Source organism: Mesoplodon bidens (assembly GCF_964165515.1).
Source record: "Mesoplodon bidens genome assembly, chromosome: 14".
NCBI classification, from domain to species: Eukaryota; Metazoa; Chordata; class Mammalia; order Artiodactyla; family Ziphiidae; genus Mesoplodon; species Mesoplodon bidens.
Window position 1 is genome coordinate 68,250,676 of NC_138170.1, and position 70,775 is coordinate 68,321,450.

At 53.0% G+C, this 70,775-nt stretch overlaps 1 protein-coding gene across 1 annotated transcript; it reads right to left on the reverse strand.

Annotated features, from left to right (window-relative positions):
* Positions 1–13,787: 13,787 nt before the first annotated feature.
* KCNK3 (potassium two pore domain channel subfamily K member 3) lies at positions 13,788–51,919 on the reverse strand (the record flags this gene model as incomplete). The annotated part of the gene is made up of 2 exons (XM_081254273.1): positions 13,788–17,010; positions 51,637–51,919. 2 exons carry the CDS (start codon positions 51,917–51,919, stop codon positions 16,100–16,102), a joined length of 1,194 nt encoding a protein of 397 aa, XP_081110399.1. The 3' UTR covers positions 13,788–16,099.
* Between the last annotated feature and the right edge of the window lie 18,856 nt (positions 51,920–70,775).

Below are 70,775 nucleotides of genomic sequence, written 5' to 3' on the forward strand. Positions count from 1 at the left end.
CATGCAGGCTCTTAGCTGCGGCATGTGTGATCTAGTTCCCTGACCAGGGATCGAACCCCCGCCCCCTGCATTGGGAGTGCCGTGTCTTAACCGCTGGACCACCAGGGAAGTCCCCAAGATGCCTTGTTAAGTGCCCTGTGCAGGAAAAGCTATCATTTGTGTAAAAAAGTTAAAAAGAATCTTTGTAAATTACAAAGATTACTGTGGACAGACATGTAGAAACTGATAATCCCGGAATTTGGCAGTAGAGGGCTAAAAGACTCACTTTTCATCACATACCCTTTTGCTACCTTTTGGATTTCATACCATATGTACCTTTGCCTATTCAAAAATGATAAACAGAATAAAGGATGCAGTACCAGGAAGATGGTGCACCCATGAACGGGACACTTCATTTTCACAACTACCTGAATTGAGACCTTCTCCCAGACACACAGCTTCCCTAAAACTGTGTGGGAAGTTTGGGAAGCACAGTCTTGCTGCCCAAGAGCTGGGTTATGGTCCTGAGGACTGAATACTGACTTGCTGTGTGCTTGTAGGCTGGTCACTTCCCCTCTCTGAACTTCAGTTGGACCACCTGACAACCTAGGGGCCTCCCAGATCCTGGGCTCTGCCCCTGCAGGTTGGCCAATACGAGGTTCACCACACAGCCACTAGATGGTGTGCTGCCCTTACTACTAAAGGAGAGATGCTGTGGCTGGGGCCCATCCAGCTGTTAAAAATGTTTGTGAGTCACGTGAGGAAACTTTAACATCAAAAAGCATCCGCCCCAGGAGTATCTCGGGCATTGTAAGGTAAGTGATTCAGAGAGATGCAGAATAACAAAAAGAGGGGCTGAGGACTCCGCTTCTCTCGGGGTCAAATGGTGGAGGGTGCAGTCAAGTGTCCTCAACCACGATGGGAGAGTGGACTGCTTAAGAGGTTGGCAGGACCCCAGGCCTGGCACAAGGTTTCAGCCTCCCTGTCAGTTTAGGGATTCCTTGGCTGGGGCAGACAGCCTTGAAGGGCATGGGCTGTAGAATCAATGGTGGGCGGGTCTGTTGACCTCCTTGAGCCTCTGTTTCCCATTTGCAAAATGGGTATAATAGTCATAGCTACCCTATAGGGTTGATCTGGCAAATAAACAATTATATGTAGTTCCCTTAGTAGTCTCTGACCTTGACACATCAGAAGAGCTCAGTAAATGTAGCTTTCGTGCATATAAAGAGTGGAGACTCAGCTGCGTCTATGGAGGACACTCCTGGGGATTGATATCCATGACTGAGCCCAGATGGAAGGCAGGAGGGCTTCTCGGAGAAGGAGGTTCCCCATCTGAGGCAGAAGTATGCTGAACTGTTTTGCAGATGGAGCTAATCACTGCTGGGCTCAGAAGGGGAGGATGGCCTTTTTTTTTTCTTTTCTTTTCTTTTGTGGTACGCGGGCCTCTCTGCTGTGGCCTCTCCCGTTGTGGAGCACAGGCTCCGGACGCGCAGGCTCAGTGGCCATGGCTCATGGGCCCAGCCGCTCTGTGGCATGTGGGATCTTCCCGGACTGGGGCACGAACCCATGTCCCCTGCATCGGCAGGCGGACTCTCAACCACTGTGCCACCAGGGAAGCCCGGGAGGATGGCCTTTTAAAGAAGTTTTTGGCCAAAGCCAGCATTTGAAATGGCTGGAAATCAGTAGGACTGTTAATGTGTAATTTTTAGCGACTCCAGGCAAACGACCTTTTCTCCACAGCAGAGATGGGTTTTAGCCTGAGGGGGCAGGCAGGGCAAGTGTGCCAGGGGAGGACATGTTCTCCGGAGTGAGACGTGACCGTGTGGGCGGGGCATCGGCACCTCCTAGCTCTCTTTTCCGCTGAGCGGCTCCCTCCGCTATGGAGGTGCCTGGAGGAAGGGGCGTCCTTTTCCCCCACACAATGGGGATGTTTTTCACCACATGAGGTGGTGCCTCCCAGAAGGGGCTCCTTTGATTCCACCAAGGGGAATCGAAACCAGCTTGCTTTAGGCCTGAGAGAGTCGAGTGGAAATAGGTTTTCCTTTCTCCAACATAGAGAGACCTGCGGGAGATCTTTACTGAAAGCAGCAGATCTCAGTCTTTCTCACTTTCTTCCTCCAAAACAGTGCTTCCAAAAGGTTCCTGTAAAAATGCAGATTCCCAAGTTGATTGCTTGGAGATTCTCAAAGGGTGGGTCTGGTGAGTTGGTCCTGGCTGGCCTGGGCTGTCTCCGCACCATCCGATGAGGGGACTCCTGTGTGAGGGGCCCTGGGGCGGGGGCCGGGGGTCAGCACTGAATGATCCTAGAAGCATGGGCTGGAGAGAGGCAGCCGAAGGACCACAGAGGCCCCATCTCAGGGCTGCTGGCTGAGCAGATGAGCTTGGGCAATTCCTTCCAGAAGCAAAGAGCAGCGTGGCCCAGGCTGAGGGCAGTGAGGTGCGGTGGGAAGGACACTGCATTTTCAGTCTGGGCTTTGCTCCTTCCCACTTGTGTAACCTTGGGCAGATCATTCAACCTCCCTGAATCTTGGCTCATCTGTAAAGCGAGGAGAGTGATTCCTGCCTTGTACAGTGCTGGCATCTGGTAGGTATTCAACAGTGGTGGCTGTTCTTTTCCCTGTAGTAGAGAATTTTAACTTGGCCATGGACCCCTGGGGGACAGGCTTCAGGGTATCTGCCTGGGCTGTGGGAACAGGGGATGGGGTGAGCCTATGCCCCTCGTAACTCTGCCCAAGCACACCCTCTCCCTGCCAAGGACCCCCTGGGCCAGCCGGTCCAGGCCTCTCCCTGATTCTTATTCTCTCAGTTCAGAGCTGCTGAAAGTACAGATTCCTGTGACCACCTCCTTGGTCCTTCTCAGGCCTCAATTTTCTGATGGGTGAAATGAGGCAGGTTGAGCCTTTGAGGTTCCTTCTAACTCTGGTCAAGTCTTGTGCAGTGATTAATTCTGCCCTAGGCAGACTGAGGCAGGGAAAGCCAAGCCCCACGTGATGCTTTACAGCCCTGCTGAAGACGGGACCTGGGCCTGCGCTGACTCCCCTGCAGCTCCCAGTGCATCCTCGGTGACACGGGACATTGTCTGCATGTGAGAGTCAGATTTTTCCCCATGAATCGACAGGAAGGGAGAAGTGCTCTCCACAGTTGTTAAAACCAGAGAGGCCTTTCAGGCCGAGACTGGCTCTGCCACTTTCCTTGTATGACTGTGGACACGTTATTTCAGCATTGAGTCTCCTCATTTACAAAGTCGAAGGGCAGGATAAGGTGGTCCCTTTGGGGCCTCTCCGTAATGGCAGACCCATGAGGCTGGGACAGCTTGGTCCTACCCTGGGCTGTCTGTAAATTTCCTCATAAAGATCCATCCTGTCCTCATGCTTTCTGGGCCCTTCTTGATGTTGGCTTGGAAGCTGAAGCTCCCTCCTCCTAAGCGTTTTAGCTGTGGGACTTCAGACAAGTCCACAGGCCCAGATGAATTATGCAACCCTTATTTGTAGGGTTTGACTGCTTCACAGGTTCAGGGAGGAGATGAAGGGGTCAACTGTACAGTGATGCGCTGGGTATGGTAGATTACAAGGTTCATCTTAACACCCCAGGCAGCTGCTATTCATTTTTGATGCTTTGATGCAGGATGACAGCAGTCTGGTCCAGGCAGACAGCTGGCCCAACATCCTGGAAGCCCATTCATTTGCCCACCCCTACTCCCAGCCCAGAGCTGGCCCTGGGGGAGGTGGTCTCTTGGGGGAGGGACTTGGGTCTTCTGAGTTTCCTCAGCTGTTGGGTTGTGGAAGAGCCAGGTGGACATGTGGTACCTGCCTGCCCCTCCTGGCCTCATACCCTCCTACAGGCCTGTGTTCCTCCTTCCTGCCCTGGAGGCAGGGCTGCTGGGGCTCCTGCTGCCACCGGAGCATCTGATCTGTGGGTTGGAAGCACCTGTGAAACATGAGGCCGGGGAGAGCCAGGGAGATTCCATCACAGGATTTTGAAAATCTTCCCCCTTCCTAGCTGTGCCACAGGCCCTCCTTGGCCTCCCTGGCAGGCAAGGAGAGTAAATTGTTCTCAGCTCTGGAAGTAGCAGCTGGGGCATCCCAGGCCCTCCCAGCTCTTGGAGAAGTGCCTGCTATGTGCCCCCTGCCACTCCCCTGTCCAGGCTGGTATAGAGATGGAGCAGTCCTTCCAGAGAGCAGCTGCATCCATCAGGACAGAGTGGAGGTCACTGTACTTTGCTGCCAGGCGTGTTTTCTGAAACTCTAATTTACATGCATTGCTCCTTTGCCCTGGCTCCCTGCTGCCTGTGGAATAATATACCCACACACCCCAGCTTGGTGGATGCATCCAGGGTCTCTCTTCCACTCTCCTCCTCTTTTCCCTCCTCTTTCTCCCTCCACAGGTCCACAACCATCTCTTGATGCCTGTTAAGTGTAGGTATCTGTGAGGCTCCAGAGATATAACCATGAAGGAGATGGACACAAAGCTTCCCTCCTCAGCCCCACGCCCTCCCCATCCCAAGAAGCCCTGAGCTCTTCCCATTGTTCTGGATCCTTCTGAGAGCATTGCCTTGTCTGAGCCTTCATTCAAGCTCCTGCCTCTGCAGTGCCTTTGCCATTTGCTACATCCCAGCCTTCCTTCCAGGCTCTGTCAGGGCCAGCTCTATTCCATGTCCATCCCCTCCCTGGCCAGCTCTCCCCCCGCATCAGCCCCCTCCCCTCCCCAGCATGTGTGCATACCTGCGAAAACAACAGCACAATCAAGACAGTGAATATACCCCTCACCCCAAATCTTTCCTGTGCCCCTTTTTAAAGTGCCCCTCCCAGCGCTGTAAACTGTCGATTTGCTGTCTGTCCCTCTAGACCAGTTTACACTTCCCAGAGTTTTCAATGGATGGAATTCTACAGTGTGTCCTCTCTGTCTGACTTCTGTGATCTTTTGTGACTCATCCATGATGCACGTATCACTGGTTCATCCCTTCCTGTTGCTGAGTGGTAACTAGTTCTCAGCATGGAAATGCCCAGTTGGTTTAACCATTTCCCTGCTGGTGGATGTTTGGGTTGTTCCTGTGTTTTGCTGTCACAAATAAAGCTCGGCAGCTTGTGCTGATAGGGAAGGAGCACTGCTCGGGAGCTGGCAGCCCCCCTGGCTCTGTCACCCACTCCCTGTGTGCAGGTTCCCTCTCCTCGTCGAGCCTCAGTGTTTGCTTCTGGAACATAAAGAGGACTCACGGGTCCTAAGGTGCCTCTAGCCCTGATGGTTGCTGTCTTTATGTGTCTGCATAGTCCCGGCCTCCCAGGGCCTGCTCCACCCCACTGTGCTCATGGTGATGGGAGGGCCCGCGTAGAGTCTGAGCCTGGTTAGGACCAGGGTGCTCTGGGCACAGCGCTGCCCAAGCCTCACTCTAGAGCCCCGAGGAGGAAGCTCCTGTTCCTCATCCGTTCCAGTGGTCTCAGGTGAAGGACTTTGGAATTAGAAAGGACTGCCTGACTTGTGCATGAATCCCCTGCAATGTTCATCCAGGCTCCGCTCCAGGGACCAGAGTCTTTGCCTCGCGTGGCAACCCCACTCACCGTTGGCAGCAGACAGCTGACCCTCAGAGTCTACCTGCCTTGGAAGCTGGGGGGCCCAGGCAGGGGAGGTGGAGCTAGGTCTGCCCCTGTTCTCCCTGCCCGGCTCACTGGCTCCCTCCCTGCCTCCCAGCAGCCCCAGCACTGCCCTACTTAGACCCCAGGGAGGGGTCTGCCCATCTGTTCCACCAGCAATGGGCTGGAGGGGGCGGGGCAGCAGCAGATTCATATCGCATCTGTGGTGCCAGATCTGGAAGATTAATCCCAAATCATTCAGGTCTTGGGAACACTGGACTTGTTTCCCTGCAGCCTGATTTCACCCCCTGCCCCTCCTTCCCCCTCCTCTTGCCCTCAACCTGCTACTCCCTCCCGGGGGCTCAGGGAGGGCTGTGCTCAAGCTTACCCTGTCTTCCAGAGGCAGCTGAAGCAGCAGCCAGTCCCTAACTGCCTGGGAGGTAATCTGGGAAGGTGAGAAAACAGAGCAGCACAGCTACCCAGAGGGTATGGTGGCCAGTTTAGAAGGTGGAAGCACAACCTCGGGGTCAGAAACTGGTTCTGCCACTTACTGGTTGGTTGGGTGACTTTAGGCAAATGGAGTGACCTCCCTCACCTCCTCTCCTCACCCAGGAGATGGAGACAATTGATGTGATGAGGGGTCTGATGAGGTTCTGGTAACACATCTAGCCCAGCTCCTGGCGCTTGCTTAATACATATTCTGTGCTCCACCCACCCCAGCCCCAGCTGACCTCAGGGTCCTGGACGTCAGCAGCTTCCCGTGGCAGATCTCAACTCTTAAGGTCATCTGAGTGCTCCAGTGACTGCCCTCCCACCCCTCCCCTCAGGGACAGACCAGTTGCCTGAGAGAGGAGCTGAGTCTGAGCCGGGAAGGGGATGAATGGGCGGTGCTCAGCTCTGGGGCTGGGGCTGGGCTGTGGCTGGGCAGAGCTGAGCTAAATGATGATGCCCAAACGAGGCGGTGGCGGTGGGGGGTGGCGGGGGGAAGAGGGTGAAGGCTGAGCGAGGCGAGGAAGCACCTGCTATTTTCAGCAAGTCCAAATCCCCAGCCCAGATCACTGACATCCCGGGGGACTGGAGAGCTATGGACTGGAGGCTCATCACCTGTGAGCGTTGATTAAACAGACAGTTTTAGAGCACAGATAAAAGGAAGTGGTAAGTAGCTGAAGCCAGTAACAGTTCACCAAGAACATGCTGGAATAAATGTTGTCCTAAATTAAGGGTCCTCTATTCGGTCTTGTTCTCTTTGATATTTTCATCAAAGGCTTGAATAATGGCACAGAAAGCTGGATTATCAAATCTGTGGGTGACACGGAGCTGGGAGAGAGTGGGAGTAGATTTAACAGTGGAACAAGGCTTCAACACCCAGAACATCATCAAAAGCCTGGAACCAACCAGATGAGATTCTAGTAGCGCTAAGTCAGCAAGATCTTGCACTGACATTAAGAAAAGCAGGGCTTCCCTGGTGGCGCAGTGGTTGAGAGTCCGCCTGCCGATGCAGGGGACACAGGTTCGTGCCCCGGTCCGGGAGGATCCCACATGCCGCGGAGCGGCTGGGCCCGTGAGCCATGGTTGCTGAGCCTGCGCGTCCGGAGCCTGTGCTCCACAGCAGGAGAGGCCACAACAGTGAGAGGCCCGTGTACCACACACACACAAAAAAAGAAGGAAAAGCAGCTGCTCAGCTACGTCACAGGAAAGATCTGGCTTGAAAGGTACATAACAGGCATTGACTTTCTCTCTTACCCTGGCATTTGCTACCTGGCATGTGCACACTCAAGGGCAAAGAGATGTCCTCAGTCTTCCCCGGCCTGGATAAATAAGCAGGACATCAGAGAGAGGAGGGAGAACCACTTTAGTTCTGAGTTATCAATGTGGGGGAAGAATGCTGTGGTTCCTTCCTCTCCAGCCTAGCCAGGTTGGGGCAGCGGGCTCCCAGGAATCCCTCATTGAAACTACCAGAAGGGGAGACAGCATCTTCTTCCCAGGTTGGATGTCTACTTAGACATAAACTTGCTGCTCCATCTTCTGCTTATTTGGACAAGGGTGAAGAGCATTGGGGAGGGGTGGCAGGGGTTCCTGGGGGCCGTCTGTACTCCCACTGACTGGCATGGTCAGGATGTGGGCGCGTCCTGTGGACCAAGTGGACACTGGAAGTTGGCTGGGCCACCTTTGGATTTTTACAGTGCTCCACCCAAGAGGGCTGGCTGCGGGGCCAGAGGAGGCTGTGGGGGGACCCCCACGGGCTAGAGCCTGTGGGGACATAGGGTTGCCCCTCCGTGGAACAGGGCGATGAAGAGGCTCCTGTGTGGGTTCTGAAAACCCCACACCGAGCCCTGGAGAGCCAGCACTGGGAGCCAGGCCACATGGAGGGCTTCCACTGTCTTTTTTTTTTAAAGTCTTTATTGAATTTGTTACAATATTGCTTCTGTTTTATGTTTTGGTTTTCTGGCCAGGAGGCATGTGGGATCTTAGCTCCCTTACAAGGGATGGAACCTGCACCCCCTTTATTGGAAGGTGAAGTCTTAACCACTGGACCACCAGGGAAGTCCCTCCACTGTCTTTTTTGTTGTTGTTGTTGTTGTTGTTGTTGCGGTACGCGGGCCTTTCACTGTTGTGGCCTCTCCCGTTGCGGAGCACAGGCTCCGGACGCGCAGGGGCCATGGCTCATGGGCCCAGCCGCTCCGCGGCATGTGGGATCTTCCCGGACCAGGGCACAAATCCGTGTCCCCTGCATCAGCAGGCGGACTCTCAACCACTGCGCCACCAGGAAAGCCCCCTCCATTGCCTTTAATTCCTCTCCCCAACCTGAGACTGTGGAAGGGCCAGAAATAGAAGGAGGGGGCTGGGGAGAAGAGCATGCCTCCTCCCCTTTCTAAGTCCCTTTGGCTGATGGATGGTCTATTCTGGGAACAGGGAGAATATGAGCATTAAAATGGATCTGAGATTAAAGTTTTAAACTGGACTAGACTGGACTGGACTTCCTTATACCCAAGAGTGACCACAAAGCTCTGGGATTAGCCCCAGCTGATATTTAAGAGGCAGGAATGGAAGACTCAAGCTAGCGTTGCTAAAGGCCGTGAAGGGAGGAAAAACAAAGCCGTTTCTCCCTTGGGGTCCACCAGGTTCCGACAGTACAATAATCCTGTTGCAGGAGCCTGAGGGCCATGGGGCTTTCAGCTGCCAGTAATGGAAAACCGATCTGGGTCTTACACTTTTTGTCTCCTGTGATGACACGGCCTGAGGTCAGGGGTTCCAGGGGCCGCTCACTGTCACAGTGACAAATAAGCTCTTCATCTTCTCCTTCTGCCATCCCCACTGTGTCCATGATGTCTTCTCTCATGGCTGTCACTATTCCAGGCATCACACATAGACCTGGCAAGGTCCAGTCAAAGTAGAGTGGCATTTCCTCCCCTGTGATTTCTTTTAGGAAAGCCTCTCCTAGTAGCCCCCAGCAGACTTCTCTGAAGAACCCATTAACCAGAATGAAACACACTCATACTAATTCAGTCTTCGGAAAGCTGCTTGAGGTCACCGTGATTGGCTTATTTCCTGGAACAGGCGTTGAGGGAGGGTGAGCACCTGAGGAATGTCTCCCTCTGCCATCAAGGCAGAGGGCGCAAGGATGGCTCTCGATTAGGTAACCAGTGGTGTCTGTCACAGTGGTTCACACGACAAGCTCCGGGAAAGTTTCGGTGGGCTGCAAGCTCAGCGTGAGGTGGCTGCCCATATGTCAGACGTGCTCTTAGGCTGCATTATAGGAACATCCCGAGCAAGGGAGGGGATGCTCATCACCTCTGTGCGGCTGGACCACACATGACGGATCAAACTCCTGGGGAAGAAGTAACCTGAAGCTCTTCCAGAGAAGGGCTGGTGAGAGGTCTAGATGTACTGTTTATGGAGGTGTGCCTGAAAGAAGAGGACATTTAACCTGGAGAAGACTGGGAGGTACCTGCCCATGTGGGGAGCCATCTTGAATCCTTTAGAGCAATGCCCGAAACAGAGGGAGTTACTTCCTGTGGCTCCAGAAGGCACAGCCAGAACTGGAAGCAGTTCTTGTCTCAATAGAAAGAATATGGTCAATGTCTCCATATGGTCATTAGAGCTGCTTTTCAGTGAATGAAGGGGTGGCCTCAGAGAACAAGGGTCCTGTAAACCGAGGCTGTATGGCCTGGTAGGGAAGATGTTGAGGCAATTCTTGTTTTGTGGGGAGGCTGGACTAGATGTATTCCAGGCACGGGTGTGCACTGGAAAGTGCCTGAGCATTAGAGCCAGAGGGTCCTGGGTGCGGCTTTGCTACTTACTATCTGTGTGACCTTGGGCAAGTCACTTAACCTCTCTGAGTCTTACATTTCTCACCTACCAAAATGAGGGTAACAGCACCTGCCTCACAGGGTGGTTGTGAGATTTGTAAAGTCGTGGCACATAGTAGGTGTTCAGTTATGAACATACCCTGGATTCTCGGGCATGTCCTTTACCTTTGGAGAGAGGCTGGCACAGTACTTCTGGCAGTCAAAAGTTTCCTTAGAAGTTTTGGTGGCCTGAAATAAGGGCAGGATGAGAGTTTTTACGACAAAGGTGAGGACAAAGCACAACACAGCCCAGGCCAGGCTCCCTGCCCCAGCGGCACCCTCAGTCTCCCCAGTTGGACCTGTGCAATCTGGAAGGACAGTACCTCTCAAACCCTGATGCTGGGTCCAGAACAAGCCCAGGGCTGTCGGTCTTCTTCCTACCACTCTGATCCGGTAGTCAGACCAGAATACTCTGTAGTCAGGGAGGATCTGTTCACGTGTTCCCTCTTCAGGGAACAAGAACTGTGGAAGAGTGTTCACTTAGGGACTTGGCCTGGGTCAAAGTCACGACCTTTTCCCAGGGATCCTGTGGCCCTTCCAGCTGAAGGGCGGGGGTTGTTATTAAGGGCATTGTGCTGCCCTTAATCCAAAGTCCATGGCTCTGGACAAAGTTTGCTCAGGGCTCATGGTGAAGTGGGTAAAATGTTCATGACTCCTTGTCTCCTTCTGCTAATAGGTTCTGTGAGTCACATCCACCTGGGCCTCCCCAACCCATGGGAACCAGCCTGGCACACTGTGGGGGACACTTGGGGCCCAGAGGTACTGGGGCACACAGGGAGCCGTGGCCCGGCACAACCATCAACAATATGGAAGTGAATGTGGAACAGTGCCGGCTCTCAGGACCTTGAGTCTTCCTTTAATTCTGTCATCTGTAAAATGGGAGCGTTAATCCTCACTTAAATCACAGAGTTGTCCAACGAACCAACGAGAGAATGAAGTGAGAGGGCTTTGTAAATGGAAAACGCCCTTAGCGTGGATTTTCTGGGAGTTCACGGCCAGAGAAGATCATGGAGAAGATCATGTCAATTCCATCACAGCCCCTATCCTAAGGGTGGCACTACCCACAAGGCCCTCGCCTGCAGCTGGGTGAATGAGGGGCGGGGGTGTGAGTCTCCTGGTGTGTGTCCAGATGTAGATGTGGGAAATTTCCAGCATGAGAGTGAGAGTGACTCAACCTCAGAGATTAGCAATTAGCAGCTTTCATCTGAAATCAGAGTCAGAGAAGGCTGGGCCCCTACTCTGTGTGGGTGTGTGGGGAGGGAGTGTGGAAAGTGAGGCTATCTGGATACCCATCCTGGCTACACCGCTATCTTGCCTCTTGACCTTGAGCATCTCACTTCCTTTCTCTGAACCAAAATCCCTTCCTCTGAGAAAGAGGAGCTGGACCAGAAATCTAGAGGAGTGTGTGTGTGTGTGTGTGTGTGTGTGTGATTCTTTGCAAACTTTGACCAAGGTGATGGCAGTGCCTGAGGCTGTTGTTTCAGTATCACTGGGCAAGAGGAGGGGACCGTGTCCACTACAGACTGGGCTGTTCAAAGGCCCCTAGGGAAATGAAGTCTCAGCCTTCTAGGCTGAACCCAGCTTCGGGAGCGACAGGGGGGCTTAAGCTTCATGCTACTCAGTGCAGATGGCGAGGTGCGCCCTGAGGAGGGGCTGTTGCTTTCTCCTCTGACTGTGTGTCTGTTCTGAAGTTCTTCCCTGGCCCTAGACATCCCTTCCCTGCCCCTGGCTTCCTGAGATAAGTTGTAGTGAAGCTAAAAGAAAGAAGGAGCTAAATGGTCCTATCTATGGGAGTGCGAGGACTTAAGATGGAACAGAATTTCCTGGCTGCATCAGGATCTGTCATCCTGGAAGGGAGACATGTTTAGGTTATAGTCTCCCCACTCACCAAGATTCTGAATAAGAAATGACACGTCCTAAATAGCTCTGCGACTTCCACCAAACTTTTGCTGAAGACGTGGACCACCTGGGGACAGGACGCAGCGAGGTGGCTGAGAGCTTATGCCTCGGAGCCATCAGGCCTGGGCTCAAATCCCAGCTCTGCCACCAGCCCACCGCCTGATCTTGGCACGTGAGCTACTCCGAGCCTTGGTTTGACCTGACGTATAATAAGGAATAAAATATGTATTTCATAATGTCACGGTCTTCAGTTATAGAAGGACTTATAAGCTAAGCTCCTTTTGGAATTTATTGAGGGGGTAGGATCAAACTTCTCTCTTCATCAGACAGGTTTCACTAGATCAGCATTTCCCAAAGCGTGCTCTGTGGGACCCGGGGTGTGAGGAAACGTCGTGCAAACAGAAGGACTGGTGCTGGGAGTGATTTTGGGCAATGCTGTGAGTTTAAGCACAGGTAAACAGCTGTGTCTGCCGCCGGCCTTTTCAGAACCTTCACTGGGCTAAGATGTCTCGGGAAACTCCACACTTGAGCGATGTGTGCAGTGTTGCCCCAGATTCATCTGACCAAGGAACTCTTTTGGCCACAAGGTATACCATGGGACACATTTTGGGAAGAGTTCCATTGCAGACCTTTTTCTCTCTTAGCTCCCAGGAAGCTTCTGTTTCCATTTGAGGCTGGCACAGAGGAACCACATCAGTCAGAGTCTTGGTATATTTATACCCCACCCCGCTCTGGGGTGCTGGTTTTCTATTTTTGTTTTGCTGTACATATATTTTTTTAGTGCAGGATGCCTCAGAGGCTGTGTGGAAGTGAGGAGGGTGGGGATGGCATCACCTGGAGATAAAGAGCCCACGGTAGGACCGAGGGCAATTCTGAGCCATTAGGAGCTATGGGCAGGGGCTGGGGTGCAGGTCATTGCTGCCATGATTCTGATCACCCCCGGAAGACTGGGATGACTGCAGCCCCTTGGGGAATTCCTTCAAATTCTGATTATTTCACCCTAGACAATGAAGAAAAGAGGGCAAGTGTCAGCAAGTTTATGTCCTGTAGGAACTTCTTAGGAAAGTCAAAGCGATATTGGACTGGTCACTGCTGACCTCAAAAATGACATTGTTTAACTTAGCTCTTCTAAGAAAGACAGAGGCAGATAGGCCGTGGGCAGGAAGCCCTGGCTTTTGATGAGGTGGTCTTAGGTGCGGTGAGCCAATGGGAGCTCAGGGCCGGTTGTGCCGTGGCCACCCCAAGGGCCGAAGGCCAAGCAGTGTGTCCCGGGGGCCTGCCTGCAGCTGCAAGGAGCAGCCAGGAGCGCCGTCACACAAGGCTTGGCTGTGTCCTGCCTCCTGCAGGTGCCACCACTTCTTTCTTCGACCCCTGGATCCCCAGTAAGTAGGTCTCTCTCTGTATTTTTCAACTGACTTATGTGGGTGGGTGGGAGGACTGGGATAAAGCAGTCTTACCCACACTGCCTTTATTTCTCTAGTGTATTTCAATCTGCAGGGAGCAAACCATTAGTGGGGAGAGAAATCAATTTAGTGGGTTGTGAGCAGCATTTTATAACATGAACTAGAATAGAAAGTATTAGAGTGCATTGGCTGTAGTAGGGGTTAAGTATTGTTTCATGAAAGAAAGACAGACAGAGATAGGCATGGGTTGTGGTGTCAAAGGCCACTGTGGATTGTACTCAGTGACATCTGGAAGCCACTGGCTAGCTGATTCCAGGCACTGGCACCACTTGAGGATGCATCTGCTTCCGGGTCTATCCTGGGCTCTGGGGCCCAGTCCCAGGCTGAGTTGTCCCTCCACACCCAGAGGAAAATGTACCTGGAAGAGAGGTGCCTGCAATGTATCTCACCCCTGAGCTGCGTCTGCCGGGTGTGTCCTCAGACCCCAGAGGGGGAGTGGCCACTCCCTGGCAGTGCCAAGGGTACACGATGACAGAGGCGGCTGAGCCTGACCCTGGTCTCCATGGACAGCATTTATTAGGTGCCATTCTCAGTGTGAAGACAGATAGGCAGGAGGGGCTGAAGGGAGGCCGTGGCAGCTGCGGCCTGTGGGGTCCAGGGGCTGCCCGGGGTGAGGGTGTGGGCGCGGGGGCATGTCACCCACACGTATTGCATATTCTGTGGCAGTGTGCCCAGGCATAAGGCATTGGGGAAGCAGAAAGGCTGCCTTCAGTGGGAGGGGGTGAGGGAGAAGCAACACCGGCCTTCCAGTTCCCTAGGAAAGACCTGGCCAGAGACCGAGCAGTCTGCCGTGCTCCGCGAGGGCCATTCGGCCTCCTTCCCCACCATCTCCCTACAGCTTTGGTTGTGGCTCCCTTGGGACTGACGGGACGGGACCCCTCGAGGGCAGGGTCGTACACCAGACAGAGGCACCCCAACATAAACACAGAGGGCAGCCCCGGATCCTGGGCCCTGCTCTCTGTGGCACCTGGGCAGCCAGATCCTCCACACTGAGACGGGACTCACACACAGGCCAGGCCAGACTTCTTCCCTCCCTCCCAGGGGTGCCCAGAGGCCGGAGCGCAGGGTCAGGGTGGGGCTAAGGCTGATCACCCTGGGGGCCTCCACTACAGCTTCCCTGAATGCCAGGGCTGGCCTTGCTCAGCAGTGTTAAGGAGCTAACACGGAAACAGTAAGAGGGGGCAGCTGGAGGGGGAGAGGCCCCTCACCCATCCCTTGATGCTGTCCTGAGTCACGGTCCCAGCTCTAGCTCTGGGCCCTGACCGTGGAGCCTAGGGTCTCACCTCCAACTGTTGCTCTCTACCTGGGCTTCTGGGTTGCAGGTAGGGTAGGCAGGGGGTACACCTGGGAGGAGCGTTCCTTGCTGCAGCTATGGCTTATCTCTAGCTACTTGGGACACAGGCACCGGCACTGGTTGTGGGGTCAGGGTTCACGTCCCAGGAGGATACACCTGCCAGCTCTCTAGGCTGCTCTGCCCAATTCCCCAGCTCCTAGAGCTCCAGCTCCTGGCCTTTCTGCTGTCAGCCCCAGCTCTGCTTATCTGGCCCTAAGGACTCCCCTGTTTGTAAGTAGGAAGTTCATTGACCGAGTGGTCTTACCCTGCTTCAGCGGCCCACTCAGAGCCCTGCCTCGTGGCCAAGCAGAGGAGCGGCTGAGCCCAGCACTGGCTCAGTCCTGGGTTCTGGTTCTGGTCTAAGGCCCAGTTGCCTACACAATGCCAGGGTGTGCAGGCTGGGAACTTTGCTTTCAAAGAGCGGGAAGAGGAGTCGAAAGAAAGAGCACTTAGGCTCAGAACAAACAGCCTGGGTTCTTGCTCCCCTTTGCCTTTTGCTACCTGTGTCACCTTGGGCAAGTCATGTTACCTGTCTGGGTCTCAGTGTCATCTGTAAAATGGGGATGACAACTCCTGCCCTGGTGACCTAACTCGGGTGTGGTGAGAATCAAACGAATGGGTAGTCAGGACAGGGTTTTCAAACTCACTTCACGGATCTAAGAGTCGGTTATTAGCAGCAGCGGCCAGTGATGGCAAGGAGGAGGTTTTCTGTTTGATTTCAAGGCCAGTGTCTGGAAGGCTGGACTCCCTCCGGCCCCACATGAGGATGTGACTGGAGGCCAGTTAGCTCTCACCTACCAAGGGGACCACCCTGCAGACTGCTTGGCCCCTGCCTCCCCCTTCCCTTCTCCACCCCTTCTGCAGCCTGCCTGTCCTCGCTTCCATCTGCCTGCCCTCTGGGGACTAGCTTTAGGGACTGCTGGGTTTCCATTTCCTCCATAACTGCAAAGCCATGCAAAACAACACAAAAGGTAGTGGGAGACTGGGAGACACAGCTGGGGATGAGGAAGGGGAGTGGGACTGAGTGGGGTGACCTCGACAAAGACACCCTGACTTTTGGATCCAAGGGAAGGTGGGAGACCTGGCAGGACAGAGGTATAAATAGAGATGCAAACTTACACAGAACACGAAGGTCCCTCCGTAAGGGACAGGGGGAGGGGGTGATGGTCTAGTTACCAGCAGGGCCTCTGCGAATTGGGGAGCTCCTTCTTTTTCCAAAGGGATGGGAGGCTCCCAGCTTCTGCCTTCCCTCCCCGACCCCCCCCACCAAGTTTCACATTTCTCGGAATTTGCAGGGCGCAGATGCGGGCTCCAGGGGTCCTCAGAGCCCCGGCTCCTGCCGGCTGGTGCAAGCAGGCACAGTCGGAGATGGGGGGCGGGGGAGGGTGGTGAGGGGTGTAGGGGCGCCAAAGGCGGCTGGGGCGGTCTCTTCGCCGACCCCGCTGCTCCTCCGGGCAGGAGCCCCCCGCCCCGCCCGCGCTCCCAGGTGCTCCAGGCCCCGCAAGGCGTTCACACGGAGCTCCTGCGCTTCATGAGGCTGCGGAAGGTGGACAGGCTGTGTAGGCCCGTGGACACGGAGCTGATGGCGGAGCGCTGCGCCCCGCTGCATAGGCAGCGGTGCGAGGGCGTGTCGCTGTAGCGGCCGCCCCCTCCCGGCGACGAGTGGCTCTGCTCGACGCACGTGTCGGACGTGGAGAGGTCCCGCGGGATGATCATGGGGATGGAGTACTGCAGCTTCTCGCGGCTCTTGTACCAGAGGCACGAGCACATGGACTGGAAGTGCAGCACCTCGGCGTAGACGTTGCGGAAGCCGCCGCCGCCGCCTGCCGCAGCCGTGGACGAGGCGGTGTCCGTGGTGTGCGCGCTGCCTCCCGCGCCGCCGGTGCCGCCGCCCGCCTGCCCGTTGCGCGTGAGCAGCGCGCGGTGCTCGGCGTCGCGCTTCTCGTCCTCGGCGTTCATGGTCATGAAGCGCAGCACCACGAGGTTGAGGAAGGCGCCGATGACCGTGAGGCCCGTGAGGATGTAGACGAAGCTGAAGGCCACGTACTGCGGCTGCGTCTGCAGCGCCTGGTCCTTCTGCAGCGCCACGTAGTCGCCGAAGCCGATAGTGGTGAGCGTGATGAAGCAGTAGTAGTAGGCCTGGAAGAAGGTCCAGTGCTCGTAGTAGGAGAAGGCCGCGGCGCCGATGCACAGCGTGCTAATGCACGAGAAGAAGCCGATGAGCACCATGTTGGCCATGGACACGTCCGCGCGCCGCATGCCCAGCCCCCTCTTGGCGCGGTGCAGCAGGTACTTGACGAAGGTGTTGATGCGCTCGCCCAGGCTCTGGAACATGACCAGCGTGAGCGGGATGCCCAGCAGCGCGTAGAACATGCAGAACACCTTGCCGCCGTCGGTGCTGGGCGCTGCGTGGCCGTAGCCTGGGGGAAGAAGGGGAAGAGGAGAGAAAACACGTGCTATGGGGCTGCCCTTCCAGAAACCTGCCTCCCTTCCCCCTGCTCTCCCCTCTCCTTCCCCAACCTCGCAGAGTCTGGCCTCTTCTTCCTTTGGCCGAAGAGAAGACGACTCACAGTTATGGGTGCATCCTTGTCCCTAGGCACTGTGCTAGTTCCTTGCTGATGATTTCTCGCTTACTGTCATGACCACTCCAGGGGGTATGTAGGAAGGAAAGAGGAAGCAGGGAGGGTTAAGTGACTTTTCCGGGGTCCCACTGTTTGGAGGCAGAGCAGCCTGCGTTTGAATTAGAGTCCGTTTGGCTTCAAAGACCCGACCATTTTCTCTACCCAGAATAGGAGCTGACTCGTGCTGCTGTTGGGAACTTAGTCTAGAGGCAGCGTGGATAGCGTGAAGCGGTACTGGCAAGTCAGTTGGGAGACCTGGATTCTAGTTTAGTGTCTGTGGGCTTTGGACTTGTTCCTAGTCCTCTCTGGGCCTCGGTTTCCTTGACTACAAGGGGTGGAGGTTGGACTGAATGAGTCCTGCATCCTGCGATTCAGTGTGAAGGGAGGGACCCTGGGGGTCCTTGATGACTTCCTTGCTTCCAGCCAAAGCTTATGGGGGTAGTTCGCCCCTGGGGCCCACCAGTCTCCCAGAGGCAGCTGGCCCACCCGTGTCAGAGGAGGAGAAAGGAGACAGTGCCCTCCCCCCATGAATTAGTGCCCCAGACTCTTCATCAAACCCTCTGTGGGGCCCTGGCGTCATCCTCTATGCCTGGCCCCAATGTAGGGTCTCTGCTCATGGGGATGCGGCATTGCCTTTGTCAAAGCAAGGGCCCTGGGTGTCCTTCCAGGTGTTACTATCACCAGTCAGACAGTCTCAACCCTATCACGCCCTACCATGCCCCTCAGCCCTCACCCAGCCAGGAGCCAGGCAGAGGCAAAGCCTCCCTCTGAGCCAACCATCACATGGCCTAAGTCAAGAGTTCTGCCTGAAGACCTAGAGGGGAAAGGACCCTAGATGGGAACTCAGAAGCCCTAGGCACAAGTTCTGGCCCTGTCACTAGTGGCTGTGTGACCTTGGGCAAATTACTCCCCCTCTCTGAGCATGTTTCCTCATTTGTAAAATTATGTCTGCTGGTCCTGGCCCTGCTTCCTTCACTGAGCTATTAAGATATTTATTACTTTTATTAACAGGATTATTATAATAAAGTAATGCTTTCCGTTTTTCCCACCTTTTAAAGCCTTATCAAAACTTAACCAGGGGCTTCCCTGGTGGCACAGTGGTTAAGAATCTGCCTGCCAATGCAGGGGACACGGGTTCGAGCCCTGTTGCAGGAAGATACTGCATGCTGCGGAGCAACTAAGCCTGTGCGCCACCACTGCCGAGCCTGTGCTCTAGAGCCCACGAGCCACACTACTGAGCCCGCATGCCACAACTACTGAAGCCCGAGCACCTAGAGCCCATGCTCCGCAACAAGAGAAGCCACCACAATGAGAAGCCCGAGCACTGCAAAGAGTAGCCCCTGCTCGCCGCAACTAGAGAAAGCCTGCGCCCAGCAACAAAGACCCAATGCAGCCAAAAATAAAATAAATTTTAAAAAATTAAAAAAAAAACTTAAAAATGCTGCTGCTTCTCTGCAGCCATCCTGGGTTGCTCACAGCTGGAAGTGATCCCTGCTTTGAGTGGCACTGAGAATGTTCCGCTTTGAAGTCCAGGGCCAGTACTACCACCATCCCCTACTCTGTCACTCAGGTCCCCCAACTGTAAATACATATGTACAGCTAAATACTAGCTTGGGGTGGGTGGGGGTGGGCACTGCTGGACTTTGTCATGTTCCTCCTTACCCCCCCATTGCCAGCCATGACCATAGGCTATGCCCAAAATATGTTTGATGAATTGATGGCAAGGCAGGATACCGTCTGCTTTGGTATGGGATCTGAATTCAAATCCTGACTCTGCCATGGACTGTGTATTTTCTAAAAAAAAAAAAAAACCTCTCTGAGCCTTAGTGTCCACATCTGTAAAATGGGGCTAATAAGTAGCACCTGCATCACAGGACTTTTGGGGAGAAATAAGTGAGATAATGTGTATAACACTTAGCACAGAGTCTGGTACATAACAAGCGCTCAGTAACAGCTCACAATGAAGTGCCAGGTTTCCCTCACATTTCCAAGAGATCACCTGGGCTGGCAGACAGCTCATTTCCAGTAAACTTTGCATCTCTGTCAGCTTAAAGCCATGTGAATCTTAAAGCTCAGGGAGGTCGAGGGACTGCTGCTGGGGTGTGTGAGGCTGTGGGCTGCCCTTAGAATGGGCTCCCCTGCTCCCTGACCATGGCATCTAGCTGGTGACTGTGTCACCCTTTGCCAGGGGCCTGGATAGCTGAGCTCTTGAGCTACCATGCCTGGCCCGTCTGCACCCCAGCAGGGTGAGAACAGATTGTGCCCGCCAGCTCGGCCACAGCAGCCAGACCACAACTCACCTCGACAGCTGGGCAGGCTCTGAGTCAAAGCAGCTGCTCATCCTGCCCTTCCCCGTCCCCAAGGCCGGCGCAGCATAGGATGCGGGGGAGGGAACAGCACTGTGGCCATGGCTGAACAGGGATAGGGAGGCATGGACCAGCCCCAGCTTGACCACAGGCTGGCTGTGTGACATTGGGCAAATCCGTTCCCCTCTTTGGACCTCTCTTGTCTGCTCTGCACTCTGGGGGTTGAGCTATAGCTGTTAATCCCCACCCTGGCCACCACTGCCAGAGCTGCTGTCAGAAGTAAAGGAGAGGGAATTCCCTGGTGGTCCAGTGGTTAGGACTCCACACTTCCACTGCCAGGGCCCCAGGTTTGATACCTGGTCAGGGAACTAAGATCCCGCAAGCTGCATGGCGCAGCCAAAAAAAAAAAAAAAAAAAAAAGGAGTAAAGGAGAGACTGGACATAAAAGTACTTTGGAACCTGTGGGGTTCATGACAGAAGGACCAGTGAGGGGTCTCACAGAGGAAAGTCGGCCTGAAAGTGCAGTCCTGAGTGGCAGACAGTCCCTGATGGGGTCAGGCAACTACATCCCAGCATCCCCTCTCACCACCATTGCACCTCACCTGTGTCTGTTCATAAGCTGTAACTGCTCCCGGTCCACCATCCTTTAGGAAAACCCAGTGCCTGCCGGCCTGGCAGCCTCACTACCCGCTGTGGGCTGCCCACAGAGCCCCCCGGCCCCAAGTCTCATGCTCTGCCACGGCCACTGTCCTGTCCAGTGTTGCCCCACCTTTGGGGTCTGGTGCCCTCCAGGGCCCACCCTTACTTCCTACCACATGCTGAGGCTGCAGATCTTATCCTTCAGATACATTTTTAACTTTAATTCTCAAAAACTTCCTACAAGGTCATTATTATGACTATCTCCACTTTATAGTTGGAATAATGAAAGCTGGAGAAGCCTCGTGAGTTGGCCAAGGCCACTAGACCTTCTGACTCATAGCTCATTCTGATGTCTCAGAGCCAATTTATCACCCAGGAAGGTGATCAGGATGGGAAACTGAGACCCGAGAGGAGAGCAGTCCATTTGGAGCCTCGTCCTCAGCCACTGCCCTGAGCTGGATCGGGCAGAAATGGCAACAGGGGTGCAATGCCAGGGCATTCAGATGCTTCTCCAAGCATCGGGCCTAGGGTCAGCATGCCCCCACCCCTTCGCCTGTTCTATTGTCACTGGGTGAAAGGGCGAGGGAGCTGGGAAGACCTGCTGACGTGGGCACCCAGCTTGGAGGGGCGCCAGCTGGGGTGGAACCACTCCCAGAGGGCCCTGGAACTTCTGGGAAGTAACTGGGAGTTTGGCAAGGCCTGTCTGCCTGCCAGCAGGCCTGCCGCCTGTCCAGTGCTCAGGCTTGGTTTTTACCAGGGAGGGGGCAAAGGGAGTCCCCGTTTTCTCCTTCCTGTCCAGCCCTGCGCATCTCAGGATGAGGGGCTCCATCTGTCCTTGGGTGTTGCTGACATACATAGAGGCTACGCTCCGGGGCTGATTCTCTGAGGATCCTCCCTCATTATACCTGATGGACCGACCAGCCAGAACTCACGCCCTGACCCTGAGACTCTAGACCCTGCCTCTCAGAGAGCTGACTGGGGCTGTTCCTGTCCCCTCTTCTCCCAGCTACGCTTCCTGAATCCACCATATGCTCAGATCCAGAAAGGTCCTTACTGACCATATGGCCCAGTCCTTATATTGTACAGATGAGGTGATGGAGGCCCAGAGAGGGAGAGTGACCTGCTCAAGATCACACAGCTAGTGAACGGAAGAGCCAGGACTATAACCTGGGGTATTCCATTCCACACTCAATGCTTTGTCCTCTGCCCTATGGCTCAGTATAACCAAGGTTGACCTGTTCATTCAACCAGAGCCCAGCAGCCCCTGCTTGGGAGCAACCCAGCTAAGAGATGGCCTAGAAACCTGGCTGGAGCATAGAACTTACCTGAGGAAGCCAAGTGGCTAGATTTAAAAATTATGTGGCTGGACATAAATATTAATTATGAATATTTTGAGACAGCAAGAAAAATTAGGTGGGATGGGAACCCTGGGGCCTTAGTTCTTCTATTTTCCTCCCAACATCACCAAGGGCCTCAGAAACTGGCCAAAGCTCTGTCTTCCAGGGAGATGCAGAGGGTTGGGGGCCATCCCTCCCTCTTACTGAACTTTTTCTCTCTGTGGACTATTTCCTTCCAGTCGAAGCACAAATAACCAGTCTGAGACCTTGGTAATGGCCTTGGCTGGATTGGACTCAGCTGTCTGTTCCCATTGACCTCACATGCCCGCCAACTTGAGTGTCTGACCTCTTACCCCTGGCCTAGCTGGCCACAAAGTTAGAAAGCTGACCACAGCCTTGGGTGGAAGAAAGAGCTTGGGACTAGGAAGCGGGAGATCTGGGGGTCTGACCTGGCCCTAACCATAACCAGCTTGTGCCTTGGGCAAGTCCCTTTTCCTCTCTGGGGCTCAATTTTCTTCATCTATGACATGGAAAGACAGGACAAGATAAAGGGTTCCCACCTTTTCCCCCTGCTATGGATGCCTTTTTTGTTTTTTTGTTCACTCACACCCACTCATACAGTCTAAATTTTAAAATATTTTACATATGAAGTATAATATGTTGATCAGTACAGTGTAGCTACTACCTAGAATAGGTACTGGATAGATAATTGTGAAAAAATGAATTATTTTCCCATCAAAATTAATTAGGAACACATATGCCAGTCAGAACTTCTGAGTAGCATGGGATAACTGATTCTGAGACTGAATTAAGTTATTATGCTTTTGAAATACTGAAAATTGTTATTTCTATTTTCCACGGGGATCTCTGCAGTTTAGTGGTATAGGTGAGAGCAGACTCTGGAGTCAAACAGCTTTCAGTTTTGGCCAGGATACTTAATCTTCTAAGTGCCTCAGTTTCCTCATCTGTAAAATGGGAATAATGATGCACTTACCTCATAGAGTGGCTCTGGGGACTTGATGAGTTAGTGGACTTAAAATGCTTAGGATGTTGGGATAAATAAATATTAATCATTAGTATGAATATTTTGTGGAACATCAAAATTAGATGGTCTTTAAAGTTCCTTTCAGCATTGACATTCTGAGATCAGTGTTTCCCGAAGGTAATTTCCTGGAATACCAATTTCATGGACTATTAATAACTGTTGGATGAGAAAAGTGCTGCTTGGTTAAATGAAATTGCAGGAATGCTGAATTCAACTGCATTTGTTGTCATTTGATTTAAGTGGAGGCTTTATCACAGCCACTAACGTGTTCAAGAGCAAGGTCAGGGGGCTTCCCTGGTGGCGCAGTGGTTGAGAGTCCCCCTGCCGATGCGGGGGACACGGGTTTGTGCCCTGGTCCGGGAGGAACCCACATGCAGCGGAGCGGCTGGGTCCATGAGCCGTGGCTGCTGAGCCTGCGCGTCTGGAGCCTGTGCTCCGCAACGGGAGAGGCCACAACAGTGAGAGGTCCGTGTACCGCAAAAAAAAAAAAAAAAGAGCAAGGTCAGTTGAAGTTGGGAGAATGTGCTTAAGTTTTCCTGCTTGTATGACCTTGGAACACTTCTCTCACAGTGCATATTGCTGGACAAGTGTTCCTTGGAGCACAGTCTGGGAAACGCTCCTCTGTAGCAACAAGAATTCTAAGGTCCTTCTTCCGGGTCTCTGACTTTGAGATTCTCTGGTGTCCCGTCTCTGGTTGGCCTTGGCAATGCCTAGCTGCAACCTGTTTCTTGGTTTCCCGCAGACCTAGTTATCTAATGTAAATATGGCCCTGGCCGGGCTAATGTTTGCCCTGAGAGAAGATGGATGAGGTGACCCGTGGCCAGAGGTACCCAAAGGCTGTGCACTCTGGGCCAAGCTGGGCTGATGCAAAGCTGCACCTGGGGAGGGGGTGTGACCTCAGCATGCTGTCTGGGTCTGGTGGGGCAGCCGGAGAGGACTGGGGGCTTGAGGGAGATGGGGCAGCTCCAGGGGACTGGCTGTGAGACATAGGCACCCCCAGAAGAGGCTGAGCTCTCCTGCTGGGCCTGCAGAGGGCACCTCAGAAAGACCCACGGAGGACCCTGAGGCACAGACAGGGAGCCGCCCCCTTGATCTGGAGGTGGCAGCAGTGAGAAGCCAGGAAGTAGGACCGGAGGCTCCACAGGGACCTAATTGGTGTGTTAAAGGAGATGAGGCGGAAGGAAGCTGGCCCAGGCCCTGGGAGGGAGGGAAAAAAGAGGCTGCCCAGCTTGGTGGAGATGGGGAGGGGAGCGCAGGCCCTCTCCTTCCATCCTGCAGGATCCAGCTCAGACCTTGCCTTTTCCAAGAACCTTGGAGCGCCTTCCCAAAGCTGGAGGGACCTCTCCCTCTGCCTCGCTCTCAGGCCTGGATTTGTGCAGAGGAGCTCTGCAGGGCTCTGAGCCCCCGGAGGGCCTGCAAGTCCCCTCAGTGTCCGGCACAAGGCCGGGTGGGTGCAGCTGCTCAGACAACGCTGTTTAGCCCAGACAGCCCAAAAGTATGAGATGTGGATGAGAGAAACCTCCCCTAGACACCCAGCAGTCGGCGGCAGTGGGGGTGGGGAATAAGAGGAGGGCCCTTTGTGAGTCATAGCTCCTGCCCTCCCTGTGGCCCCCAGGACCCTGCAAAATGAAATCAGCCTTAGGGCCCAGAGGAATCCCCTGTTGTCCCCAGTCCTGGCCAAGGCCTGAGCTAGGCCTGGGAAACCACTGGGGCCTGAAGGACCTGGGTTGGCAGGAGGGACCAGTGTGCAGAACTGGGTCTGGAGTTTGTCCACCTCCAGGCCAGAGCGCCTGGGAAGGACAGCTCGGAGACACAGCACCGCCCCCCGGCCCTGCCCCTCTCCAGATCCTCTCTTCTCATCCTCCCGGCTCCTCTTCCAGCTTTTGTCCCCACTCCCCACCATGGTCATCCCCCTCCGCCTGGTTTCCTCCCCAGCTTCCCACGTGGCGGCCCACTGCCCTCTCCTCTGTCTCTTTTTTAGCTCTCTTCCATCCGCAGGTGCCCCTATGACTCCGGTTCAGGGTTCTCTGATGTAGGACAGCCCCCCTCCTCTGCCCTCCCCAGGCCCACATGGGATTAGGGGGAGCTGAGGGGGGTGGTGCTGGTGTCATGGAAAATCCCCGCGGCAGCCAAGGTCAGTGTTTGCAGACACAGCCTGGCCTGGAGCCAGGCCTGCCTCCCTGGCCAGCTCCCTCTGGCCTATCCCAGAGGCTGGCTTTGCACAGGGGCCCTCAGAGGCACCCCAGGGCTGCTCTGGGTGCCTGGGGCCAGGGGCCACGGGAGCCATCTATCCTGGAGTATGGGAGACTATGTAGTTCAACTCGTTCATTTTATAGATGGGTGAACTGAAGCCCAGAGAGGAGCGAGGACAGAGCCAGGACTGAAATCCAGGGCGTTCTGATCTAGCTCAGTCCTCGCTGCAGAGGGGAGCCCTCTGAAGTCTGTTCTGGTAGGACTAGGAAGAGTGAAGGCTGTCGTAAACATCCAGTAAATTAAGCGCTAGCTTGAGGTTGGGCTAGGCTTGAGGTGGGTGATGGGGCCAGGGGAAGTAGACCCAGATGATCAAACCACAGTCCTTGACCTCAAAACACTTTCCATGTGAAAGGGAATCAGATGAAACATCTCAGTGGAAACACAGTGGAAAACTTCAATGCCCCGCCCAAAGAAGAGGTTATTATTACACAAATTATTAAGATGCTAGGCAAAGGTAGGAAATGTTTTAGGAAGAATTTAAGACAGGACCTGAGGGAGGGCTAGTGGTGGAGAACTTCAGTTTGGATATCAGGAAGGGTTTCATGGAGGAGGTGGTATGTGCCCTGAGCTCTAAAGGATGGGTGGGAAATGCAGGGCTCTGATGGAGGGGAGCTGTTGAAACAAAGACACAATGCTAGGAAGACACGTGGCATGTTAGGGGCAGAGAAAATTAACCTGAGGCCGATGGACATGCTCACAAATGGGGGGCAGAGGGGGACAGGCAGACTCTCTCAGGAAGGCAGCTACACGATATGCCTCAAGAGCCTTGAAAATGTGTCTGCCTGTGACCCTGCAATGCCACTTCTAGAAATCTCTCCTGGGAAAATAACCAGAGATTGGAACAAAGATTTATGAACAAGGATGTTTATAGCAGCATTTTCATTGTGAAAAATTGCAAACAGTCCAAATATTCACCAATAGGGTTTGGTTAAACATATTAAAGTATATTTATGTGGGGGAATATTGTGTAGCCATTAAAGTGCTGTTCTTAGGAGTCTCTTAATTACATAGAAAACCACCATCGAAGGTTAAATACAAATGGTAGGATACAGCCCTTCATGTATAATGGGATCCCACGTAAATATACAAATTTGAAAAATGCAGCTATGCACACACACATACACACACATAGAAAGAGAAGTTGGAAGGAAATATACTAAAAAGCTCCTAAGAGTTTATCTTTGAATCATGGGCTCATGATTACTTTTAATTTTCTTTTATAGAGTCTATATTTTTTACAAAAATCTATTACTAAGTATAAAGAAATGAATATTATAAACGTAACAACAAAAGTTCTTGGTTATTTGGAGCAGAAAATAGTGAAGGTTGGTATGGTGAGCAATAGCTAAAATGGGAAGAGCTTGGAAGGGGAGGTGAAGGAATTCAAATCTTAACTTGAAGACTGAGGAACCATTGACAGCTTCTAAGCAGGGGAGGTACACGCCAAAGAGGTATGAAGATGGATTTTCCTGGCATCCCTATGTGTAGGGGTGGGGAGGGCAGTGGGAGATGGCAGGCAGGAGGATGCATCAGGAGGCCTCTGCATGGTCCCATTGTCAAGTGCTCAGGCTTAAACTAGGTTCAGGAGGGGAGAGGGGAGGGGAGGAAGGGACGAAAGAGGAGGAAAGGAAAGGAGAGGGGAGAAAGGAAAGAGTAGGTACAGTGTGTGAGATGCTCTTGTATTTGTGGATTTAAACTGTAAGGCCCATGAGGGCAGAGATTTTTGTCTCTTTGGTTACTACCAGATTCCTCACACTTAGAAGGAGTGCTCGGCATGTAACTGGCACTTAATAAATCTCTGCTGAATGAGTGAATCAAGGAAAGGAGTCATCAAAGATGAGCCTGAGGGTTGAATGGGATGGAGCCAGGGAGGATGGACAGAGCACGAGGCCCAGAACGGGCAACGTCCCACACAACACAGGGCAGCAACACTGGGTGAACCCGGGAGGGTACTGACCTGAGGGCTGCGAGGTCTGTTCTAGCCCAGCCACTGCAGCAGGTGGCCGTGGCCCAGGCCTGTGGCCTGTCTGTATCCTATGACTAGCTGGATAGAACATGTGTGAGCTTAGAACTTGTAACAGATTGGATCTGGTGGGGTTTTAATTAAATGAATCCACCAGGGACAGTCTGGCATTGAGAAAGGAATTCTACAGCACAATTGAAAGTGGACTTGGCCACCTCAGCAGATGGCTGGGATGCCAGTCCCCCCACCCCCACTCTTGTGCTTCTTGAAAGGCTGTGTCTGTAAGTCTGGCATCTGGCTGGCCTGAGTCCTACACTTACACTCTCTGGCTCTTCCTGTTTTGCCCACGGAAGAGAAGCAGGCACATGTTGGCATCTCCTTGTCAGACTCCCCCAAAAGGGACTGAACTGCTCCCAACAGGAAGCCTTGTTGGGTCATGGGGGCAACAGTGGCCAGCCTGGGTGTTCCCTGTTGGCTGCACCATGTGTCCTGGAGCTGAGCCTGCCCAGAGCCTGGCTGCCTGAAATTGCATCCTGCAGGCAGTGTTACACGTGGCGAGGTGGACCCCAGAGGGTAGGGTACGCACGCACGGGGTTAAAGAACACCCAACCAGGAGTCGGGGGCCTGGCTCCCATCCTCGGTCTGCCACTACCTTGCTGTAGGACAGGACTTGTTGAACTTTTTCCTGTAAATGGCCAGATAGCAAATATTTTAGGCTTGACAGACCTTATGGTCTCCTGCAACCACTCAGCTCTGCCATTGTCTGGAGAAAGCAGCCCTAGACAATATGTAAATGAATGGGCGTGGCTGTGTTCCAAAAAACTTTATTTACAAAAGCAGGCGGTGGGCCAGTTCAGCTCACAGGCTCTAGTTTGCTGAGCCTGCTGTAGGGTCTTTGTTAAGGCATGTCAGCTCCTGAGCCTCTGTTTTCTTACCTATCAAATGGGAAGTTAGATTAGAAGGTTAGTTCTTCTCAGACAAGCTATATTTTAGGGTTTAATAAATTGCTAGCTCCCCCTGTTCCACATAGCACACACAGGCCCTGAGGATAGGCGTGAGTTTTGAGCAGGGTCTGGAGCCCAAACCTGCATGTGGAATTGGTATCCACAGCTCTTTGGAGGCATGGCTGCATCTTCCCATTTCTGAACCCTGTTCACGCTCTTTTTTTGTCCCTGATGGGCTTCTACTCCTCCATCAAATTCCATTTCACAAGTCACCGGCTCTGCGAAGCCTTCCTTGATCCCACTCACCTAAACAAGTCAGCGCTCCTGGAGCCCTTTGTTCATCACTCACCAGTCCACAAACATTCATCCATTCAACCAGCAGACGTTTTTTGAGTCCTTAATATATGTAGTGCTCTAAGTTCTAGAATAATAACTATTTCTGTGTTGCACTGAAGCAGCCCTTTGTCATTTACAAAGCAACTTCTATACATTCTACTGTTTGAGCTCGCACAGCAATCCTGTAGAGGAGGTATTTACTATTATTATTTTCTATTTTACGGGTGTGGAAACTGAGACTCAGTGAGGTAAAGCGTTTTATCTCAGGCCATAAATGCTAGAATCAAACTTGAAATTCAAAGGCTCTTCTCTTTCCATTGTACTTGGTCGCCTCAGGACCCTCCAGGGCCGGATGGAAGTCAGAAGACCTGGGGTCTGCTTCCAGCTGTGCCACTGTATGGTCACAGGTAAGACCCTGCCCTTCTCTGGGCTTGGGTCTCCTCTTCTGGGAGGTGGAGGAGATGTTCTTGAGGTCCTGTGACATTCTAGGATTCTGGGCTTACAGAGGGGCCACGTTCCCTCCCCTACAAACAATGAAGAAAGCAGTCATCTCGGTGGGACAGTTGGGTCCCCAAAGCAATGGCCCTGAGCCTCCAGGTGCGTGTTAGGCCCACAGATGCTGGGGCCCTTTGCAGAGCTGTCCTAGTCAGCACTGAGCAGAGGCTGTGCCTAGGGTGAGAACCCTTGGGCTGTCATGGGAAGGGGGAGGGTTAGAGATGGGCTGGTCCCACTGAAGTAGGGGGGCAGCCAGAGCTGACTCTTCAGAGACAAAACTGTCCTCCCACCTCGCCCCCCACACAGCCTCCCGGCACAGAAGGCCGCAGAGAGTCAAGGAGGAGATGGCTGCACGTCCCTGCCTGAAGTCTTGTTGGTTCCCAAGTTCTCTCTTCTGACTGCTGAGTGCTAAAGGGACCCCTAGCCCCACCCCCATCTAGCCCTAGGGACCAGTCTCTGGAGCCTTGAGCTTTTACTCCTTTTTGCTTCTTTAGCTGCTTCCTTCTTCCTTCTTCTTTCTTCCTCTGCCTGTTCCTCTTCCACCTCCTCCTCCTTTTCATCTAATTTTGTCCTCTCAGTCTCCTCCTGCACTCTGAGGACAGGGATGGTGTCTTGTATTTCTCAGGAGCTCAGTGCCTGTCACCCAGTAGAGCTAATGGTAATGGTGGTAGTGGTGATGTCGTAGCAGCAGTAGTCATAGTCATAGTCATCGTAGTAGATCTTAAAGCTCACATTTGTGGAGCATCTGTGTGCCAGGGACTGTACCCAGTGCTTTACATTATTTCATTTAATCTTCACAAAAACTTTATGGGGTAGATATTATCCCCACTTTCCCTGTGAGAAAACCGAGGCACGGAAAGTTTCCCTAACTCATTCAAGACCACACAGCCAGTGAGTGGCTGAGTCAGGGTACAAATTCAGACCTGTTGCCTCGTGCAGCCTAACCAGTATGAGTTGATTCGATGCCGCATCTGGAAGGCAGGTGCCTTGGTTTTGAGCCGAGGAGACTGAGCTGAGTGGCTGGGTGACAAGGCCACACAGGTGTGTGGCAGAGCCAGGGCGAGTCCTGCTCTCTTTCTTCCACATCCCAGTGGCCTCCAGGGTCTCTGGGCTGGGGTCAGGGATCTGGGTCCATGGCCCATCTAAGTGGGACCTTCATGAATTGCTCTTCTTAAGGTTGTTCTGGAAAAGTCATGGCAGCTTGTTCCCTGTCTGTCAAGCACGTGCTTTCCCCAGCTATGATGCTTCCTCTTTCCAGCCCTTCTCCCAAGAGGCCAGATCCAAGAGTGTGCTGGGTCTCCCCAGAAGACACCCTCCACCGGCTCCAGCCAGGCAGGAGGAGGTGGGAGAGCTCAGAGCCAGCCCTGGAAACAGCTAAGGGGGTGCATCTGGGGAGGCTGAGCGGGCAGGAGGGGCCCCAGGGAGGCTGCAACACTTGTCTGGTCTCGAAAAATCAGCTGGAAAATCACCAAAGCAAAAATGGCTTTATTTCCTCTTAGCTGGCCTTGATTAATTAACTGAACAAATATTTCTTAAGCACCTACTACTTTGTGCCAGGCACCAAGCTGAGTGCTGGGAGAGGATGCGAAGACGGGGATGGCTCAGTCTTGCCCTCTGGGAACAGAGAAAAGCCAGTGGGCAGGTGAGAGAAGACTGTGCCTTAAGTGAAGAGTTATCGCTGGATGTGGGGAGTCTATGTCAAAGGGGCCCTTCTGTGATGGTGGGACTGCAGGCCCCCAGAAACCAGGAGTCAGAAGGCACAGCAATGTTGCCAGTGCTCCTGTGGCTGGGAGCAGGGACTCTGAAGATGCCCCTGGATATGGGAAGCATTGTTCAGGGTGGTGTGAACCCCTGGCTGCTGCACAGAGCTGCTTGGCCCTGGTTGTCACTAGAAATTGGATCAAGGTCAGTGTCTGAAGCCGTACTCTCTCTTCCTCCTTCCTCCTTCTCCTCCTCTTTCATCTTCTCCTTCTCCTTCCTTTTCCGTCTCCTCTTCTTTTCTTCCTCCTCCTTCTTCATCTTCTACCATTTATGTTTTTTTAAAGTACACTTTTAATTTTAGACCAATGTTAGATTTGCAGCGTTATTGTGAAGCCCTGCCTTCCTTTTTTTTTTTTTTTTTTGCGGTACGCAGGCCTCTCACTGCTGTGGCCTCTCCCATTGCGGAGCACAGGCTCCGGACGCGCAGGCTCAGCGGCCATGGCTCACGGGCCCAGCCGCTCCGTGGCATGTGGGATCTTCGGGACACGAACTCGTGTCCCCTGCATCGGCAGGCGGACTCTCAACCACTGCGCCACCAGGGAAGCCACCCCCCGCCTTCCTTTTTAAAACACTCACAGCCTCTAGTGATGCATTGCTGGCTGCTGTGTTCCCACCCCATCCCCATTGCCTTCTCCCAGGAAGCCTTCTTCCTGTTCTGGGCCACAAGCATCCCCTTCTCTCAGCTCTGCACACAGCATCCATCTCTGCCACTCACTTGGCCTCTTGGCAGACGCTGCCTGGCATATTTACCCACTTCCTTATGCACAGTGATGCCTCTGTGAGCAAAAGTCCTTTTAGTCAAGTCTGCCTGTGCAGAGTGGAGGTTGGGGGCGGCCGGCCCGGGGTGGGGCTGGGCCCTGGACAACGCTTTTGAGAGGCGGTCAGGGCGCAGGTCTGGTCCCCTGTGTGGGGTCTCGCCTCCTGGCCTCCCCTCTGTGTAGCTGGGTCTGGGGTGGCAGGTGGGAACCGGGAGGGGACGGAGTATAAGAGGATGGAAGGGGAGAGAAAGAGGGGACAGTCATAGGCCAGAAGAGAGCCTGTGCTTTCGCTGCTCCTAGTGCACCTACTAATAACTGTACCGGTGTCAGGAGCTCAGCCACCCTTGCAGCAATCTTTTCAATTCTCACCATGATTTTCAAGGTGGGCATTACTAACTCCATTTTGATGAGGAAACTAAGGCTCAGGTTAAATACTACTTGTCCAAGGTCATGCAGATAAAAATTGGAAAAGCTAGGATTCAACCTAGATCTTTTCGCCTTCAAAGTCCAGGCACTTTCAGGTGTCCCTGGGACCCTTCACTTTGCGAATAGAGCATGGAAAATGTGTCCCGCTGGTCATCATCCTAAGACCCCTGGAAGCCCCTCAGGGTAGGATCTAGGTCTTAGAGTCTCAGGGCTCTGCATCCATCCTGATGGCATCCTGCCAAAGACCCTCTCTTCTGAGCCCCTCCCCTGCTTTCTGCCAGCCTAATGAACCCAGAAGTTGAATGGCCAGTCCTTTCTGTCCCAGGGAACAGCTCCCTGGAGGTTCTCTTTAGAGATTCCTGGATGCTTCAGTCAGGCCCGGAGCCAGACAGAGCAGGAGGTGAGGAGAGGAGAGCTGGAGGGCAGGAGCCCAGGGCCCCCAGGGAGGCTGTCTGTGGTGGACATGTCTGGTGTGGCTACCCCCTTCCTGCCTCTTCGGAGCTGTCCTGCCACAACCCTAGTTAAGGATGGGCCCAGGTAGCACCTTTGTACCATGTGGCCCTGGACTATGGATTGGACTAGGGATGCGTACCTGATCTAAGAGGACCCGAACTATCAGCTGGGTGGACCAGTCAGGTTGTCTCTCCCAGGAATTGTGATGAGGGCTGAGGGGCTGGGTAGTTTTGGGGGAGCTGAGCTGCAGGGTTACAAAGAATTGGGTCCTAACTGAGACCAGGGTGATCCAAAGCCACACGCAAGTCGGGGTTATTGGGGAAGAGAAGCCAGAGTGAGCAGAAACAGCAGAGACAGGGATGGTGTGGCCTGAGAGAGATGGAGAGAGAGGCCTGGGCTCCTGACTGCGGGTCTTTGACACCAGCTAAGTGTTGCTGTTTCCTTTCAGAAGTCCCCTTTTACTCACACAGGTCCAAGGGGGCACGGCACCCTGGCTAAGCTCCAGCCACTCCAGAAGAAGAAGCCAGGCTCCCAAGCACTGTGTCCCAGGTGTGTCTGGCAAAGTGAGCAGCGCAGCAGAAGGGCCCTGGATGAGTCTGGGGAGACCCATAAGGGCACTGCACACTGTAGTGTTTAGGAGTATTCCTGCTGAATTCACGCAGCAGCCCTATGTGGCCCACTGGGCAGGGGTGGTCTCCATTCGATGTCTGGGGACACTGAAACCTGGAAAGGTTGGTGTCTCACCGGAGTTGGACCTGGGACCCAGGCCTCCTGATCGCAGGCCTGCTGCTTCTCCCATAACCCACACTGCCTCTCTGATCCCCTCTCTTATTAGGTAGCTGGGTGACTTTGGGGTTAGAAATACAGTGTGCAAAGTACACAGTACAAGACCTGGCATGTGGAAGGTCTCAGGAGGTGGGAGCTGTTGTTAACATTATGTTTTTTTGTTTTTTTGTTTTTGCGGTACGCGGGCCTCTCACTGTTGTGGCCTCTCCCGTTGCGGAGCACAGGCTCCGGACGCACAGGCTCAGCGGCCATGGTTCACGGGCGCAGCCGCTCCGTGGCATGTGGGATCTTCCCGGACCGGGGCACAAACCCGCGTCCCCTGCATCGGCAGGCGGACTCTCAACCACTGCGCCACCAGGGAAGCCCCTGTTAACATTATGTTTTAAAGCAGAGCTCTGCGCCGCCACTCACCACTCAGAAGCCTTCCTTAGTTCCCCAAATGCACACAATACATTCTAGGGGTTTCCTGCCCCAGCACGTAGGCTGTGCACAACCTAATGCACCCCCAGCCTGGCCTGCTCTCTCCTGGCTCCCCCAACACTTCCAGTCCCCTCTGCGCCTCACCTCTGAGCACTTCCTCATGCTGTTGGGCTGCCTGGAGTTCCCTCTCTCCTCTCTTCAGCCCTCTGAGGAAGGGCACCTCCGGGGCTGCCTCCTTTGGGGCGCCTCCCCCGTCTCCCTGTTGGAAGAACGGTACCTTCCTCTGCCCCTGCCACTCTCTGCCAGGTTATTAGGTTTGGCGTGGAGGTGGGTGCCTCTCCCACTGGCTCACCTTGCCCGGTGTCTGTGGTGGATTCCCAGCGGATGCATGAAGCTGGTCTGGATGCATGGGTTGGGTTTGGCAGGGAGGCCTTGGAGCGAGCGTGGCCCCTGTGGGCTCTGTCTCCATCACCTGCTTCCCACTCTCCTTGCTGGTCATGGCTGGTGGCCCAGACAGCTCTGGGCTGGCAGGGAGTTTGGGAGCAGATGCCAGGAGATGTGAAGGAGGTTTTTCTTAGGCTCAACACCCTGCCCAGGGCTCAGGAGCTCAGATGGTGTAGGTTGGCACAGTGCCCAGGACGAGAGGGACTCCAGGCAACAGGGACTTCAGCCTGAAGCCAGCTGCCAGGACCTTCTCTCCCATGAGCCAGCCTGTAGACATGGTGTCCTCACCCCTACCACTCACACGTGCATGCGTGCGCACACACGCACACGCACACATACACACACACACACACTCACTCACTCCAATACAGGTCCCCCACCGTGGCCTCTTGGCATGACCCTGTCCACCATCCAGGGCAGAGAGTACAAGAACCAGGGGGGTATAGGGTGGACACACCCAGGAAGCAGGAAAATCTGCCCTTCAATAAAAGGAGAGGAGTCCCCTACAGGACTTGGCCTCTGGGCCCCCCGCTCTTCCTTCAAGTTCCAGGCCCTCAGGCATCTAAAGAAGCCACCAAACACAGCTCTTCCTCCACACAGGTCTGGACCCAACCGAGAGGCTAAGGTTCCGCCCCTCTCCATGGAAACACACTTCACTCAACCCTGGGCCCTGTCAGAAATGCTCCTTAGGTGGAATGAAATGAGGCTCGGGCCATTGCTTCTCAGCCGTCTTCAGTGGAGACACAAGCAGCTGTCCCCATCCTTGGGACACTGCCCTTTACACAGAGACATGGAAGCAGACACTCACCCCCCCAGCCTGCCTCCCGCTGCCTGACTCACCCCGGGCTTGTCACCTCTCCTCTGACCTCTGATTTCCCAACCTTTTCAATTAGCTCTGCCACTCCACCAGCCTTGCAGGTTCTCCATCTTCACTGTTGTTCACAGCCCAGAATCGCAGGACAGCCCGGCCGGGCTGGGGTATAATTGGAGAATGACTTCCCGGCTCCTACGGCCTATAGAAGATGCCTATTCGTGCAGGGGTGTCCCGAGCTTGCTTTCTACGGTGCCTAGAGCTGCAAGCTGAGCAGAGTCCCCTGGACCCAGCCCTCCCCAGCTACTGCTTACAGTGTTGCTGTGCCTTCTCCTCTGTCCACCCCCATGTGGAATCTGGGTGAGCCGGCTTTCTCTGCCCTTGACTTTATTCAAATGATTAAATGACGCTGTCACTGCTCCCTCCTCCCCAGTTCAAAATAGTCTTAGCTGAGCTTTATATAGTGCTTACTACGTGCCACTGCTCTAAGCAAGCTAATATATGTTCCTCTTTTACTCCTCTAACATCCCTATTCTGTAGGTACTACTACTATTCCTATTTAAAGATGCAGGAACTGAGCCCAGAGAAGTTAAGTGATTTGCTCAAGGTCACACAGCAAATACCTGGCAGCGCGAGGCTCTCCCCATACTGCTTCTCCTGCTCTCTCTGAGCGCTTTGCTCTTTTCCTCCAACTCCCATTTCAGAGGTGGTGAGGCCTCCCCTCCCAAGGCTGAACCCCTAACTACATGCTGCCCCGGCCTTGGGCTTTTCTTCCTAACCTTTCTCCTGGAGGCCCCCCATTTGAGGGTATTTTAAAATTGCCCTCTGCTAACTTCTCACTATTTGCCTCAAGCCTTCAAAAAAGGGAAGGGAGGGAGACAGGGAAGGAGGAAGGGAGGCAGGCCCACCATGCCCCTGTTGCTTCTCCCCTCACCCATCAGGATGCCCCTGCTTCACCCACGAAGACTACTCTCCCCAACAGCATCAGGAATTTCCTGAGTACCAGACCCGGTGCCCTGTGGGCAGCGTTGCCCTAACTACATGGCACTCTGGTACCAATTAGAAAAGAAACGGGCCCCGTCTGGGTGGATGCAGCCCCTGGGAGAGTGCGTGGCTTGGTAAGCAGGCTGGACTTCAGCAACCCACACCCATCAGCTGGATTCCTTTGGACAGTCCATAACCTGGACAGTCATACATGGCGGTCTTGGCTGTTGGCACCCTCATTTTCCTTCATATTCTGGCCATGCTCAGCCCTGATGGCCGGTCCTCTTCCTCACTGGATACCCGACCCTCCTGCTTCCCACTGGTCCTTTGCAGTCTCCCCTGCTGCCTCTGCTTCCTTCTCCTGCACCCTGATTTTAAGAGTGGACCAAGATTCTGCCTGGGCTGATCTGATTCTGGTTCCAGGGAGGCCACCAAGGCCTCGCCTCCAGGTCCACTCCACACGGTCACCTGGCTGGAGCATGAGCACCCAAGCCTGGCTGGGCCCCCGGAACCCATCCCTCCCACCATGTTGGCCTCTCTGTACTGCCTGATTCCTAGTAATTCCTCAGTCAACCAGGCTGAACACCTTGCCTTCCCCTCTTCTTCTCCCCCAAGACCTAGTCCCAGCCATTCCTCTTTTCCTAGTCCTGCTCTTTCTTTCTGTTCCTATATCCACCACCTAGGCTCTCATCCTTTCCAGTCTGGACCTGGGGAGCCGATCTTAACTGTCATCCCTCGGTCACTTCCTAATCTTCCTCACATCTACTTCCAGATGACACTCCAGTCTGCACTTGTCACTGCTCTGCTCAAAACCTTCCACGACTCCCCATTGCCTACAGGGAAAGAAGCTCACACTTTCAACCTGCCTTTCAGCGTCCTCCACCATATGTGCCTGACCTTCTCCAGCCTTAGCTGCTGCACCGTACCCGGGGAGAGGGCTTTGGAGCTCACTTTTGGCAGTGCTTTTCCATAGCTAAGCTCTCTGGAAGGCTGCTGGGGGGTGGGGTGGGGGGGAGGGGCTGGGGGAGGGGTGGTTCTGCCCTTGTCGCACTTCCCACCATCCCCTGCCCCAGGCCAAGCCTCTTAATGGCCACCAGCAGCCTGACAGCTGCCCTCCACCCTGGGCGGCCTGGATTAGAGTCCAGCCAGACTGAAAATGTGGAGGCAGGTCTTAGGGGGTGGTCAAGGGATGAAAGGAAGAGGAGCCTCTTCCAGCCTGCGAGTCACTCACCCTGGGAGACAGGCATGGCTTGGAAGCGGTTAGTGGGACAGCGGGGGCAGCATGTTTGCAGGAGGCGTTAATCCCCATACTCCCTTAGATTTGTGCAACGTTTCAGTGTATCACTCACTTTCTGAGTGAGATGCAAGAATCACTATCACTCACCCCACTGAGAAATGAGGAAGCTGAGGCTCGTGCTGGTGAGGTGACTTGGTCAAGGTCACAGAATGTGAAATGTGTGCATCAGAGGCAGGATGGAGTTTCAGGGTGGCGGGGGGCGTCTTTCATGCCAGCCCACCTGCTCACCCCAGGCTGGACCCAGGCTTTCTGCGCAGCAGGGACCTCCCTTGCCATCCAGGGAGGGGTTGGTTAGCTCCGGCACTTGGTGGGGAGCCTTGGGGGAGGGGCTCATCGTGCCCTGCTCCATTCCTGGCCCAAATTGGCACCAGCACCTGGGAAGGGCTGCCGGCCAGCCACGTGCCAGTGTTACTTTAAAAATAAACCAGGGAAGAACGTGGCTTAAAAATAACCCTGGGGATGTGTGAGGAGCTAATTATTGCCGCAGCCCCCGGTCAGGGCTTCCAGGAGCGCGCCGGGGCCCATGGTTCGCTGTGCTGTGTTCCCTCTGCTCATCTCTTCCAGTTGGGGACTGTGTACCAGGCCCTCCTAGAGCAGCCGGGGGCAGACAGGGCCTCAGAATCCTGAGGGTGGAAGCTGGAGGCGGCTCTGGGCATCCTGGGTGGACCCCCTCACCTCGGCCAGGACACAGGGAGGCGGGGGAGGGACGGGAGCACCCAGGCCGGGAGGGAGCTCCGACAAGAGTCTCTGGGCCTCACCCCTGTCTTCCCACTGGAACCAGCCAGGCTCCAAAAGGGACTCTGAAGTCCTGAGCGCCCCCTTCTTCTCTGCACGTGGTGTTGGCAGCCAGGTGGCTGCTTTTGCCGATTACATCTCCCTGTTTAGGACTCCACCTAATCATTGTAGCTGTCTCCTGAGAAGAACTCGGAGGCCCATCTTGGCCCGTAGGGGTAAGAATGCACGGCCCTCCTGGCTGCCCCCTCCTAGTTGCTTCCACAGACATCCCTGGCCTGTGAGCTCGCGTCTCTGGACCCTCAGTGCCGAGAGCGCTTGGTCTGCTGCCCAGCCAGGCCCGAGGAGCCCCCGGGCTCTTTCCCCAATGGCGGTCAGGGAAGCAGGAGCCACGCTCTCATCCTGCAGGCCAGGTTCCCGCAAGGCTCTCAGAAACTCTTGCAGATCCCCTACCTTCAGCGCATCCTGAAGCGACAGGGAGGAGGGGACACAGGGCCCAGCAGAGGACGCAGCGGAGGACAGACGTGCAGGATCAAAGAGAAAAAGCAGAGCTTTCCCGGAGGAGGGAGGCAGAGGCCAAGACTGCTGGAAGCTGACAGAAATGATCAAAGGACAAGGATGGGTGGGAGGGGCGGGGGGGAAAGGAGCAGCCAGGAGACGCAGGCAGAGCGGCAGTTGGGGGCAGGGGCTTTGGGGTCAGACAGGCCTGGACTCAGGGCCCTGGCTGGGTGCCCTGAGCCAATAATCTTGCTGGGCCTTGGGCCTCATTTGCATAATGGACATAATGATGACTACCTCATGGGCCTCTGCAGAGGGAGGTTTGTAAAGCATTTATGAAAAGGCCTGAAAATGGGGAGCTGGGATATTGTTTGTTCCCTCTCCTGCCTCTACTGGGATCTGGCCCCTCTGTTCCATGTCAGGCTGGTCACATACAAAGGATGCCCTACCACTCTCTCCCTCCCATGCTCCTGGAACAAGCTGTTCAATGTTAGTTACACCATGTTTTCATGGTCAATGTCTCCAGTGGGCACCACATTGCCAAACACACTGGTTGCTTCTCTGTGGTCAACTGACTTGATCTCCCAGCAGCAGCTGGCCTGGTTGACAGTTCCCTCTCTCTCAAAACAACGCCTCCTGGCCTTGGGACACTGCACTCCCCAGGTTTCCCTCCAGTGTCCTGGCAGGTCCCCTTCCTTGCTTGACCTCCCAGTGCTGGAGGAAAGGCCTGCCCTGGGCTCTTCTCTCCCATTCTCCCCTCTCCCTGGCTGATCTCATCAAGCTGCATGACTGTAAATATTATTGCCATCTGATAACTCTTAAATTTATATCTCAGCTTTGATCTCTCCCTTGAGCTACAGGCTTGTCTGTCTAGCTGCCTTCATGGATTTGTAATAAGCATCTCAAAATTAACCTGTATGTCTAAAATAAGAAGTCTGGAATCTCATCTCTTTAACAAACCTTTTTTTACTCTCTGAATTTTATTTCCCATCTCAGTAAATGCTTACCTTCCACCCAGTTGCTCAGGTCAAAGATTACCACTGATTATTCCCTTCCCCCTACTCCCATAGCCCTCTGGCTCCCTCCTTTCCCCCAACACATACATCCTATCCAGCAACAGGTCGGGCCAACTCTGTCTTGAAAACACACCCTCAATCCACCCCTCTCTACAGTCTCCACAGTCTCCACCCGAGTCCCATCCACCACCATTCTGTCTTTCAAGTTACTCAACTGCAGCCTGACGGGTCTCCCCGCTTCCCTCTTCTACTACAACCAGCTGACCTCTAGCAGCCAGAGGGAAATGGTAAAAATTTAAGTTATATCCCACCACAACCCTGCTTAAAACTTTCCAGTGGCTTCCATCACATGTAGAGTAAAATCCAAATTCTTGCCCATGACCTCCATGGCCCTGCAGGATCCAGTCCTCCCATGCTTCCGCCCTGTTGCTCAGCGTGCCGCAGGCACACTGCCCTTTCTGCTCCTGTTCTCCAAACATGTCAGCTCTGGCCTACCTGGGACTTCACATGTGCTGTCCCCATGCCCCGCCCCCACCCTGGAAGGCTCCTCCTCGATCTTTGCATTCCACAGGGCCCCCTCCCTGGAAGGCTTTCCCAGATTGCCCATCCCTCCTCTCCATCACTCTCTACCCCATTCTCTTGTTTTACCGACTCCTGGCACTTGTCACCATTGGGATGATTTTTTTTTTTGTGATCACATAATGTAGTTTATCAGCTATCTGCTTCCTCTGGAATGCAGGCATCGTGAGGACCAGGGCTGAGTCCCTAGGGCCCGGAACGGTGCCCAACACATGGAAGATGCTCAGAAAAAGAAAGAAAATGGAGGAATGACTGTGTGGGTGCTGGGGGAGTGGGAAGAGTCAGGAGGCCTGAGTTTGAGGACTGGCTCTGATATCGCACTGCTGGTGGCTGGGGCAGGCCACACCCCATCTCCCCCTGCACTCTGCCCTGGTCTCAGTCTCCTCATCTGGAAGAGAGAAGGGCTGGGCTGAATTGGTGATTCTCAAAGAATCTGAACGACGCCAAGAACTGCAGTAATGCCGTCCACTGCCAAGCTGAGCCCTTATACTGCATGAGCATGCTGGTGTCAGCACCCTGAACTGACCCCATTCCAGCCAAAGGCTGAGGAAGGTGATCGTATGCTCTGCAACACACACATATTGTGTAATGGCCCAAGAACATTTTGAGATATCAAACCATTGTGAGGACCCATGCGGCTAACTCCAGCCGCTCAGAGGTCTAGCAGGTCACTGGTCTAGGTGGGACGTTGAAGGTTGGTCCACGAGCAGGACCTTAGCTCCCAGGACCCTGGAAGCCTCTGAGCTAGCCGAGGGCCTGGATTGTAGGAACAGCCACCAGTGCACTCATCCCGGGCCAGCTCAGGTCCAGGGGCAACCTGGGAAGAAAGACTGTCTGCAGCCTCTCTCCTGGCTACCCTCCTGCCTGAAAGTGCTGGGGGGTCAGCAGGCTCTCAGCACCACTGCTCCTCCCACACCCCATCCACAGACTACTGTGGGAGCTGCCAGCTGTTAGGGGGCCCCCCTTTCTGGGTGGGAGGCTCCCGCATTCCAGCTGTCCCAGGGGTTGGGGCAGTGGACTCACTCTGCTGATAAGCAAGGCTGCGGCCATAGTCAGAAATACTCTTTCCAGAAAGGGGTGACTTGGAGGTCCTGGACAAGGCTCTATTCTCGGGACTGGACACAGAGGAAGTCCCTCCAGGGCTCAGCCATCACGGGGTAAAGTGGGGACAGGATTGTAATACTGGGTAGGGTGCATCTCAGGAGGGGCTGGAAGCAGAGGCCAGGATTAGGTCCTGGCAGAGCTAGAGTAGAGATGGTCCAAGCTGTAAGGGGCTCAGACATCACCAGCCCAGTCCCTTGCAGACAAGGCCAGGGTGGGATGTGACTTGCTGTGGGTCTCACAGCCAGGCAGGAGCAGAGAAACAGCAGAAGGGTCTGTGTCCCCCACTTTCCTTAGCTCAGCTGTGCTACAGCATCAGTCACAGCTCTGAGAAGTGACACGTAGCCCACTGACGATCTTAAGGGGAAGATAGGGGACGTCAGGGCCTCTTTGGTGCCCAGGGAAGACAAGTGCTTAGGAGTCTGGGGCACTGAGCTGGGCACCCAAGGGAAGGAGGGCTGCCACTGAGTTGAAGTCCAGGTTTCTCTTCCTGTGGCTCCGCCTGGAGGTAGACCAAGGACCAAGAGTAGCCCCGGAGGGTCTTCCTCTGTCTAGCCCTCATGGTGGAAAATCCACGATGCAAGTCATGCTGAAGAAGGGTCACGCTGGCTCAGCCAGGCTAGAGCCCCCCACTTTGTTCCCAAGTGAGTGATACTCACACAGCTAAGGGGGCTGACCCCCTTCCCTGGGGTCATTTGAGAGCTAAGCCATGGAGGAGCCACCTCCTGTCCCATGACCCCACTGAGACCCTCTCAGTCCCCTTCTCCTCTGGGAAGAGTGGGACCTGCCCTTCTCCTTGGGCCACCCGCTGACTCCTGGGCCCTCTGCCACCTGGCTCACCCCAGGAGCTTTGGCTTGTGAACTCCAAAGATTCTTCCTCAGCTGCCCCTTGACTGTTTCTCAAGTCCCAAGGAAACCCAGAAGGAAAATGCTAGCTGCTGGCTGGCAAGTGGCCCAGCCTCCCAAGTACAGAATGCTGATTTGAATAAGCTCTCTTCTTTCCTGTGCTTCCCAAACCTGGCTGCAGATTCCCCTCACCAGGGGAGTTTTTAAAGCTCACAGCCTCCTGGGCTTAGCTCAGGCCCGGATACCCATTGCTCTGGCTCCAAATAACTACTGCTACAGGGACCAGCGTCCGACTCAGCATGCAGGGGCCATCTTCCCTGCCCTCCCCGCTGCACACCGGGGAGCAGGTGAGTTGCCAAGTCACCCCCAACCAGGCCCTTCTCTTACTCACTGGCTGTTCTTAAGAACCATCACTCAATGCTCACTTCTAGTCTCAGGTTTCCCTTCTGTTCAAATGCATGGAACTAAGGCCACTCCATGACGACTGCCACCCCCTGTCCCCCAGCACCATCCTCTTCACCCTCCATAGGCCAACACCCACTTCTACGATGCCCCAACATCCGGACCATCCAACCCACCTTCAGCTACGGGGGGGCCAGAGCACCCCTCGGGGGAGAGCTTGATTCTGGGCTTGGAAGGTCTGGACTTGACTCCTGCTGCCACATTCACTGGCTCTGGATCACGGGAAGCGATCTTATGTTCTCAAGTCCAGTTTCTTCATTGACACCTATACCTCTGGGTTGTAATGAGGTTCAGGAGAGATACTGTGTGACCAAGTGTTTTATAAAGCGAGTGCTGGGCCTGCTTTACACACCCCTGCTCTGCTGATTGCCAGCAGCGCACCTGTGCGTGCCTGCCCTGGCCCCTCGGAGCCTCAGGGTCCCCCTCTGTAAAATGGGATTTGTAATAGTGCCGCCTTCATAGAGTGGTAATACATGTAACGGGCTCAGCCCAGAGAAACCTCCCAGTGAATGGCAGCCTTGGTTCATGACCGTGGAAACTGAGGCAGGCTCTGTGGGGTGTGGCGGCTTCATGTCAGGTCTAAGGTCTGGACAGAATAGGTCCAGGTGAGAACAGATCTGTTGCGTCGATCTGAGACTTGCTCCTGCCTGGAACCACCCAGCTCTGCCTGCCCCCAGGGCCCTGGGGAACTCCCCTGCCCTGGTGGGAGGACAGCACCATCCTGGGGGAGAGGGCTGCCTCCTGTCTGAAGCCTGGCATCACCCTCTTGGGGTTCTTCAACCAGGGCCTGACAGTTTGGGTCTCTGGAGAGAGCCTCCCAGATGGTCCTGTGGCCAGCGGGCTGGAATGTGCCTCTCCGGATGTTTCTGCGACGGTTATTTCTGCATCGGATCTGTGGTCAGGAGAGGCCCTGCACATTCCTGAAGAGGGACACTGAGTCCATGCCAAGCCGTGCGGCAGGGGCCTGGTGTTGTCTATGCAGAAAATGTCCACACAGCAGTGGGGGACAGTATCATCTCCTTCAGCTCAGTGCTGTCCCAGGAGGGCCTCCTGAACACCATCCATGAGCCTGGGTTTGGTCTAGGCTCCAGAGAGGACCTTTGGTCCAGAAAAGGAATCGTGGAGGGGGGAGGAAGTGAAGGCACTTCCTGGGGGCTGGCTGAGGTCTGCTGGGTGACCAGGGTGGGGCCGAAGTGAGAGAATCAGGATTCAGGTTGCCATTACCCTCTGGCTCAACTGGCACGACGGAGGCAGCTGGTGGTTCAGTTGGGGTCATAGGGGCATTCCATCCTGATCCCTGGTCAGGATCCAGGCAGGAGAGCACAGGTTGGAGTCTATTACTTCCCTCCTCCAGTTCTTGTCAGACCAAGTCCACCTGCCAGAGTCTAGCACTCAGCCCCCTCCAAGGTTGGCTCCCCCACCTTTCCTTGGGCAGGCTTATGGCCCCAGCCTAACTCATGCTGCTCCCTTTCCCCGGAAAGCCCTCACTGCCAATCCTCACTTACTAGAGTTCTCATTCTTCACTTACGCCTTCCTCAGGTACTACCTGCTCCAGGAAGCCTTCTCAGATCCTTATTCTGAGTTACTCCACTAGGATTTAGCATATATACCATTCAACTTGTGGTTTCAGGATTCCACCGGACTGGGGGCTCCTTGGGGAAGGATCTGGATCTTAGTTTTCTATTCTCTTGGTGCCTGGTATAGTGTCTGGCACTCAGAAGACCTCAATGATTTTTTTAGTAAACTAAAAATGAAGTTTGGTAAACCTGAAATGAAGGCTAAAGTCAGTACTATTTGGAAGGTGACCCAGAGGGTCTGGGGGTCCCCAGGACACTGATGAGTCCCACTTAGGGTACTCTAAGTCTCCAGGCTGCCTCTTTGAAGATCAAGAATCTAAGTATCTCAGGGTTGGTAAGAACCTTAAAAGTCACTTACTGCGGTCCCCAGTGTGATATATGGGTAGCATGATGATCTTTTTGATGTGTCAACTTGGCTAGGCTAAAGCTCTGAGTTATTCAATTGAGCACTGATCCAGGGGTTGCTATGAAGGCATTTTGTAGATGTGATTAAAGTCCGTAATCAGTTGACTTCAAGTAAGGGAGATTATCCTAGGTCACTTGGTGGACCTGAATCAATCAGTTGAAAGACCTTAAGAGGTGAGCCAAGGCTCCCCTGAAGAAGAAGAAACTCTGCCTGTGAACAGCAGTTTCAGCCCAAGCTGGAGAGAGTTCCAGCCTGTCCTTCCCGATGTCCTGCTGTATAGATTTCACTCACCTAGCCAGCAACTACCATCACATAAGTCAAGACACATAAGTCTATCCATCTATCTCTATATATATATTTCCAGCTGGTTGTGTTTCTCTGATTGAACCCTGACTGGTACAGGTTACCTCTGCATCTACTTCCTCTGGGGCAAACCAAAGCCCTGCCCCAGCCTCAGAGGAGGGTCCACCAGCTCTGAGGCCATTGGCTCTGACACTCCATGACCAGATTCCTAAGGACCTTTCCAGCTCTACACAATCTTGTTCTTAAAACCCCAGTCCCCACCTCATGTCTGTTCTCAGAAGTCAGGTCTCCAGGTTATTTAGACCCTTGCTACTCAAAGTGTAAACCGCAGATCAGCAGCACCAGTGTCCCTTGGGGGCCTTGTGAGAATTATAGACTCTCAGGCCCCATCCCAGACCTACTGGTTCAGAATCTGCATTTAAACAAGATCAACCAAATCGTCAGAGATGACCATCGGAGAAGTACTGATGTAGAGAATTCCGTATTGCTGAGCTAGCCTTCTCTAGTTCCCCCTGGGGAGCACCTCCTTTGTACAAATGGGGAGACTGTAGCCCACCAGGGTAGTGCCTGTGCCTCTCATGAGTAGGGGGAAAGCAGAGAGAGAGAGAGAGAGAGAGAGAGAGAATGATTTGTCTAAGGGGAGAGAAAGAACCCAGTTTCTAGCTCCCAGGCCAGGCTCCTGCCTTATATTCCCTGCATCCATACACTCTCTTCACAAAGGCGTCCCTGTGTGTCCCTGGAAGAGGCGGGAGTGGAAAGCAGGGTGGTAAGGAGCTGGCTTTGGTGAAGGGGGAGCGTGGGAAGTCGGCCCCGGCGTGGCGGGGATCCCAGGGGGCCATAGAACCAGGAGGACCAAAGCTGTCGTCTCCAGGTAGTAGCTGAAGCCAGCTCCGGAAATGGGAAAGTGAAGGCGTGACTGCAGCAGTGGGGGCTCGGGGTGGCTCCAGGTGAGGGGCAGGTCTCCGGGAGCCACCTGGGAGCTGCCTGAGCATGGGCAGTTTCTGGACAACGGGGAAGTGTGGACAGACTGGGAGGTGGCCGCATCAGCTGGGCCGGTGACTGCTTCACGACAGGCATTGGTCACGTGCTGAGGACCAGAGCCTAACAGAGGGGTCAGGAGGGGGCCCCAGGCAAGCAGGACAGGCCGCCTGGCAGTCTGCTTTCTTCTCTATGAGCCTGGGGGTGGGGTGGTGAACAACACGGGAGGAGGCATCAGTAAACAGGGTTCCCTTCTTCTCCAATCAGAATTTTAGTTTCCACACTCTAAAATGAGAGAGGTGGAGCTAACTGATTTCTCTTTGGGCTAAATGCTCTACCCATAGTCCTGAGGATGTGATATCCTGAAGTTGAGGTCACAGCTGAGTGCCCTGCATGACCCTGATACCTCCATTGTTTGTGACATTCATATGAGAGGGACAGCAGAGCCTCCGTGGGGAGCAGGGGGCTGCACGACTCCATGAAAAGATACTTCCTACAGCCCTGGGTGTAAGCCCTGTTACTGTCATTTTACATTTGTAGGGTCCTGGGCCAATGTCTGAACCTCTCTGAGCTTTCCTTTCCTTGACCATAACAGGATGATAATGCCTGCCCTCCCAGGGTAGTTGTGGGAATGCAGGCGGTGAGAAGTGCCTCGGACAGAGCCTGACGTGTTATAGACACGTCAGTTCCCTGCATCCAAGGCAGGGGTGGGGTGGGAGAGACCCATCCTGGGTCTCTGCTGAGGTTTGCCTAAACTCATCATGATCTCAGTCAGAGCTGGGTCTTTTCCCTTGCTGCTGGCTGACGGCAGGGAAATCGTTTTTACATTTTTTTTATTACAAAATCAACTCACAGATTTACCGTTTGTGCTGCCAGCTGAAAGCTGTTTATAGTGGTGATTTGCACTACATTCATCTGTGCTTGTTTATGTTTTCTTTGAAAATACTTATTGTGTTTGTCCTGTCCCCACTGTGGCCAGGCATGTGTCTTCTATTTCTGCCCTATTCTGGCCCCCACTCCCTCCATGTCTCTAGCCCCCAATCATGACGTGTGGGAACTGGACGTGCAGGCAGGAGGCATGGCAGCCAGAAGGACCTCTGATCAAATACGTCCACTTTGTGGATGAAGAAATTGGTGGTCATAGAGGACAAGCAGCTAAGCTAAGTGGAACTGGAACTTTTGCCTTCTTGCTCCGATCCAGGATGGGTTCTCCTACCACTGTGCACCTCACTCTCCCTGATTGGTCTGCTGCAGGGTCTGCCTGCTCAGAGGAGGGAGCATTGCCCCTGAGCTTGGACGTCAGGCAGACTCTAGGCATGAGTGAGGATCTGGGAAGCCTGGGATGGGGGAGTGAGATTAGGAGGATAAAGGGAAGGGTGTGGCAGCCTCTGGTCCCCAATCCCACTGTCCCCACCTGTTAGGAAGGAGCAAAGGTGCTGTGGTCATAGTAATCCTTGGGAAACAGAGCAGTTCCCTTCTGTAGGGAAAGTGACAATACATGAGAAATAATAACACTTAAAATTGTAGATACTGTTTATTAAGTACATACTCTGTACCAGGCACTTCTTTTACATTATCCCATTTAATCCTAGGAGGCAGATATTATTCTCCCATATAGTAAATGACAAAGCAAGTTCAGAGAGACTCAGTAACTTGTCCAAAGTGACACAACTAGGAGCAGGCGGTGGAGGTGGTGAGCGGAGAGGGGGGTTGAGTGATGAAGCCAGGCACTCGGGCTTCTAAGCCAGCACCCGTGTTCACATGCCACCCTCAGGAAAGGCTGTACAGTTGAAGCAGAGGGGTGGTCTGTGGGCAGCGAGGAAGGAAATACTGACTGAGAGTGGATAGTGGGACCGTTTCAGGCTGGACTGCCTCTCCATCCCCCGGGAACTCAAGAGAGTACTGGGAACAGCCGAGGGATAAGCGGACGGAGGCCCTGGTGCTAAGAGCAAAGTGGGGGTCGTGAGGAAAGCAGGCTGGGGTGATGGAGAGATCTTTAGTCTAGGCACCCAAAGGGTTGTACCTGCGACTTGCTGTGTGAATTTGGGCAAGTCACTCACCTCTCTGGATGTTTGGATGGCTGCTACTGTCCCCTTTCACTTTTTATTTGAGGACTCTGGGATTTTGGCGGGTGGCAGGTCACTTCTATACTTTCCTCCTTCTTAGAAAGATGTAAGAAATACAAGTTCCCCCATGAACTACCTGCTTGAATTCACAACCTAAGGATTCCCAGGCCATGTGGTGGGCGATGGGAGCCTGTGCTCTGCTGGAAGCTGGGGAGAAAGCAAAACAGAAGGTTTTCTGTCCCAGCCCCATCAGCTTAATCAATCACCTGGCCTCTTGTTGCCTTAGAGCCACAAGGAATCCAGGGACCTGCGGTGGGAGAACGGGCACCTGTGAGCCCATGGCAGTCTCCGGGAGGGCCTGGTGCTGGGCACAGCTGTGGCACGTGGTCTGGGTTGGTCAGGGGCCAGGGTGCAGGGGAGCAGAGGCTGGCTGTAGCGTGCTGGAGCCAGAGGCCCTCTCTTTCTGGGGAGGGTTTTGCCAGAGGAAGAGACAAGCCTTGGCTACTTGGCATCCCCAAAGTACAAGGGTCTGGGCTGGGTTCCTGAAGCAGAGAAAGAATTGGTAAAAAATACAGGGCATGGGACTCAGAGAGGCTCCACTGAGTCTATACTTTCAAGTCACAAGACCATGGTGAGTCATTTACACTCAGAGCCTTAGGTTCCACCGCTGAAAAATGGGAATAATAATGCCCATCTTGAAGGGTTGGGGAGAGAACTGAATGGGAATATAAATGAAGTGTCTTGTATACAGCCTGCCAAAGAGTAGTTAATAAATGGTGGCTGCTATTAGTATTGTTGCCGTTGCTGCTGTTAATAATAGTAACAAATAAAGAAGCAGTCTGCACAAGTGGAAGGAGCGGGGGCCTGCGAGTCAGGTTTGACTGTCCTATCCCCATCACCTCTTTGGTTCCTTCTCGGTAAGAGGAGGGGTGGCACCAGCTGATCTCAAGGCCCTTTCCTGCTCTGACAACCTCCAGGCTATGAACAGATGTGGCTGGGGCCCCGGAGGAGCCTAATGACTCAACAGCTAGAGAGGTTAAGCCTTCCCAAAAAAGAGTTTCCCTTTGCATTTGATGAACTTAGGGCCCGACAAAGGAAGGGTTTCCTGTCTGGAAGACTAGGGATAAGGGAGCTGGAGGAATCCTCGCAGTTAGCGGAGACTGTGACTTACCAGGTGAATGACTAACTCAGACCCTGCTGACCCTCAACCAATCAGGGCTGCCCATGAGCGCCCTGCAAGCTGGCATGATTGAGCACGTCTTGGCCATGCCAATCCTGGCTGGCTTTGGGCTTCACAGCATATGGAGGCAGAGGAAGCAGCCAAGAAACCAGCAGGGGAAGGAACACTGGGCTTAGAGTCAGAAGTCCCTGCTTCTTACTCTAACTAGCTCCACTGCTCACCAGCTGCATGACTTTGAGGGAGTCCCTTCCCCTTCCTGAGCCTCCATGCCTTCATCTGTGCAAGGGAGCTAACAGTACCTGCCCTGGCAACTTCCCTGAGCTATGAAGGCTGAGACTCAAGAAATGAGATGAAAGTGCATTGTGATCACTAAGGCACTGAATGAACAGGAAATTTTGTCATTATTCTATCCCAAAGGGACTCCCAGTCTCTCAGGAGACCCATTTGGGTCCCCAAAGGGGTCAGGTGGACACAGACTGCTGCCTTTGGGTTTTGGGTCAAGATCAGTCTAATATAGGGCCCTTTCCAACCATCTGATCACAGCCCAGAGAGGTGTTTCTTAGATCTGAGCCCATATGGACAGCTCCCAGCCAGGTGTCATAGCCAGAGTGAGAGGTGACAAAAAGCCAGTGATGGTTGGGTGGGGCAGAGTGGGCAGTGCCCGTCTAGGGCCCCCACAGAGCTAGGGTGGTTCTTTGATGCTCTCTTTCCTCTTGCCAAGCTCCTTATAAATAAAAAAAATCATCAGAACCACACTCTGTCTGCCTCTACCCCCAGCTTTTAGCATCTCTCTTGGTGAGGACTACAAGCACTTTGGGAAACGGCAGGGATGGAGGGGAAGGATGATGCCGTCTCACTTCTGCACACCTTAAACCCATCAGTAGCATTCTCTGAGTGCTCCTGTGTATTGCTGGGTACTGTGCCGGCACTGGGAGCACAGAGATGGGAACCGCAGGGCCCTGCCCCCACGGAGGTTAATTACACCCCCTGTGGTTAAAGAGACAAAATACACCCCCTGAAATGTAAATAGCTGTGCAAAACAGCCTACACTGTGTCACTCAGCTGGTCTTGACAGTAAGTCCTGCAGGCATCCACAGCCAGTGGCCTGGGATGGTCTGGCAGACTTCAAGGAGGAGATGGGATTTGAACCAGACCTGGAAGGTTAGCTTGGACAAGATAAATAGAAGACAGAGAAAAAGGCATGCCAGATACGCACACTTCAGGTGTTCTCAAGGGACAGTTGGGCTGCAGTGGAGAGATCATGTCAGTAAGAAGTGAGAAATTAAGTTGGACATAGAGATTGCAGCCAGGTATGAGGTCCTGAAAATTTGGGATGAGGAGCATGGATTTATGGATTACATGGGCAGCAGGGGGGCATTGAGGGCTTCTGAGAAGGGTATTGGTATGGTCAGAGCTGTGCTTTGGGGAGATTCTTTCTGGCAGCCTTATCCGCGGGAGCTTGCCCTAAAGGGGAATGAGGCTGGAGGCAAGGAGGTCAGTTGGGTGGTTACTGTGGAGCTGGGGAGCAGGGTACTGAGAAAGATGGGGGCACACACCAAGGGCGAGATGTGTGGGGAGAGAGGGAGGGAAGGTCTAAGGATCTGCAGGGCTCCTGAAACCCTGGCAGGTGGCAGGGAGGTGGGAGAGGGGAGGAGACGCCGGACAAAACCCAGTCTGGTCCTTCCCAGGAAAGCAGCCTCCTCTTTGGGCAGACCTGAGTCTGACCATCCTGCACTAAACTCACAGCATCAGCAGGACCCAGAGGTGCCCCCACTTGGGCCACATCCACTCCTGGGGTCCTTTTCATCATCTTCCAGAAACCACATAGCATAGCTGCCTGCGGTCTCCAGAGAGCAGCGGAATCTCGGGACAATCCTGCAGTGGACAAACTGCAGGGACGGCGTCCAGTACTGCCTTTTACCCCTCTCGGCTCCTGTTGACTCCCAGGAAAACACTGCCATCTTGTCATGGGCTATGCCAAATGGCAATGAGCCCGTGGGAGCTCAGCCAAGGCTAGGAGGAGGACCAGGGAGAGGAGAAGGAATGGGAAAGATGGAGGAAACAGCTTCTGGAGGCATCCTAGTGAGCTCTGGGGGAAGGTGGGCTGGGAGCACATCAGGACCCGGAGGAGCCCTGGAGATCATTTCAGCCAAACCCTCATTGTCTGGAGGTGAACTTGAGACTCAGGCAGGGGAAGGGACTTGCCCAGTGTCATACAATGGGACAAGTAACGGAGCTGGGCTGGAATTATAGTCTTGGGAGTGGGTAAGGTGTTTAGTCCTGTTTGAACACCTGAATAGCACACCAAGGGCCTCACTGGAGATTCTTTCTTGGATACCCACTTGTGCGCTTTGTGTGTGTGCCTGTGTATGTCCTGTGTGAGCTTGCGTGGGTACCTGTGTGTGCACCTGTGCCTATACTGTGAGAGAGTCTGGGTGTGTATGGCCTCCTACACTGAGGTCTGCCCTGGCTGGAAGAAGAGAACTGGGGCCATTCCTGTGAGGTGACTGTTTTCCTGGGACAGCAGTAAAGAAGGCAGACAGGGCTGGATCTGGCTTCCAGCACCAGCTCTGCTGCCCTAAGAAAATTAAAGGCACTGGCTGGCAGAGCCTAAACTCCTGGCGCTGGGCACACACGTGCACGCAGACACGCGCACACACACACACACACACACACACCCCCCCCAAGAAGTACTCCTAGCCACAGTTACGGAGTGTTCCAGGCACCCAGAGCGGTCCCGTGTGCCTCAGAGTGTGCCAAGTACCTGCATCCACACGTCTCCCTGAAGCCCCAGTCGGTGTAGACACGCTGGGGTCCGGGAGCCGATCTGCAAGGACACGGAGGAGTCGAGCGTTCCCTACCACTTATACTCGGCGCCCTGCTCCAGGGCCTGGCGCGGCCACACCCCTCCTCCCCAGCCGCCGCCCGTCGCTCCTGCCCCTCTCACACACTTCAAGAGTCCCCTGGGGCCCTCTCGCAGCCTGGCAGGGACAAGTTAGGGCTGGCCCTGCTGGAGAGTCAAGTCCGGAGCCAGGATTCGACGCCTCCCCCGAGCCCTGTCCCTACGGAGCAGACACGTCAGGCTGAACTCGGGTTTCTGGGAGCGCGGGGTTCGGCGCCTAGACCCTCTCCGGGTGAACCCCCCAGCCCCAGCCGGCTCCGGACTACCCCAGAACCCGGCGCCCGGCCCCGGGTCCCCGCCCCCCGCCCGGCGAGTAGTTACCGATGGTGGTGATGACGGTGATGGCGAAGTAGAAGGAGCCGGCGAAGCGCCACTGCACGCCGGCCTTGTGCGGCTTGAGGCGCAGCACGACGCGCTCGAGCTCCTCGTAGCCGCCCTGGCTGAGGTTGTAGCGCGCCCGCAGCTCCTGCTGCCGCAGCTCCAGCCGCTGCCGCTCGATCATCTCTGGCTCCGACTCGAGCGCGTCGAAGACCGCGGCGCCCACCAGCAGGTAGGTGAATGTGCACACGATGAGCGCCAGCGTGCGCACGTTCTGCCGCTTCATCGTCCCGCCCGGGCCGCCGCCGGCCCCCCGGCGCCCCCGGCCCGCGCCCCGGCCCCGGCCGCCGCTGCTGCTGCCCCGGAGGCGGCCTGGGGCATGGCTGCGCTCGCTGCTCCCCGCGCCGGGCACCCACTCCGCGCCCCGGGGCCGCAGCCGCCAACGCCGCCGCAGCCGCCGCCGCCGCCGCCGCCGCGGAGCTGTCCCTTCAGCACCACCCACCGCCCTCCTCCGCCCGGCCCCGCTCCCGCCCCCCGCCCCCCGCCCGCAGGCCGCCTCCTCCCGCCAGCCCTCCCGCCCAGCCAAATAAGGACTGGGGAGACGCGCCGAGGGAGGGAGGAGGGGGGGCTGCTGGAGGGGGAGGGGAGGGGGAGAGACGGGAGAGCAGCGGAGAGACCGGGCAGGACAGAGAGCGAGAGAGAGGGAGAGACCCAGACAAAGATAAGTAGGCAGAGAAACGCATATAACTACAGAGGAAGAGAGAGAGAAGAAGAGTCAGAAGGGGGTGTGACAGACAAGGAGATAAAACCAGAGGTAGACTCATAGACACAGAAAAAAGAAGAGGCAGGCAGAAAAATACAGAGCGAGAGAGGCACAGAGCGAAAGATGGAAACAGAAAGAGCCGCAGGCGAGAGACACAGAGACCTGGATAGCTGGAGATAAACCGACGACACAGAAAAAGAAAAGCAAGGAAGGGGAAAGGAACTGGGCCAATCAAGCCTCTAGGCTACCCCACCTTCATCCCTCCACCCAAATCACAACAGGCTGTAGCTGGACGGGACCTCGGGCCTTGCTGTCCTGCCCTTTACGATGTGGATGAGGAACCCGAGGCACAGAGAGGTCCAGTGCCGCGCAAGGGCACATAGTGGGTTCGTGTCAGCGCTTGGACTCAGCCAAGCTTTCCCTCCTCCCAGGCCCTAGGCCCTCCCCTGTGCCAGGCTGCTGGCTGTCTCAGAAATAGGAGGGCACAGTTGTGGACCGGGCACACACAGGCCAACCCCCAAGGGAAAGCCCTGCTCTCGTGAATTGTGTCCCTTCCTAGGTCAGCACAGCTCCTGGAACTGGCTGAGGACGCACAGGCTGGTAGCCTAGGCCACTAGCATCCAGTCCTAGGGTCTCCTGTTCTGCTCCCCAGGGGCCTTCGCGGACAGGCCTGACATCTAGGGCCCCTGTCCTGCACCAGCTGGCCAGGCTGGGCTTGCGCCGGGCTGCCAGGGATAGCACTGGACACCACCACGGGGCATCCCAACAGAACTGGGATCTAACAGAAATAGGGTGGGTGGCGGAGGGGCCCAGATCAGGAGCCTCGCTGACAAACTGGAGGAGCCAGCAGACCTCCTCCTATGCCTCAGTTTCTTCATCTGTCAACATGGTGCAGTGGTGGCGAGGACGGCAGGCTGTGGGGCGTCATCGCCCCCTCGGAGTCTTGCTTCCTTATCTCCTCGATGAGGTGCCACAGCAGATGATCCCACAGGCCCTGCTTAACTCCAAACAACTCCAGACTTGGATGGGCTGAGTGAGCAGAATGACTGGAATGCAAATTCCACTGCCAGGGAGGGTCAAAAAGTCTTTCACAGGACCCTGGTATGGGCCATGGGGAGAGACATGGGAGAGGCCCCAAGACCTCTGAGGGTGGGCTCAAGAGGCAGCCAGCCAGAAGCAGGAGCACCATCTGTCCACATCCTGGGCTGACCTGTCACTGCCAGTCACTACACTGCTTCTCCCAGGAGTGCCCCCAACTCATCCCTTTCTTCCACCATTCATTCAACAAGTATGTATCAAACATCTGCCTTGTATCAGGCGAGGCACGTTACATTCATTATCTCTAGTCTTTACCACGATCCTGAAAGGAAGAGATGGTTATGTCCATTTTATAGATGTAGAAACTGAGGCTAAAGGCAATACAGAGAATCCCCCAAGGGCATTCTGCTGGGAAGAGAATTCCATCTGCCTTCCAAGCCCGTCTTCTTCTCCATAATGACTCCTCGAGCCTTCATTTATTTTCACTGTAAATGGGATAGCTAATCACACTAGCTCTTGAACAGATTGTTGTAAGGGATCAAAGGGGGTGACATACATGTAAGTCAGACAATATGAGGTTCTATAGCAACTTCTTCTCCTCTAAGACTCAGGTCTTTGACCAGAGCCTGCTGGGAAAGCCTTGACTGGTGGCACTTTGTCCCCCCCCCCACCTCAAAGGTCTTTGGGTTGTGTCAGATTCTTTCATCCGCCACAAACTTTTGGTCCTGCCCCTTTGGCCATGAACTCAGCCTGTTGCAGGCTTTCCCTCTTGGCATCCTGCGGCTCTTTGGAAGAAAAGCACTGCCTTTCCTGGCTTCCCAGGGGTGCAGGCTCAAGTTAGGTTCTGTGTTCCTGGCCACAATCACCCCAGAAGCCAGTTCCCCCGAAGCCAGTCTAGGGGAGCAAGTGGGTCACTAGCCTGGTTTTCAGTGTGAAAGGCTATGTATGTGTCCAAGGTCTGTTCACCTCTGGCTACCAGGCCAGACTGCTGTGCAGAATAAAGGTGATATTATGAGTGAAAGAGCTTTGGAAAAGGGAAAAAGCTCTCTTTAGGGGCAGGGCATTTATTATTAATAATGATGATGCTTGTTCTCACAGCACTTCAGAACTGGAAAGACCTTTAGAGATCATCTAGCCCAACCTTCTCACATTACAGATGAGGAAACTGAGGCCCAAAGAGTAAGAAGGGTGTTGCCCAAGGTCACAAAGCGAGTGGGAAGTCCAGGACTCACGTGCCATGGCTGGGGTCTTTCCTATTATCTCTCATTATGTCTGAGATCAGGACACCCACTAGCAGGGGAGCACAGTGCCCTTGGAGCCCAGGAGGGCAGCCTGGGTCTCCTCCTCCTACCCTTCCTCCTTCCCTTCTCTTAAGGAGGGGGGACCAGTGGGTGTAATTGCACGGGTGCCAGTCAAGTTTTCTGAGTAACCCCCAGGCAGGAATCGCATTGGCCAGCCCTCGACCTGGGTGGGATGGTGCCAAAAGCCTGGAAGCCTATCCTGCTCCCTTCTGTCCAGGACTTCCAGGACCTGCCTGTACCTCACCACCCGCCCCTCCATGGGGATGCCCCACCCTCTGCCCAAGGCCAAGTGTCAGAAAGCACCTCTGTCAATCCTGTCTGTTATAAACGATAAAAACTGCTCAGCTGTGGCTTCTCCAAATTCTTGTATTTTTTTTAATCCATTGGTGACTCCAGGGGAGGAAGCTTTGGGCCAGTAAGAGAGAGATTTTTTTTACATCCTTCAAATCATTATACTGGTCAGCCTTCTGTGCAAGGATTTTCTGAAATCCTGTCCGGTACAGAGAACACAGGGTGGAGAGTTGGGAGGCCTGGGCTGGGGTCCTGGCTCTGCCACCTGCTTGCTGTGGGCCAGTCACTCCTCCCGGGGCCTCGGTTTGCACAGCCATAAATGGAGGGGTTTGGATCAGGGCATGTCTGTTCCCTTCATTTATAACATCCCATGACCTTCCTGGCTTGCTTCTGCTCCCCCAGTTCTTCCAAGAATCAGGTGAAAAGAGAGTATAGTCACTGCTTTTAAGACTTTAGTTTGTGAGGAAAAGGACACAGTCTAAGTTAGGATAAATGGTACAGAATTTAATTATCATTAGTTGCTGCATATTATTATGTACTAAGCATCATACACATACGATTTTACAGGTATTTTTTATTGGAGTATAGTTGATTTACAATGTTGTATTAGTTTCAGGTGTACAGCAAACTGAATCAGTTATACATATACATATATCCACTCTTTTTTACATTTTTTTCCCCATATAAGCCATTACGGAGTATTGAGTAGAGTTCCCTGTGCTTATTTTCCAGTTTTATATTCCACTCCGTTCCTCTCTAAGCTCTAGACACATCCAAGTACTTTTGTGCTTCACTCCTGGCTCACGTGGCTCCCATCAGCTGGGATGCTGGTACCTCCTCAACCTCTCCATTTTCTATCTATCGAACTCCTATTCAGGCTTCAAGACCCAACTCAAAGGCCACACCCTCAATGAAGCATTCCCCAGTTGCCTCCAATCAGAATCACTGGCTCCTTTGGGCCTCCACAGCACCCTGTCTAAGCTTCAACTCAGTAGACATTCCCCCTGCCTCGCTGACTCTTTAATATTTGTCTTCCTCCCCGGCTCATTATCTTCTCCAGGCAGAGACCCTTCTTACTCATGGTACACCTCCCGCAGTGGGAACACCGTGCTTTGCACATCAGAGTCGCTTCCTTGGGTACTCGGTACACAGTGAAGACCTTAAAGCATCCTCACCTGCTGGGATAGAGACCAGCAGTGTCAGTGAGGCCAGGGACCCAGACAGCAGAGCTTGTGGGCAGAAAAACCCGGGCAAGCTTTTTCTGTGACACATTGCAGGTACTTCAAAGGCTGGATGGAGCAAGCCCTGCCTCGTTGAGAAGAAGAGGATAAAGATAAATTTGAGAGTCTGAAGGCCTGAGAAAGTCAGTGGGGAGAGCACTGCACTGGGAGTCCAGGTCCAGGAGCTTGGTCCCAGTGCTGCTGCCAGCTACCGACCAGCTGGTGGACTCGAGGAGTCACTTTGTCTTTCTGTGCCTCGGTTTCCTTTTCTATAGGATGAAAGGGTGGACTATCTTGAAAAGTCTCTTCTCACTCTGACATTCCGTGATGTTAATGAGAGGCCTAGCCCTGTGATTAGCAATGCTCATTCTACAACAGCCAAGAATGTGGTCTGACAGATGAGGGGCACAGAGGCCTCTCTGTCCCTCACTTTCTAGCCCTCCTTTATTGGCCAGTTTGGCTGGAAGATGGGGGCAGGAGGTGGTGAGGTAGGGGGAGATAGGGCTGACCCCTAGTCAGACAAGCTGGGGTTCAAATCCTGATTCTATCAATGACTAGTTGGACCAGAGCCTGCCGTGAAATTCTGGTCCATCCTGGCTGGCCGAGGCCATAAGCTCCTGGAGGGCAGGGAGAGGGCCTTAGTCATCTCCGCGCTCCACAACGCTTGGTACAGCACCTGGCACAGAAGGCGCTCTGGTAACACTCCTCCATTCCTTCCAGTAGCCCTGGCTGGGCTAGGTGGGTTGGCAGGGCCTGGAGCCCCTGGTTTGCTGTAGGGAGGAGTGTCCAGGGCCATCTCAACATCAAGCCAGGGGCAGGCCTGAGAAGGGGGAGGGGCCCCGCGGGCCCAGGAGCTGCAGCAGAGAGGGAAGTGGCTGACACGGAGAGTTGCCCCAGGGATCCTGGCCTACGAGGGCAGGTTGATTGGATTCAGGGCACTTAGGGTATGACTGAGGTGTTTCTTGGTGTGCCTCTGTAGGGAGAGGCATGGAGGATTAGTCTGGATTTACAGAGCATAACCAGTCCGGCGCAGCCAGCTTGCGTTTGTCAAGAGTCACTATTTGTTTAACATCTCAAGCCCAAACCAAACACAAAAGGCAGCTGTTCACAAAGGAGAGGCTCTGCGAGCTGTTGGGGGAAGAGCGCTACCCCTGGACGTGGACACCTGGCTCTGTTCTCAGTCCTGCCCCGATGGGCTGGGTGACAAGCTCAGAACACAGACTTGGGTGCCCTGCTAGTGACAGTGAGAACCAACTGGTCTTCATGGAGTTGCCATGGGGAACGGGCTTGCTCCCTTCGTTAGCAGAAAGCCTTGGTCCAAAGTCTTCACCTAGCTACCACATTGGACGGATCCCTTCCCATAGAGATGATCGCCTTGGTGGCCTCCCTCTCTGACTCTGAATACAGCGTGGAGATGAGCATCCTCGTGTGTGTCCTTAAGGACCTGCAGGGAATTTCCACTGGGACGCATACCCAGAAGTGTCACAGTGCTTATGCCCACTGCATGGCACCCAACACCGCCGGGCTGTGCTCAGCGTGGCTGGCTTGGTTTTCACTCTCCCTGGCGGTGCGTGAGTTGGTCTGCGGTCTCCTCACTGACACTGGTACGATCCACTTTTCTATTTTTGCCACTTGTATGTTTCACTATTTTCTACTAATTTCCCCTTTTCTCTCCCTTTCCCCTCCCCTACATTACTGGGGTCTTAGGCAGGCCAGCAGGTGATGTCAAAGCGAGATCTGGGAGAAAACCAGCCGCTGTTCTCCAGCCTGGTGTGTGTGCGTGTGTGTGTGTGTGTGTGTGTGTGTGTGTGTGAGCGTCTAAAGGAGGCTGTGAGCCTGAGACTTTCAGTTTCATGCCTGATCTCCTTTTCTCCCCCCTCTCTATCTGTCAACCCTTGTCAGTTTCCCCTCCACTCACATTCTCCTCTGTGTTTGGCCAAGCTCACAGAATAATTAAAACTAGAGGAAACCTTAGACCAGACAGTGCCGATGAGGAAACTGAGGCTTGGCAAGGGGAGTCCACATCTCCAGGCCTCATGGCTTGCTGGGCCATGGGAGTTGAGCCCAGCTATCCTGACCTCTAGGGCAAGGTAAGTGCCCTAGACTTTCCCCCTTCACATCACTAGAATTAAGTCCCTTAAGCCTGTCCTCAGTAGAGATTCTGGAGCTGCCATGACCTGTATTCTCTGACAAATGTGTTGCTGCTAAGGAAAAGAATGAGCCTGGAGATCTAGTCAACAGCCTCACAAATCTTGAAATCCTTCTTTGCAGGTTTATGGCTTCTGAGAAGCAAGCAGAGGCAGCCAGTTCTCAGCAACAAACACAATAATTATAATAGCACTTGCAATGATTAATCAGCCAGTGAGTATTGAGTGGTGCCTTCGAGCATGCATGGCAGTGTGTGTGTGTGTGTGTGTGTGTGTGTGTGTCCATCCGGGTGGGGGAGAGGGCAAGGGGGGTGACTTTATTCCCAGTGAGCATGTTTTAGGTGTCCTTCCCTCAGTTGAGGGGCTGGGTCACAACCGTGGCAGTCCTTGGGTAGAGTTGTGATCTGGCTAGAGCTGCAGCTGTTTCTGCCGGGAGAGGAGTCCTATTTCCTGTCGTCCTGGATGTTGGGGTCCTAACCATATACTGGGAGAGAGGAACTGATGAACAGAAGCAAGTTCTAGGCCTGTCAACCAGATTAACGTGGGACTTCACCAGCGTGATGTACATGGCAAAACCAAGGAACTTGGCATGTTCAGCCTGAAAAAAAGATGCAGCGGACATGTGAGCTGTCACACGGAGGAGGGATTAGCTTTGTTCTGGGTGGCCTAGGAGGGGCCAGTGATCTGTGTGGAAATGCTCCAGTGAAAGAGCTTTCAGCTTAAAATAGATGGAACATTCTCTCTGCCTCTGCGGAAGCAATGGGCTGCCCAGATGTAATGAGCTCCTGGTCAATGAAGTTATGCAAGCACAGCCTGATTGATCGCTTGGGTTCAAGCTGTCTTGTTTTTTTTTTTAATCTTTTTTTCCTTCCAGTTTTATTGAGATATAATTGACATACCGCCCTATATAAGTTTAAGGTGTACACTGTAATGATTTGACTTACATATATCATGAAATGATTACCACGTTGAGTTTGGTCAACATTCATCATCTCATATAGATACAAAATTCAAGAAAAAAAGATCTTTTTCCTTGTGATGAGAACTCTTAGGATTTATTCTCTTAACAATTTTCCTATACAACATACAGCAGTGTTCATTATTATGTTGCACACTGCATCCCTAGTGCTTATTTATCTTAGACCCAACTGGGAGTTTGTACCTTTGACTGCTTTCATCTGATACCCCCGCCCCCACCTCTGGTAACCACAAATCTGATCTCTTTTTCTAAGGGTTTGTCTGTTTGTTTATGAAGTATGATTGACCTACAACACTATGTTAGTTCCTGGTGTACAACATAGTGATTTGATATTTCTGTGCATTACAAAATGATCACCACGATAAGTCTAGTTACCATCTGTCACCATACAAAGATATTACATTATTATTGACTATGTTCCACACACTGTACATTTCATACCCATGACTCACTTATTTTGTAACTGGAAGTTTGTACCTCTTAATCTCCCTCACTTATTTGGGGTTGAGGCTATTTTAGAAGGATCCAAAGAGCTAGTACAGTGCCTGGCACATAGTATCTGCAAGAAATGCCTTCTGACATGATTGCTAAAAGTACTGAGTTTGGGGGCTGGACTAGATGCACTCTGTGGTTCATTCATGGAGCATTTCCTCTGTGCCAGGCCCTTTGACCCTCCTGGAAATGCTATAATCCTCCGGCCCCCAGAAGGGCTGTACCTGGAGTCCTTGCTGAGCCCTCACAGCACTGCTTTCTCCCAGCTCCCCTGTCCCCACCCACCCAAGGTCCCCACACATATACCCTACACCTCACTGCTTGCAGAAGCCCAACACTCACAGGTTGGAGTAAGGGCCTAGAGGCCCTAGGGCTCCAGCAACGGAAATGAGCCTCCAGCAGGCTAATTACCGGGAGCTGATTCTATTAAGCGGATAGCCCGCTCTAGGCAAAGCAATTACAGCTAATCAGCCCCTTGCAGCAGTCCAAAGGGACAGCCGTTTGAGCCAGACACATGCGTGAGTAGGAGCATCAAGGCAGTCTGAGGCTCAGGCCTGGGCAGATTTGTCTCAGGCCAAAGGCTGCTCAGAAAGTGGTACCCCAGCCCCTTCCCTGGGCTGCCCAGATCTCAGGCCACTGTGGTGCTGCAGCTCCATGGAAGCAGCACTGAATGGAAACCCAAAGACCTGTGTTGAGACTTGGCTCTGACACCAAGGAGCTGAATTTCACTGGGGAGAGTGCCTCTCTGACCTGAGCCTCAGTTTCCTTGTCTGTCAAATGAGTAGGATGGACTAGGAAAGAATCTAGTCCAAGCTTGAAACTGGAGTCCATCTTGATATTGTACTGTATACTTAGAAACGTCTAAGAGGGAAGATCTAACATTGTGTTCTTATAAAAAATAATAACAACAACAAGGGACTTCCCTGGTGGTCCAGTGGTAAAGAATCCACCTTCCAATGCAGGGGACTCGGGTTTGATCCCTGGTCGGGGAACTAAGATCCCACATGCTGCGGGGCAACTAAGCCTGCGCACCACAACTACTGAGCTCACGTGCCTCAACTAGAGAGCCTGCGTGCTGCAAACTACAGATCCCACGCCCTCTGGAGCCCGCCTGCCACAATTAGAGAGAGAAAAACCTGCATGCCACAAAGAAAGATCCCACATGCCTCAACTAAGACCCGACACAGCCAAAAATAAAAATAAATAAAATAAAAAATAAATAAAATCTGTTAAAAATAATAATAACAATAATAAATAAAGAGGTAGGAGGAAACTTTTGGAGATGATGGATATGCTTACAACATAAATTGTCTTGATGGTTTCATAGGTGTATGTATACTTATATCCAAATGCAACAAGTTTTATACATTAAATATGTACAGCTTTTTGTATGTCAATCATGTCTCAATGAAATGGTTTTAATTAAAAAAAAAAAAAAACAGAGATGCTAGTCTATCTAGTCCATCTGGTTTGGATTCTAGTCCAGGCTAAAATGACCTGACCAGCTAAAGAAGAACTTTTGAAATCCTCAAACATGGAAATATATGCTGCAGGATCTAATTATTCAGGCTATTAAAAAAAACGGAAATAATGTATTTTTTAAAATTATGAATGCCCTCCTGGAATTTTTTTCCTCTAGAAATTTAATGAAATGTGTGTTCCCTAAAAAACAGACAAGATTTTTTTGACCATGATTTAGTGGCTTCCAGATTCTTTGAGGAAGTTGGGTCATGTTAACGGGGGAAGGAATGGGAGAGGAGGTCCCTGGACGTGAGGGGGTAATGAGCAAGATGGAGACAGGAGCGTCACTGGGCCGTGGCAGCGTCTGTTCTACCTGTGCTCATTCCTTTCCCAGAGGAAGAACTCCCTGAAAGATTCCTGGATGCTGTCAGAATGCTGAGGAGGAATTTATTTATTCATTCATTTATTTAAAAAAATTTTTATTTTATATTGAAGTGTAGTTGATTAACAACGTTGTGTTAGTTTCAGGTGTACAGCAAAGTGATTCAGTTATACATATACATGTATCTATTCTTTTTCAAATTGTTTTCCCATTTAGGTTATTACAGAATATCTAGCAGAGTTCCCTGTGCTATACACTAGGTCCTTGTTGGTTTTCTATTTTAAATACAGTAGTGCGTACATGCCAATCCCAAACTCCCAGTTTATCCCTCCCCCACCACCTTCCCCCTTTGGTAACCATAAGCTTGTTTTCTAAATCTGTGAATCTGTTTCTGTTTTGTAAATACATTCATTTGTAGCATTTTTTTTAGATTCTGCATAAGAGTGATATCATATGATATTTGTCTTTGTCTGACTTACTTCACTTAGTATGATAATCTCCAGGTCCATCCATGTTGCTGCAAATGGCCTTATTTCATTCTTTTTAATGGCTAAGTAATATTCCATTGTATATACGACCACATCTTCTTTATTCATTCATCTGTCAATGGACATTTAGGTTGCTTCCATGTCTTAGCTATTGTCAGTAGTGCTGCTGTGAACATAGGGGTGCACGTATCTTTTCAAACCATAGTTTTCCCTGGATATACGCCCAGGAGTGGGATTACTGGATCATATAGTAGCTCTATTTTTAGTTTATAAAGGAGCCTCCATACTGGCTGTACCAATTTACATTTCCACCAACAGTGTAGGAGGGTTCCCTTTTCTCCACACCCTCTCTAAGACCACTGAAGAGGAATTTAAACATCAGTCCCTCCCAGCACTGAAATTCTAAGACTCTGGGTTGGTACTAAGCAAATGACATGACCCAAACTCACCATGTGGGCAGCCTAGTGGAGGAGACCAGAAGCCAGCAGACCTCAGCAGCAACCAGCTATGAGAGCTGGGCAAGCCATGGCCCCTCTGTGAGCCTCAGCTTCCTCCTGTATAGCGTAGAAGGATGAGAGCCATCTCCACGAGGCTTCCCTCACACAGTGGTTGTGGGATTCCAAGTGAGATGATGAATGTGAAACTAAGACTAATTAATTAATTCTTTTAAAAGGTGAGAATGTAAACTATTAAAAAGCTTCTGTACAGCAAAGGAAACCATCAATAAAATGAAAAAGCAACCTACAAAACAAGAGAAGATATTTGCAAATCATATATCTGATAAGGGGTCAATGCTCAAAATAGATAAAGAACTCATACAGCTCAATAAAAAAGACCAAACTATTTAATTAAAATATGGGCAGAGGATCTGAATAGACATTATTCCAAAGAAGACATACAAAGGGTCAACAGGTACATGAAAAGATGCTCAACATCACTAATCACCAGGGAAATGCAAATTAAACCCACAATGACCTATCACCTCACACCTGTTAGAACGACTATTATCAAAAAGACAAGAGATAATGAGTGTTGGTGAGGATGTAGAGAAAAGGGAACTCTAGTGCACTGTTGGCAGGAATGTAAATTGGTGCAGCCGCTATGGAAAAACTGTATGGAGCCTCCTCAAAAACATTAAAATAGAACTGCCATGTGATCCAGCAATTCCACTTCTGGGTACTAATCTGGAGGAAATAGAATCACTATCTCAAAAGAGAATCTGCACACCCATATTCACTACAGCATTATTTACAATAGCCAAGATTTGGAAACCAACTAAGCGTCCATTGATGGATAAAGGGTTAAAGAAAATGTGGTATATATACAATGGAATATTATTCAGATATAGAAAAGAAGGAAATCCTGCCATTTGTGGCAACGTGGACAGACCTTGAGAGCATTATGCTAAGTGAAATAAGCCAGACAGTGAAAGACAAATACCCTATGACCTCACTTATATGTAGAATCTTACAAAAACTGAACTCATAGATACAGAGAACAGATTGGTGGTTGTCCAAGGCAGGGGGTGGGAGGTGGGTGAAATGGGTGAAGTGGTCAAAGGGTACAAACTTCCCGTTATGAGTCCTGGGGGTCTAGTGTACATCATGGTGACTACAGTTAACAACACTCTACTGTATATTTGAAAGTTGTTAAGAGAGTAGATATTAAAAGTTCTCATAGGGCTTCCCTGGTAGTGCAGTGGTTGAGAGTCCACCTGCCGATGCAGGGGATGCGGGTTCGTGCCCCGGTCTGGGAAGATCCCACATGCCGCGGGGCAGCTGGGCCCGTGAGCCATGGCCGTTGAGCCTGCGCGTCCGGAGCCGCAACGGGAGAGGCCACAGCAGTGAGAGGCCCGCGTACGGAAAAAAAAAAAAAAAAAAAATCTCATAACAAGGAAAAAAATTTAACTATGTATGGTGATGGGTGTCAACAAAACTTATTTAATAATAGGTACACATATAAAATCATTATATGTAATATGTTATTACACATCAATTATATCTCAATTTTTTAAAAAAGAAAAAAGAGTGTTTTTATTAACAGCAGCTGGGACCCAGGTCTCCCTCTCTAATCCAGCCCTTCTCTCTTTTGATTTTCATGACTGTAGCTTTCAGAGCAGGGTGGCCTTGCTGGAGCAGAGAGTGGGGGCCACCTGACTGCCAGCTTTCCCTGGCCTTGGTGATCTCAGATGGCTGGTGCCCCTGTGATCAGACCAAAGCCTTGATCTGTCCTCAAAGAGGAGCCCTGGCGCTGATTGGTAACCAGTGGCCTTGCTGGGCCATGCATAGCCTTTGGGCATTCATTGGGGGGAGGAGAAGCAACCTTGATTCAGATGCTGGGCTTGAGGAGAGCCTATTCCCCCTGGATCATACTGGCAGGAAAGAGGAGGGAGGTGGGATACAGGGGGAGGGGGCACCAAGCAGGCCCGGATTGCCCTGCTCATCAGCGCCCCACATTAGTCACTTGCCAGAAGAGAGGGTATGAGGAAGAAGCCACTTTATTCCCCATACTATTCTAAGAGTGGTGGGAGGGAGGGCTGTACTGGGAGGTTATTGGAAAGCCTGGAGTGCCAGCAGAAGAAATCTGCACGGCTGGATGGAGGCAGTGGGAGAACATGAAAGGTGCTGGGGCAGGGCTATTCCAAAGAGACCATGGCCCTCAGAGCCAAGCCCGCATCCCTTGGCTTGGGCTCCTGTCTCGTGTGATCTGCCCAGTCTGCCTCTCTAGCCTCATCCCCCTTGCTCCGTTTAGGGCTCTTTGCACCCGCCATTCTGTTATCTTCGCAGTCTCTCCAAATGTTCCAGGCTCCTTCTTGCTTTTCTGCCAGAAACGCACATTGTGCCAGGTACAAATATGGTTACACTTAGTGCTGCCTTTGGAATGGCAGCATTCCCACTTTACAGATGAGAAAACTGAGGCTCACAGTGAAGCAAATGGGCTAAGCTCTTACAGGTAAATAGACGACAACTCCAATATTCAACCCAGATCAGTCTGACTCCAAAGTCTGTGCTTTCACTTTTCTGCCACACTCCCTCGCTAGAAAATGGTTGAGGGCAGAGCCAAGCTGCGATGGGGGAATAGAACAAAAGGTGCTGTCCACACAGAACCTGGCACATAGCTAGAGCTTAAAAAATACTGGTTGTGTGAATGAATGAGCAGCTCAGAGAGGAAGGCTGTAGGAAGGGCTAGGACGCAGCACCTGGGCTTGTCCCAGAAGGGACAGATGCTTGACTTTGACTAGGAAACAGGGCAGAACAGTGGGTGAGACCAGTGACTCCAGCTTGCAAAGGGACTGGGAGACAGGGCTGTCATGAACAACCTGGACTCAGTGACTGATCCGAGGTGGAGAGGAAAGAGGAGGCCACGTTGTCCATGGCCCGCCCTAGCAGGGTGCCCCAGCATCCAGCCCAGGCAGGGACTCAAAAGGGTCTCCACAGCTGTGCATAGATTGCAGGATACATTTGAGTCTTTGAGCTAGGTGTCTGGGAGAACGGCAGTGTCTCTAGCACACCGAGCACTCTGAAGGGGAATGGACCATCCAACCACGTGGACAGGGGTTGGTCCTGGTGCTGGGTCACCATGGGAAGGCACAGGTGGGTACCTGGGCTCTGTGCTGCGTGTATGTCAGATGACCCAGAGATGGTACAGTCCAGTGATCCATGGAATCCACAGCACATCGGGGAGATGGAGATCAGCTGGAAGGCAGTGCTCAGGCAGAAGGGCACTGAGCCGTCAGGGCGATGGAAAAAGTGATGTCGTTAAGGAACAATGTGGCCAAAGGAATGAGCTGTAACTTGCTGGATCCAAAAGGACAAACGGGAAAACTGCTGCCAGAGGCCCAGGGGTGTCTGATGATGGCCTGACACGGCCCTGGGGGAGGGATTGAGCCCCAGTCCAGAGGCCAGGAGGGAGTCACCCTATAGGCTCCGTGGACCTTTTCTGCCCCTCCTAATACCTTGTCAAACAGACCCTCTGGTCTCTTAATAAGGATTGATGAATTGAGTCAGGACAGAACTCGTGGCCAGAGAACTCTACCCTGTTTCAATGGAGTGGATCTAAGGATGCAGTCGTGAGGCAGAGGAAAGAGCACAGGTTCTGGGCTCAGCATCCCTGGGTGGGTCCTGCTCTGCCCAGCTGTGTAACCCACCTTCTTAAAATGCGTTGGCAGGATTAGGGGAGATAGGGGAAGTACGAGTCCTTAAGTCAGGACTGGCATGTCTCAGTGCTGCTTTCCTTTCCCTCTGTTCCCTACTTCCTGGGTAAGAGCTGGGGAAAACCAACCCTGCACCATAGCTTAGGGAAGAAGCCAGCCCTGAGGCTTAGGTGATCTGGTCAGGAAAAGGGGCTTCCTGGTCTAGCGTGGGTTGCGTGGGCTGTGGATGGACTGAGCTGATCAGAGGCAGGCAAGACACTCAGCAGAGATTCAGGGGAAATTTAGAATCTTGAAATGAGTGTCACAGGAAATTTGTGTGTGTGTGTGTGTGTGTATTGTGTGGACTTGTGGTGGAAGTCATCTGGTCGGAATTCCCACTCTACAAGCGAGGAAACAGAGGCTGAGGGAAGGGAAGGGTCAAGGGCATGCAACATGATGATGGTACTTGGTTCTTGATTGAGTTCTAATCCCATTGCTGAGTTTCCTAGTAAGAAACGTCTCTGACTAGCAAAGAAATAATGGGGTTCCAGGCAATGGCCAGGGTACCAGACTTGAGCAGAGGTATTTGTGTTGACCTTGGGAATCTGGAGGAACTGGAACTTGCTTTTTATTGTAGTCAAAATTGTTGAGAACCCAATTAGCCCTGGGTAGGGCTCCAGCTCACCTGCTGTGAGGCCCAGCCGTCTGCAGAGGGGTGTTCTCTCCTGGACGTTTGGCACCAGGGAGCTTCAGGGTCTGATGGACTAGGATTCCTGGAGGTGGCTGATCTCCAAGGGTTTGACTGGGGCATACAGATGACCACACCAAGGCTTCTGTCCACCCACCAATGGTGAACCCAGAAATATGTTGTCCTCTTTGCCCCAAAACTCAGCTTGAAGAGCACATCCAGTGCATGTGTGGCCCCACTGTCATCTCCATTTTTCCAAGGAGGAAGGATGGCTCCAAGGTCCACCAGGACGGTAAGTGGGGGAGGTGGGACTCCTGGGTTGTCAGACACACTACGGTCTCTGCATCTGCCTCTTTTCTCCGCACACACCTCCAGTCTCCCTCAGGGCCTGTGATTCTCCTCAGCTGCCAGGTCAGTTCCCCTGAACACCTTCAACTGTAAGTCCTGTTTCTCACCTCCTGTGTCTGAGCCCTTTCACTCTCAGGCTGGACCAACCTTCTCCACCAGGTCGGGGGAGGGATGCAGAAAGGGAAGCCTGATGCCCCTGTACAGAGAGGGAAATGAGGCATGGGGCTGGCCTGAGCCAAGGTCAGGATCCAAGCTTCCCTGTCCACAGGTCCAGTAAGAGAGGCCCAGAGGTGAAGGAAAAGGCAGAGAAACACTGCTCTGTTTTCTTAAGCTCCCAGCTGGGTCTGAGAACACCGAATCCTCTTTGAAAAAAATAGAAAGGGGATTTTAAAAAAATCAAGATATTAACCTTCTGAAATTGGACACTCCCCTCCATGTAGAGATTAACTTCTTTTCTAAGCATTTTTTTTCATTTCTATAAACATCTTAATTCAGGCTGACGTCGTGGCCAGCCTGGATTATGGATGGATAGAGAGACGGATGGCCTTGTCTCAGCCACACATGCACACAGGCATATGTGTGTGACGTGCGTGTGCACGCACATGCACATACACACACCTGGAACAGCAGAGAGAGCATTGGTCGAGGAGCCGAAGATCTGGGCTTTATTTTCAGCTCTGCTGCTGAACCCTGGACCTCAGTTTTCTCATCTATAAAAGGGGTGGCTGGACCAGCCAGGTTTCTAAGACTCCTTCCACCCCCCCACCCCACCCCCACTTTCTGGCACTGCCCAGCAGTGTAGGTTGGCCGCCTTGCTTCTCAAGGACCCTGCCTGTTTCTCCCAGAACTTCTCTGACAGTCCTCAGGCCTGAACAGCATGCAGGGGGAGGGAGGGGGGAGGGAAAGCATGCATTCCAGTTCTGTGTGGGACCAGGGCTGCTTTTATAGTTATTTCAGCTCTGCTGTAAATGTAAAGTCACATGTAAAACACCCAGCATGTGATCTGAGCACACCACAGGTGCTTCCCAAAGTCTGTTCTTTCCCCTTTCACCTCCTTTTTTTTAGTTCACCTGGAGGCTCTTCCCTATCTGAGGCCCTGTTCCCTTCATCAACCTCAGCCGATGGAGAAGCCACGTCATTTTTGTTTTCTACTTTCAGGTTCCCCTCAGCCTGTGTCACATGGCTCCAGTATGAACTCTTGAATGTTTCCCATCACTTTTAGGATGAAGACCTGGCCCCTCGGTGTGGCCTGGCTCTTGGGGATCCACACCCCCTACTTCTCCAGCCTGGCCTGGCAGTCCACTTACCCTGCCCCTCTGGGCTTTTGGATCCTTCTTTCAGGTCCCCAATTTGTCATGCCCTTCCATCTCGGCCTCCTCATGAACCCTGCCTCCGCCCGGGCTCACCCCTGTGTCTACCTGGCGCACACCTGCTCCTCTGACAGTCCCTTCCCCAGGAAGTCCTCCTTGACCCCAGGGAGGTTAGGCCCCTCGTGCTGTGGTCCTCTCCTTCCCGATGACAAAACACCATCATGATGAAAAGACCAGCTGTACCTCAAGCATTTGATGCCTGTCTCCCCCACTGGACCATAAACTCCAGGAGGGCAGGGACAGTTCGGTGTGTCTGTTTGGCTCCACACTGTCTCCCCAGCACCTGCTCAGTGTCTGAATTCCATAGTAAATGAATAAGTCTAAATGAGTCTAAAATTGCTCTCTTTAAACACACCTGAAACCCTGCTCAGCACCTTCCATGAAGTCCAGGCAGAACATTCCCTAAAATAGCTTCACTCTTCACTCACTCTGACCTCCCCTAAAGGTCCCCTCTTTTCCCTTCCGATGCCACATACTCTCAAAACCTCAAGTTTCTTTTTAAACATACCACCAGCCCAATCAAGCAACACTTTTCGTATCCATATTTCAGTTCCTTCCACCTTCTGACAAGCCCAATCATTTCCAAACCTTGATTATGTTCTGGTTCTTAAGGCTGCAGCCAGCTGTGGTTATTCTCAACTCTCGTTGTCACGGGGGAGGAGGGTAGATGTGCGCTAGCCCTGACTCATCGAGGACCGGGAGAGAGGCGCTGAGCGTCCTCAGTAGCCTTGGGTAGGGGTGGGCCACAGCAGTGGTCTGGTTCCGGCTAGAGCAGAGGTTATGTGAATCCCCATTCGACTGTCATTTTGGCCAGTGTTCCTCAAAGGATGCTTATAGAACAATGGTGTCTGGAGATGTTTTGCAAAAGAAAAAGTCCTGTGCTCCGATGCATTTGGGAAATTCTAAGCATCACTCAGCGTTAGCTCTTGTTTGCAAGCATCAGAAGCCAACTCTGCTAATTTAAGCTTAAAAGGGATTTATTCTAAGGATCTCGGGCAGCTCAAAGAATCTCCTGCAGGGTCAGAAAACCAAAGGCAGAGCAGCCAGGGACAATGCCCAAAGTCATATTGTATGACTGGGGCCCCAGGAAGCCCCACTGCTGCTGCCTCTGAACTTGTGCTTTATACTTGTGCCACTGGCTCCACCAGCACTGGAAGCCGCTTCTAGAACTGCCACCACTGAAGCCTCTGAAAACAGACCGTGGCTGCTGCCACCACGGCTGCCACCACTCTCATCAGAGTAGAACCTGCATATTCTGGGCTTCCTTGCATCAGGGTCTAGGGGTGGAGTGAGGTCATGTGCCCGCGCCTTAGCTCAAGAGAGGCGGCGACAATGTGAATTTCACATTTCACTTTCAGCTTCTGTACTGGGAGGCAGCCTCTGCTTCAGCTGACAGGGGAAACCCTTAAACATAGGAAAGGGGGGCAGGTGCTGATTGGCCCAAAATGACAACTGTTCTCTGCACTGTGGACCCTGGACACCTGCCCTGGGAGTGTGCCGTGCTCTAGCACAGGGTCTGCCAGTCTTAGTACTGTTGACGTTTGGACCAGGCAATTATTTGTGGTGGGCTATCCTGGGCATTGTGGGATGTTTAGCATCCAGGCCTCTATCCACCACATGCCAGTAGCACCCTTCCAGTTGAGAAAGCTAAAAATGTCTCAGTACATCGCCACATGTGCGCTGGGGGTGAATTTGCCCCTGGCTGAGAACAACTGCTCTAGGAGATGTGTAGGAAATGTGTAATATGTCTGAGGAAACAAGATTGATTTAACCCGGTTCCCAAGCTTATTTGACCATGGAGACATTTTTTTTTCTCTAACTCTCTTTGGCTTTATTTCACAGAACTTCTTCGGGAAATGCTGAGTTTATAACTGGGGCCCTCTTTCTTCATGTTTCATGGAGGTAGGAGGTTGCACAAGCCAAAGGGCACCCCAGGTCTCCCTGTCACCTCCTTCCCATCTGTCAACCTCCCTGTACAAGGCTGAGGCTCCTTGCGGTCCAGCTTTGTGAGGACCCACTCTCTGGGGAGTTAGTTGTGACTT